This window comes from Leiobunum rupestre, chromosome 11 (assembly GCF_980474605.1).
Source record: "Leiobunum rupestre chromosome 11, qqLeiRupe1.1.hap1, whole genome shotgun sequence".
NCBI lineage: Eukaryota > Metazoa > Arthropoda > Arachnida > Opiliones > Sclerosomatidae > Leiobunum > Leiobunum rupestre.
The window spans coordinates 51,203,155-51,275,243 of record NC_143394.1 but is presented as its reverse complement, the minus strand read 5'-3'; the positions used below and the strand labels follow the sequence as shown (position 1 = coordinate 51,275,243).

General features: G+C 35.1%; 2 protein-coding genes, 2 long non-coding RNA genes and 1 other non-coding gene across 6 annotated transcripts; 1 reads left to right on the top strand and 4 right to left on the bottom strand.

Moving 5' to 3' along the window:
• Positions 1 to 1,476: 1,476 nt before the first annotated feature.
• Positions 1,477 to 6,420, bottom strand: LOC149923242 (uncharacterized). Its single transcript, XM_090162374.1, has one exon. It carries the CDS (start codon positions 6,418 to 6,420, stop codon positions 1,477 to 1,479), a length of 4,944 nt encoding a protein of 1,647 aa, XP_090018500.1.
• Positions 6,421 to 31,607: 25,187 nt separating this feature from the next.
• On the top strand, positions 31,608 to 31,680 carry TRNAT-GGU (transfer RNA threonine (anticodon GGU)). Its single transcript has one exon. It is a non-coding gene; the product is annotated as a tRNA-Thr (tRNA).
• Positions 31,681 to 32,763: 1,083 nt separating this feature from the next.
• LOC149923240 (targeting protein for Xklp2-A-like) lies at positions 32,764 to 44,218 on the bottom strand. 2 transcript variants are annotated; one of them, XM_090163095.1, is made up of 7 exons: positions 44,087 to 44,218; positions 42,393 to 42,549; positions 40,526 to 40,727; positions 37,717 to 38,013; positions 36,573 to 36,719; positions 35,234 to 35,345; positions 32,764 to 33,078 (listed from the first exon to the last, which is right to left on the bottom strand). In XM_090163095.1, the coding sequence occupies exons 3-7, from the start codon at positions 40,673 to 40,675 to the stop codon at positions 32,783 to 32,785; spliced, it is 1,002 nt and encodes a 333-aa protein (XP_090019221.1). In that variant the 5' UTR covers positions 40,676 to 40,727; positions 42,393 to 42,549; positions 44,087 to 44,218; the 3' UTR covers positions 32,764 to 32,782. The 2 variants fall into 2 exon arrangements, with proteins under 2 accessions (XP_090019221.1, XP_090019220.1); XM_090163094.1 differs by lacking the exons at positions 42,393 to 42,549; positions 44,087 to 44,218 and adding an exon at positions 41,179 to 41,269.
• An 869-nt stretch (positions 44,219 to 45,087) lies between these two features.
• Positions 45,088 to 46,639, bottom strand: LOC149923239 (uncharacterized). Its single transcript, XR_016477218.1, has 3 exons — positions 46,534 to 46,639; positions 45,413 to 45,584; positions 45,088 to 45,276 (listed from the first exon to the last, which is right to left on the bottom strand). It is a non-coding gene; the product is annotated as an uncharacterized LOC149923239 (long non-coding RNA).
• Positions 46,640 to 47,054: 415 nt separating this feature from the next.
• On the bottom strand, positions 47,055 to 55,231 carry LOC149923238 (uncharacterized). The gene is made up of 3 exons (XR_016477469.1): positions 55,181 to 55,231; positions 52,562 to 52,653; positions 47,055 to 47,142 (listed from the first exon to the last, which is right to left on the bottom strand). It is a non-coding gene; the product is annotated as an uncharacterized LOC149923238 (long non-coding RNA).
• Positions 55,232 to 72,089: the final 16,858 nt, after the last annotated feature.

Sequence of the window (72,089 nt, the reverse complement as noted above, 5' to 3'; positions counted from 1 at the left end):
TTTTTATTACAGCGGGATACACGACGAGAAAATAGTAAGCGGGTTTGATGGGATTTTTAAATTGCTGTAGCATCGTTCAATCTCTTTTTTCTTCTTCGTGTATCTCGCTTTATATATAAAGAGAGTACGCAAATGCTTCACTCACTAGTCACTATAACTAGACGGTGAGCCGTTTTCGCCATTGAATTGATAATAGTACCGCTAGAATGACATAGGCGCGTTCGGGAAAGAACACTGAACAGAGGGAAAAACAGCGCAACGTTAAAAACCCGACTTAATTTTCCTTCTCCCGCTTCGCCAAATATCAGGCTCTATACCGTAAAGCGCAGGCGCGAGTGATGTACTGCGCCACGTGTTAAGTGTTCCCTGCTCTCCCGACCTCTCCATGTAGAAGGATGAAGTCAGGCATTGTTAGCGCTGTCAAAATTGTCAGCAATTACAATGCCCTTGAGAACCGCGAAGTCCGAATTACGCTATCAATATAAGTACGCAACTTATTCGAAGCGCGCGCATGCGCAAAGGTAAAATAAGCCTGCGCGTTTAGAAACGAGCGAGAAGGTATTTTCGGACGCTCTCCGCTGAGTCATTGACTCATTGCCTTTCCATCTGTTAAGTGCTCCCTGGTTTCGCGAAACAAATTCTGAAATTTCGAGTCGGCACACTTAGCCGTCAACTCTATCAGTATGCGGGTGGCGATATCTATAACTTTCAAGGTACATAATTGTATAATTTTAATGAAACATTTAAATGGAAATCTACCGTAACAATCCAAACTTAGACGACTTGTCAAACTTTGTTTTTTACTTACCCCCCCCCCCAAACGTACTCTCTTCGGTACGCCCCTGGTTCCACGTTCAATATATCAGCATGAGGAGGTAGATTATATTGTTCATAGAAGATTTCATTAGAATTGTAATATACTCCAAAAGCGAATGATACATAGGTGTTGGATTTAAACCCATCTGATGTAATGACGAAAGAAATGTAGTTATAGAAGTAATATGGTTCATGCAATAAGTACTATAATTGTTCGTGACAGCAACGAAGATTAAAATAAAGTGATACCAATGGGTTTAAGTTAAACTAATCTTTTTATTAAGAGAGTAGGATGCTTACATAATTGATGGACGAATGACTGTAACTCCCGATACATAAGTAATGTTAAGTTTATATACAAAAATTAAAAAATAATTAACTTTATGTAGTCATTTAAAAAATAGCTAATATCGTGAAAAATATTGATAAGCGTTAAAATGATAAAAAGGTTATACAACAGAACTATGACGTAACATTCCGGCCACCTTAAAATGTTAAATTTTAATATTACTGAAGGTTACTTCTTTACGGTTGCTAGTCCAATGGTAATTGGCAAAGTTTAGTGACTGGACGTTTCAGCTCGTTGCCTGCGGTCTTTACTGTGACAACACGGACCAGTTGATCAGATCCTGGATGCACTTGAATGACTCGTCCCATTTTCTATTTTGTTGGTGGAAGTTGTTCCTTTAATAATACGAGATCTCCAATCTGTAGGTTTCGGGAGGGTTTCGCCCATTTGGGTCGTTGTTGAAGTCTCGATAGGTATTCGGCTTGCCAACGCCTCCAAAAATGCTGTAGTAGTTGTTGTGAAAGCTGCCATCGGGATAAGCGGTTGATTTTGGTCGATGTGAAGTCCGGTTCTGGTATGGCCGTCAGAGCACTGCCAATCAGGAAATGACCAGGAGTTAATACAGCGAGATCGGTTGGATCTGCGGACATTGAGGTAAGCGGGCGAGAATTGAGACACGCTTCCACTTGACAAAGCAGGGTCTGCATCTCCTCATACGTCAGACGGGATTCGCTGATGACTCTTTTTAAGTGGAACTTAACCGACTTTACGCCGGCTTCCCAGAGTCCGCCGAAGTGTGGAGCTGCTGGAGGATTAAAGGGCCAGACAACGCCCTCGTCGCTCATCCATCTAGCAAGGGACTGATCTGTCGTAGTAGTGTTGATAGTTTTTTCGAAATCCTTCAACTCCTTGCTAGCGCCTATGAAATTTGAACCATTGTCGCTATAGATATCTGTACATCTTCCTCGGCGAGAGGTGAATCTTTTGAATGCAGCTAGGAAGGCCTCGGTTGACATGTCACTCACGAGTTCTAAGTGTAGAGCTCTTGTAGTAAAGCATGCAAAAAGTGCGATGTAGCCTTTGAAACCCTTGCATCCTCTGCCTTTCAAAACTTTAAGATGGAAGGGTCCGGCGTAGTCCACTCCGCATTTCAGGAACGCTCTACCGGGATTGACTCGATTTGATGGTAGATCTCCCATTAGTTGACTGATTGTACGTGCTTGTTGACGGACGAATCGCATACATTTGCGAACGTGCAACCGGACAGCGTCACGGGAGTTCAGAATCCAGTATCTTGATTGTAGTGACGCCATGATAAGTTGAGGCCCACCATGAAGGGTTTTGAGATGTTCTTGCTGAATGACGAGATCGGTAAATCTGTGTTTCCGTGGAAGAATGACTGGATGGATCTGATCCAGAGAGATTTTAGCGTTCCGGATGCGTCCTCCAACTCTTAATAGGCCGGCTTGGTCGAGGAAGGGTGTCAACGTCAGGATTTTACTCTTTGAGGACAATGGTTTCTTGGCTGTTAATTGCTTAATTTCGTCGCGAAACTCGTTCATCTGAGCAAGTTTGATCCAATGGTTAAGGGACAACTCAATTTCATCTTTCGTCAATGGTCCCATCTCTCTCTGGTCTCTAGTTGTTCTGGAGTTGCGACTGAACCTCTGGATATACGCCGTTACGTGGAGTACCGTGGTTAACGACGAGTATTTCTGGAGAAGGCTCTGATCTAGGCTACACTGCATGACGGTGACCGTGTGGATTCTTTCTTCGATACTGCATTCAGGATCATCTCTAGTAGATTGTTCGTTATCGTATGGAACATTGTTTTTAAGCCAGTTTGGACCATTCCACCATAATGAATGATTAAGGAGATCCTTTGCTTCGATTCCACGGGAAGCACAGTCAGATGGGTTGGATATACCAGGAACATGATGCCATTGAATTGAGGGCTTTACGTTCTGAACTTCAGAAACTCTGTTTGCGACAAAGGTCTTCCATCGCTGAGGAGTCGATGCTAGCCATGACAGTACAATCTTGCTATCACTCCAGCCATAAACTTCCGCTATGGGTTGACGAAGAGACTGTTGTACGATCAAAAGGAGTCGAGCGAGAAGTACCGTAGCGCAAAGTTCCAGTCTGGGCAGTGTAATTTGCTTTAGAGGAGCGACCCTGGTTTTAGCGATGATCAGTCGAACCTTAGTCGTTCCAAAGTAAGTTGTAGTCTTCAGATACACCGTTGCTGCATAAGCTGTCTCTGAGGCGTCACAGAAACCATGAAGACTCGACTTCTTGATGTGTACTTGACCGATATGTCGATGAATACGTAGTTTTTCGATCATGGTTAAGTCTTCTCTGAACGTGTCCCATCTTTGAACGATATTTTCGGGTAGTTCTTGATCCCAACCAATCTTAATTTGCCACATTTTTTGTAAAAGAATCTTTGCTCGAACGAGGACTGGTGTTAGGAGACCCAACGGGTCGAACACTTTGGCCGTGTCAGACAGCATAGTGCGTTTAGTGACTTTTAGTCGTGACTTTGGTGACTTGACAGAAAAGGATAAGACATCTGACGCTGGAGTCCATTGCAATCCCAAGGTAAGAATTGATTCTGCATTATCCATGTTTAGAGGAACTAGAGTTTCTCGTAGGTCGGACGGAATGGTTTCCAGGAGACGGGAATCGTTTGAGGCCCATTTTCGCAATGGGAGTCCAGCTTGATTCGTTGCTATATTTAATTCCTCTCGTAGTTTAATCGCTGTATTGGTATCGTCAGTACCAGATAAGAGATCGTCCATATAAAAATCTTCTCGCAACGCTTGAGCCGCTAATGGATAATTGGACTTGACATCTTCGGATAATTGTTGCAAAACTTTTGTAGCGAGATAGGGTGCCGCTGATGTCCCGTATGTTACAGTCTTCAGTTGATAATCTCGAATGGGATCTTCCTTCTGTCGTCGCCAGAGAATACGTTGGTAGCGAAGATCTGCCGGGGCAACCAATATCTGCCGATACATTTTCTCGATATCTGCGGTTAATGCTACGGCATGACTCCTGAATCTTATTAATAAGTTCACCAAATCGTCTTGCAATTTCGGTCCCACGAGAAGAACGTCATTTAGGGAAATTCCATTCGCCATCTTTGCCGAGCCATCAAATACGACCCGGGTCTTCGTGGTAGAACTTGACTCTTTGAATATTGCATGATGTGGTAAGTAATAAGCGTTGTCATCCTGGAGATGATTAGTGGGTACCAATTCCATATGATTTAAAGTCTGATACTCATCCATGAATTCTTTGTATTTGTTGTAGATTTCAGGATTAGCTCGTAGTCGTCTTTCGATGTATTGAAATCGTCGTAAGGCTATGGATCGTGATTCACCGAATTTCTCTTTGTTAGTTTTCATCGGTAATCTGACGATAAATCTTCCTTTGGGATCTCGAATGACTGTATCTTGAAAGTGAGCTTCGCATTGTCGTTCGATGGAGGTAAAAAGTGGTCTCGGGGCTAGCTCTTCTATTTCCCAAAATTTGGCGAGTTGCTGTTCGAGGCTGCAATGGTTGATTTTGATTGAAGATGTTGTCTTGATCTCGTAACCTCCAAGAGTTCCAGCTACCACCCAGCCAAATACGGTGTTGAAAGCGCCAGGAAGTCCAGGTTTTCCCGAGAGTTTTCCATCTTCAATTAAGTCCAAGTAGACATCAGCTCCTAGCAAGAGATCGATTGAACCTGATACGTGGAACGTGGGATCTGCCAGCTTTAGACCTTTGAAATGAGACCAGTCTTGGATATTGAAGGTGAAGTTGGGAAGTCTTTCCGTCACGTTCTTGAGAATAAGTACTGGGACAGTGATATGGAAATTGGCGTTTGTGTGAGAGCCCAAGTTCAGCGTTGTACCACCTCTTGAATGAGTGATACCAGTGGCACTGATTCCTCCTATCTGTATATTTTGATAATTCCGTCTAAGTTTTAGTTTATGCATGAGTTGTTCAGACACGAAACTTGCTTGTGAACCAGAGTCTATCAGAGCTCGACTGGACCAAGTACTGCCTTGACTTCCTTGGATTTGAACCATAGCTATTGGCAATATGACTTGAGCAGGTCCTGATTTTGGTCGTGACACATGAACGACGATGTCTCCATTCGATCTTTCTTGAATCGAGGAATTCTCTTGCAATTCGGCATGTAAAAGCGTATTGTGCTTCGCCTTACATTTTCGACAGCTTCCGGCTTTGCAGTTGCTGCTAACATGGTCTCCCTTTAAGCAGTTAAAACAAAGTGAATGTGTTTTTACCCGTCTCCAACGGGTTTCGTGATTGGCTTTGAGTAATGATGGACATCTGAAGGAGGGATGCTGTTCACTGCAGATAGGACAGACGTTGTCTTGAATTGAACCATGGTGTGATAATGGATTTTTCTTGGGAAACGCCAACGTCTTTATCTTTATATTGCTTGACGGTTGGGAGGCAGCTAGGGCCCTGGCTCTTTGTTCGAGGAATGTTGTTAAATCCTCGTATTTTGGCTTTGCGGTTCCTTTTAGCGATAACTCCCACTGCCGTCTGGATTCCTGGTCAAGTTTCTCTCCAATTATGTGTAACAGCATCGCATCCCAATATTGAACTGGCTCGTTTAAGACCTTTAATGCTCGTATGCATTCAGCGCTAGTGTCAATCAATCGTCTCAAGGCTGTTGCCGATTCGTCTTTAACTGAAGGTTGATTGAATAACCGTTTGACATGAGCATTTATGATCTCTCTAGTATTGTTAAAACGGTTAAGTAATATATCCCAAGCCTCGGTATAGTTACCATCCGTGACTGGTATCGAATGAATCAGTAACGCTGCTTCGCCACGGAGAGTAGACTTCAGATATTGAAACTTTTGAGCGTTGGATAGTGCTGCATTATTGTGGACCGTGGCAGTAAACAGGTCATGGAAAGGAAACCAATCGATATAATTTCCTCCGAAGACAGGTAATTCCAGTTTTGGCAGCTTGATATCTGCTGTGGGTTGACTAGTCGCTCTCACTATTGGTACTTGATTGCTGAGAAAAGTGAAGAATACAACCAGATCTTCCATGCGAGTGACGAGATCGTTGTACTCTGTCTCATGTGTTTCAAAGTCCGTTGACGGGCACCTGTTAACGATGTTTGCATGTACGTCGTCCAATTCGTGAGCAAGTGTATTAGCCTTGTCTTTATACAGCGTAACTGCTGCTGGTATTATCGGTGTGATGGCATGATTTGTCTTCACCGTCTCAAGTCTGGTTATTTGACCCTTGACTGTTCGTCTCCTGATGAGGTACGGATCCATTTGAAGATTGAAGTTAACCACCGTTGATAGATGACTGAATTCAAACTTGCGTAGCTGCGTCTCACGATAAAGGATACTGGTCTTAACGATTCATTTGACGGATTAACCGCTTGGTGATTTATATCCGGCTCGACGGACCAAAAAGATGTTCGTGACAGCAACGAAGATTAAAATAAAGTGATACCAATGGGTTTAAGTTAAACTAATCTTTTTATTAAGAGAGTAGGATGCTTACATAATTGATGGACGAATGACTGTAACTCCCGATACATAAGTAATGTTAAGTTTATATACAAAAATTAAAAAATAATTAACTTTATGTAGTCATTTAAAAAATAGCTAATATCGTGAAAAATATTGATAAGCGTTAAAATGATAAAAAGGTTATACAACAGAGCTATGACGTAACAATAATTAAGATTTTGACATTTTTGGAACCCGTTAAATCGTGCGTTAGCAAATGACAATTAATATTTGGTAGATTACATCTGGTAACCTTCCAGTGTACAGAAATGATTTTACTTAATTCACACAAGAAACATTTGCACTGGAATTTATTTACACATTCAGCTTCAGCACCGTTTTCATTGCCATTATTCATTATGACTAGTTTAGAAATAAGCGTTTCTGCAACTACTTCTTGCGCTTCTTCTTGTAAATCCAAACTTATTTTTCTGTCAAAAACGGCTTTATCACATTCACATCGTATCATCGACTCCAGACGCCTTTTAAGGTTGGAAACATCGTAATGTAGTAATCTTTGGGATTTTCACTGGTTATTATACTCCGCTTTTTAAGGCAGCCCTAAACGGGGTAATCCGCGTCACGTCAACTTAACGTGGACACGATCGGGACGGATCTGCGAATCGAAACTTTAAAGTCACCCATTATTTTTGCTGGTGATTATAAAATCAACCACTCGCCCGATTTTAATTTGGAGACCAGATTTGGATTTCGTAGCAGTGCCCTCGATATGCACATTTTCCTATTTAAATAGTTAACACCGTCAAACAATTTAAAACATCGAAACACTGTTAAAAATTTAAAGTCGCCCGTTATTTTTTGCTGGTGATTATAAAATCAACCACTCTCCCGATTTTAATTCTGAGACCAGATGTGGATTCCTTGCATTTCGGAGCTCGAGATTCGATATACACATTTTACTATTTAGTTAGTTAACACCGTCAAAAAATGAAGTATTTAAAACATAGAAAATTACGAAGAAAGCGGGAGCCGCGTTCTCTGTATTTTACTTTTTAAATAATTGACTCATCGGAGAGGCCGGTGTAAAGGTTAAGGACGCGCACTTTGGAGCGAACGGGTGAAATATCGAATCTCGCTTCCGTTAAAAAAATTTCATTTTCATTTTACATTCAGTTTGAACATTTTCTCTTATTTTTATATCAAATAAATTATATTACTTAAATTCCTCGAATAATATTACTTAAATTCCTCGAATAATATTACTTAAATTCCTCGAATAATATTACTTAAATTCCTCGAATTCATTCTCTTGTCATTTTCATACATTTTAGGCTCCCAACGCCATCTCGTATAAAAAATAACTAAGAATTTTGGAATTGTTGTATTTTTCACTTAATCTAACTAAGAATTTCGGAATTATTGTATTTTTAACTTAATATAAATTGATTATTCATAATGGTGTTTAAATTTATTAGTATTTAAAATTTTAGTTTGAACATTTAATTCAATTTTTATACCGCCATCTAGTAACAAAAAATTAACTAAGAATTTTGTAATTGCTATATTTTCCACTTATAATTATTTATAATAGTATTTAATTTCAGTAGTATTTCCAAAAATATTGTTAAAAATATTAAATTACACTCTTTAAATCTGAGCAAACAGCACCTACACACGGGTACACGATTCATATTACAAAAATTTATTTTTGTTTCCTTGTTTTTTGAAAAACTGGCTCAATTATCGACAAATTTTTATTGATACAAACATTTCATTTTTAATATTTTTATAAAAAAATTACAAGAGTGACTCTACCCAATTTTCTAAACCACCACTTCTCATAAATGGGCATATATTATAACAAAAACAGTTCTTCGAACTGAAAAAAAAAACAGTTAAGAGCTCGTTAGAGGTGTGGCCTTAAAGAGACATATTTTTTTTGTTGATTAATTTATCAAATTAATTGAAATAGTATTAAAAATTACTCCTGTGAACAACAGAATGACGTCATTCTGCTTTCAAATCACAGTCCACTGCTCCTCCAATTTTGAACACAAAATCTTTGGTCAAATTTTGCCCACAAAGGTATCCATATTTATATTTATTTTCTTCACTACTCATTTAAAATTAAAATTTAAAATTTATTTTTATTATAAGTTTATTTTTTGTTGCAGATTACTGCAATAAATAACTAATAAACTAATAATAATAAATTTTAAAATTTTAATGTTAAATGAGTAGTGAAGAAAATAAATATAAATATGGATACTGTGATTTGAAAGCAGAATGACGTCATTCTGTTGTTCACAGCAGTAATTTTTAATGCTATTTCAATTAATATGGCAAATTAATCAACAATAAAAAATAATATATGTCCCTTTAAGGCCGCACCTCTAACGAGCTCTAAACTGTTTTTTTCAGTTCGAAGAACTGTTTTTGTTATAATTGTATTACCCCTAGTTTCATTTCGGAATGGGTCTTTATCAAAATTTCCACCACAATATTCTTGCAATATGTTCTTTTCTTCAGTGTTTAACCGTTTTTCTAGGTTTGATTTTGCATCTTGTTCGTTAATATTTAAGTCTTCTTTGTTTTTTAATTGCCAATACGTCATTATATCAATTTTTTGTCAAAACTAAGCGAATGACTTTAAGAACAAATGTGTCAATTTTATCTTCAATATGTGATCAAAAGAAACTAATTATATCACTCGGGCTTTGATTCATAATTCAAATTATGATTTTTATAAACACTCGTGATAAAAAACACTATCTGATCTCGAATTAATTAAATACGGGGATATACCGCTCCATTTAAAAGCAGAACAGTTTGTTATAAACCCTTTATCAGAGGAAATCGGCGAATAAACGTAATTCCCCATTGCGAAAGCACTGAATGTGTGTCAAACGTTATCATCTTCACATTTTGAGCCAAGGCTTAGTGACGCCCCTTTCGTTTCACTTAAATAATTTGGTAAAATCTAATATACACTCGGACTAGAAATTTCAGTAACTAAGCTCTTACCATTGACTAGTTACTTAAATTGCTTAGTTCTGATGGTGTCATACCTAGCAACTCAAATGTATGATCACTAAACGTTTTAGTTTCAATTGCTTCAATTGCTTATCCCCTTATCGCGCATGCGCTTTAGTCATTTCAGTTTGAGCACGAATTTAACCAATAAAGGTTTCATAGCAACAGTGATGCACATAAACCGTTTATTTTCTTCTTTTTCTATTTTAATTTTTTTGAATATTATTTCAAACGACGGAAGGCAAATTATGAATTTTCATAATGAAATCCCATCATTTTTAAAACTATTTAAATGAATAAAAACCAAGAAACGCTATGAACAAAATAAAACTTTTAATGAAATTAAAATCACTTAATGAATTCAAGTGCTTTGAAATTCAATGCTTAGGGACTTTGGTATCACTAGTCACATAAAGCACATCATATTTTTGGCATTGTTGAGTAACGTTTCATCACCATAGAATTAAACGGTGTTTCCTAAATAGTTTTGAGAATGGAATTCTACAGTTCATTTGTAATCAATAAATGTTCTATGACATTATTACCTACGTTACAGATTTTTTATTCCAATTAAACTAGAACTCACCTTCTACCACCATACATGAATTATACGGTGAGGAAAGAAGGAAACAATACAATCTTAATGTTTTAGAATTTCTGAGGCATCGTTTTTCCCAATTCTCCTAATCGGTGTTCTCGAAATAAGATTGTTCCAACTTCTTGGAGATAATCTCGATCTCCTTGCTTTTTGCAAATATCCAACGATACTAAATAAGTGCTCTATATCACCGGAACTTGTAGAGGTTAACGTTAATAGTTAGTGTAGGGAGCTGTTGGCTCGCGTGGCATGAAGGGCTTACCACCACCTAGCTCCTATGCATTGTAACCCGGCCAGGGTTGAAAAAAAAACGGCTTTTTAAAAATTAACCGGTAGATTAAACCGGTTAAAACCATTAATAAAAAGTGCTGAAATTGCTTATATCTAGCCCTCATTACTTCGAAAATGCTCAAATTGCCCGATTTCAAAATTACGCTTTTACGCGTGACCTTTTCATTGTGAGGTATAGCTTACTTATTTACCCGCTTTTATACCCTAACATGGCAACGTATTCTAAATTTTAAAATCCCCTAATTGCTTATATCTAGCTCTCATTACTTACGACAAAAGTGTAGGTTAAATTTTAGTTTTTTCAATATTTCTAATTCATTTCTCAATATTTTTTTCATAAAAGAGTGGTTTATCCATGGAATTAGTTCACACCACTGTAAAGGGAAATTTTCTTTTTTGTCAGTAAAGCTAATCATTTCAAATGAAATAAATTTTATTTAATTGCTCAGGAAAAATTAAAACATAATAATTATTTTTTAATGTAGGAAATCTGTGCGCATATGTTACATACCGTAGAGTAAAAATCACATTCCTCAGGCAGGAATTGTCCCTCCAACCTTTGGGGCTCCCTCCCAACACCTCTTCCAATAAAAAGGCCACTGAAGCTCAATTTTTACACGACTCGATAAGATCACTATAGCTTTATATTTGTTGATTTTGTCGTAGCGTTTCGAAATCAACATACGTGTCCTCAGTAGTCCAATGGAAGCGACATAGTGAATCCTGCTAGCTGTTACCGAAGACTACACCAATTTTTGTAATCCATGATCTGTTGCAACGTTGTAAATCTTTAATATAATAACCGAAATAAAGTCATTCCCAATTCTGGAGAGTCCTAGTGTTGATGACCCAGCTCAATTCTTCAAATAAAACATTACAAATAGCAGGTTCCCTTACTTCGTACCGAGCCATCATTTCCTAGTTTTTCATTAGTGACTTGAGCAAAAATAGCTCAGTAAATTTAAAAAAATAAATTAAATGTCTAATGATTTAAATAACGTGGGAAAATTTACTTTATTTCTGGATTACCATAAATTCCAAGCTACGAATTCCCAATGAAAATAGCCACATGCAGCCGAATTTAAGTTTATTATTGTTGATTGAAATTCATGCACTCATTAATGGAAAATTTGTAGCCTTAGTTAAAGAAACATTTTAAAATATTTTTCTGTTTGAAAAATTGTTGGTGTTAACTGGTGTCTAATTTTAATTAATTATTTAATGTTTACTCTTTGAAGCACGCTCTATTATTTTCCCAACATCTACACTTAGCACGTGCCGTTAGGCTTAGCTAAACGGAAGTTCGTGAGGGTAAATGTATAAAACATGTTATATAAATCCGTACCGTAAGTATGTGACTGACAACCTTTTTTTAAGGAGGTCCCAGGGTGAAGATGCGTCAATCATTATAACCTTATTTATTAATCAATCCATTATATACAGTGAAATAACGATTTCGCGCTGACTGTATAAATATACTTTATAATAATGTTACATTTCGTCACCAAAATACCGGATAAGCGTAACATACTGCCACTACTCTCTTGGCTCCTTACCTACGTAGGTAGGGTGCTGGCATCCGATGCTAGAGCATCAGCTCTTATTCCCACTGGGTTGAGCAGCTTGCGTCGATAGTGCGACCGTTAGCGGTCGGTTTCTCTTGCTGCCTTGGCTGTGGACGCTGGATGAGGACCTCCGGTGGTGTGCACTCTGTTTGCGGTACACCTGGCTACAAATCTGATACACTACTTACACAATCGATAGGTCTATATTTCGATATCCACCCCTTCTCGACATGCGCATGGCCATTTTTGACGGAACGATATTTTTTGGTCATTTTTAATTTTGCAGAATAGCCTGCATTATTGGTCGTAATATCGCTACTCTCATCGTATATACACATCCCGTATCGATTAAACACGTGTATCAACAAATCTCTTCTTTCTGGCGCGGATGAAAAGCATGACCTCGTTTTATCACCGACCGCTATTCCGCTTCCTTATTGCACCACGTCAATAAATCTCCGGGGGGCTCCGCTGGCCCCTACGCGTTTTCGACGGTCGCTCTCGTATTCTCGATGCTGACCCGTACTTTGTTAACGGACCCCTTGCCATAACCCATTGGGTATTTCCGTAAACTCCCACTCCGTACCGAGGAAACGCGCGTTTAAACAAGCCGCTTCTTTCTATCGCGGTTGAAATCCGGGGCATCGTTCTGTCCCGGACCTCTATCACGTTACTAACCCCTATAAGAAAAAAAGGCACCCCGTACAAACCCATTGGGAAATTTCCACCCAGAAGTCCGTAACTCTCACTTTTACACTACTTGTACACTTTTTTATTTACGTTGATATTGTGTCTTCACCCCCCGAAAGAGCCGCGCCACAATAGGGTTTAATAGGGATAGACTAGGCTTTTTCCATATATCTTTTTAATTATCTCTGATTATAAACCGACAACATTTCCCAAGCAATTTTGTAGAATGCCTACTTTGTGTACAGATAGGGCTAATAGAACGTTGCCTTTACACATAAAAATTTATAATACGCTCTTAGCCACATTTTCAAATTATTTAAAACGTGCCATATCTACATTTTTAATAGCTATTGATACATTTTCTTCCAAAATTTAATTATTAGTTTTTTAAAATATGATTTTTGTGAAATATGTGTTTGGGCATATATAAGGAAATATCCTTTTAGAAGTAGTACAAAATTAACTTTTCATAATTATTAATTTTATAAGTGTTTAGATTTTTTGTGTCCCCAACTGTTCTCCTTGAACTTGTGACGTCGTGTGGCCTCTGCAAAAAAGCGAATATGGTATTCAAAAAATTAAGTGCTGCGTATGCCCTCGTTTTTCGCACTCTGACTATTATAAACCTATCTGAAAATAAGAAAGGCATTAAAAACGTATCGTTTGGTGACTGTATTGTGATGAATATCCAGTCCAAATAAACAAAAATGTCGCTTGAAAGTAGTGTCAAGAAAAAAAAAGTGGCTAAAGCTGGATAAATATTTTTAAACTGATCAGGTTTATTTAAGGGATGGTCTCAGCTTCTGGATTTGAAGGTCAAGTTTCAAAACCAAGATATTTTACAAGCGTTTATTTGCATAAAACTACATTTAGCAGCGGTTATCTCTTTTTTCACGTTTTGAATTTCAGTAATCATCCAGAATTAATGAGCCGCGAAACGAATCACTCGCATATAAATCTTTATACCCAGCAAGAAAAACCACTCTTTAGCCCCAGTTATATGTTTTGTTTACTTTTTTCGTTTCATTGTAATGAAATTTTTTTTCTTAAAATAAACATGTCTCTGTTAAAACTAAAAATCGTCTAAATAAATGATAAGACGTTAATACGCCACTAAAATTGGAAAGTAACTTGCAACGAAAATGTAATCTATATTTGGGTAAAAAGTTGGTTTTTAAGGTTTGACTAATTATTTACATTTTAACTCGAAATGGTAAAAAAGCGGTTCCTTCAACGCGTAGCTTATTTATTATTAAATTCTATAAAATGCTTTAAGGAATTAGTTATGTTGAATAGTATAGCTGATTAAATAAGCTCTCTAATGAAGATAAGTTTAGAACAACTGTTACAGTCATTTTGTTACGTATTGGATCAGTCGTTTGGTGTTACTTTGCTCTGGCACATGCTCATCCTCTTCCCCATAAAATGACAAACAGTTTCGAGACCAAAAGCGACGAAAGAGAATGCGATCCCGCGCCACCATATTCGGAGTATCGGCACCAAGAAAGCTTTTTTTATCGGTTTCGGTAAAATGACAGCATCGTTTTGGTACACAAATTTACGGTTCTGGAATCTGTTAAATGGTTCTATCTGTTGAGTGTCGAAATGCTGTACAACGCTGAAAAACAGTGACAAAATATAACGTTTAAAGAAAAAAATTCTTTATATTAAACTTATTATTTACCATGGTGAATATTAGTAGAAATTATGTTTAATTCAGAGAAAACGGCATGGTATTAGAAGATAAAACTTATTATGATTTTTAATTCATAATTAAATACTTTTAAAATTTACTACGTAATAGTGGTTTTTAATTTTCTTTAGTGACAAAATAGTCTTATAATACATATCATTTAGCTGTTTATTTGATTGCCTTTCAATTCTTCCCATTTTAGCTCCGGATGATTTCTAATCGTTTTTCGTAAAACTGAATTAAGCAATAGGCGTTTAAATAAATCATCCTCCAAGGAAATCGCCAAGAAGTAATATTTCCGAGAACCAGGACCCGCAACCTGTGAACAGAAAGTCGTGTTTTTCGCAAGCCGCATTATATCAAAAAAGCTACTGTTCCTGTTTTAAAGGGAACGCTTGTTGCTGCCGTAAATGTGAAAAATTGCCATTATTTTAAAAAGCAGTATATAAACAGTCACTTGCAGGTCCTGCATGGATCTCGGAAATATTACTTCTTGGCGATTTCCTGGGAGAACGATAAGTATTTCTAGCAAGCGGCCAAAACAACATCGGTTTTCGGGGAGACTTCGATTATTTTCATACTTGATTTGGAATGTATTATTTCAAAGCGTGTACATTTCATTTATAACTTTGACCATTTGTTAAACTGCCAATTGATGAAATTGCGTCGCAAATGATCAAATGAAAAAAGTGAGTAGGGTTCGATTTATGGTTTATTTTTCTGTTTATTTGTTTTATTCCCATAATCGTAAAAATGTATCAATTTTTTTCTCCAAAAAACATTTTGTACAATTGAGTTATTTACAATAAATAGTCTAGGCCAATTAAGGGTGTATTAGGTTTATCAATTTTTTACCATATGTTTAAATTAATAGTAGTAGTCTTAAGCATTTAAATAGAACAGGAAGATGGTTAAAGCGCTTATTCATTCTTGCTATAGTGGAGTGGTAGGTCGCTTCGCAGGAGCTGGGTTAGAGCCGAGCTTGTGGCCCTGGGTAAAATCACGAAATAACTGAATTTGCAAGTTCTCCTCCTGCCAGTTAAAGGGGTTTTTCTCTGAGCTCTTCGGTTTCCCGGGTCCATAAAAATTTGTTTAGCTTAACGGTATATTAAGCTGTTGACTCACGTGTCATGAACGGCTCGCCACCACCCTTCTATGCGTTGCGCCTTAGGTATAAGCCTAGACGATTTAAAAATAAATATTTATTGTAAGATAAAATAATTTATCGAATGAAACAACAAAACAAAAATTGTCTTTTAAAGTCTTTTTAAACAGCTTTGGATTGTTAAACTTAGTTCGGGGGAAATCGATAATTATTGAAACCCCTACCACTATCACCGCCCATTGGTCAACTTTGAATTCATTTTTTTGTTTTAAAAAACTGGTAATTCCTTTTTAAGTGCCTTCAAATTGTAAGTTTGAAACTCCCTTTCACCGTTTAAACTAGTGTTGTTAACTTTCCAGAAAAATAGAATGTGGAAAATTTTCCGCAAATCGGAATTTACTTTTTAAAGGTTTTTAATGTTAACTTTTTATCAATATAAAATGTCTAATAACAGTAAACATAATACAAAACATTAATCGTGTTACATTGTTAATCAGTGAATAATAGTCTAGAGTTTAAGTTTTACTTTTAGATTCGAAAAAATGAGGCGAAAATGCCGCTTTATTTAAATTTGCAAACAATATATTAAACGAATCATGGAATGATAAATCTTTATCGGAAAAATACGTAAAATATTCCGACTTACACTATCTTAAACTAAATCTAAGCAAAAATGTAAGAAACAAATATAGCCTTTTTCTGATACGTTTCCGATATTTTTACTTGATTGGCCCAAAATGTTTTAGCGGACACTGAAGCTCGAACTATCTTGGGAGAAAGATGAATTGTCATATCTAACTTATACAGTTATATAATTTAGTTTTACTCCGAACGTTGGTGAATATCGTTGAAAATACTAACACTCCGAGAATATCATTCTATTAATTGGTTTATTTTAGCAGAAGGCATCAAAAATCATAAATGGTTATATTGGGGTTCGGAAAATTTCGCTAAGCTACTCTGAAACTTTCTCGTTATGTCAATTTTTTAATCTCGGAAAGTGGATTGATTGATTTTGAAGCTCTGCTTAGAGTTACAAAAGAAAATTTAGCTTTCAAGACTCCAAATAGCATTTAAACTTACATTTTCAGCAGTTTGTTATCGCTTTAAATAAACTAACGGTTCGCTTCTATATATTTTTGCTTTGACTAGCTCACTTTGAAAGCTCACGAACTAAAATTGGAGATAATTTACATCCCAATTAAATGTTATTACAATGTTTACGCGCGTGTCTTGTTTAAGTCTAATTTATTTTTAATGCAATAGGTTTTATTGACTAAACTAACTAACAAGTAGACCCGGCCACCTGAATTATTGGCTTTAAAAGTCGCTTGATGACTAATACCTAAGGTGGTGCTTTGGGTATTAGCCTAGTTGATTATTATTTTTATTACCATTGCAACATTTGAAAAACAACATCATTCGTGAGTTGGGCGTTGTACTCGGTTGGCTTGATAAGTGTACTCTCTACTGAACGTTATTAAGGAAAATTATATTTGAACTCGTTATATGAAAAAGAGATTCTAAATATAACTAGCATTTAGTTTGTAACCGGCTTCAATCCCTATTACAAATATTTAACTGGATTTACGAAGCCTTCGGTTTACATTTAATTACTTAAGTCGGGCTCGAAGATATTACACTAGGCTTAAACGTAAGTAACGAGGACTCAGGGTTACAATATCAAAAATAATATTTAATGGAAAAGTCAACTTACAATAAAATCAAGTCCGTCAATTTTTAGATTGGAGAACATAGCTCCTTGAAACGTAAATTAATTTGACTAACTCGTAACTTATTTCAATTGTCTCGTCCCGTCTCTGAACTGAAAATTCCTATAAGAGCACCACTCTAACAATACCGCGTGTATTGTCCTCTTTTATATTAATTTGACGAGCCGTCTTGTGACGTCATTGCGTTTAAAAAAAGATGAGCGAGCATGTAGCGGGAGGGGCGACATCTGGCAGAGGTCGGCCGAACCGTTACAAGTTTTTCGGTCAAACCGTTAGGAAAAGTTATGAATTTATTTCTTTTCGGATGCCAAATTGATCTTTCAGGAGTATGATGCTTTTGGGGGTGTTATTCCTGTTGAAATAAAACGCTCAATATTAAAAATATATTTATATTGATGTTTTCTAAATATTCCTTCATGTCGACCGACCCACGTTTAACTTGGCTTTTGCTTTATTTCGCTTTCTTGTTTCATGCATTTTTTCGCTTGCGCTGTCTTTCTTTTAACCGTTTTGTTTTTTTACGTTTGGGTTCGTTGGTGCCTTAAGTTTTCTACCAACGCCATATTGTTTATCTCTCGAAAACCATGGTAAGCCCGTATACGAATTCTCTGAGAAAAAAACCTAAAAGTGTTGTAAAATAAAAAGTCTTTCCAACAATTTTCCGCTCACCAAGAAACTATTTCAGTTAACTGTAACCTTCTAAGTTATAATACAAACTCATTAAACTTAACTCACGTATTGCAGCAAAACAATATTATATATTTCGTTTGACAGAAAAAGTATATTATATACATTCATCGGAACAAACGTGGATGTGAGGCCGGAATATCTCTGTCACGGACAGAAGATTTTCGTTTGAGGTCACGTTGCAACAATAAATTCAAAGGAGAGCGAGAGACAACTACTTTGGCTCACGATGCATATTGATTGGAGTACCCGGTATAATGCGTTTTGGCTTACTGGCTGGTTGGTTTTGCCCGTTCAAATAGGGTAAGTTTCAATAGCGAAATTAGAATTTGAAAGGAGTTTAATTAAATGTGGGAAATATTTTCAGGCGCTCCTACTGATACGTTTCCGTTATTTTTACGCCACTGGCCCGAAATTGTTTAGGGGACTTTTTTTTTAAATAGAGCTAATACCCAAGGCACCACCGTCGACCGCATAAGCAATGTTGCTCGTGCGTGATCAAGTAACAGGTGGCCGGGTTAGAATGCGTAGCAAGCCCTTCATGCCACGCGAGCCAACAGCTCGCTACACTAACTATTACCGTTAACCTCAGCAAGTTTTGATGGGAAGGGGAAACCGAAGATCTCGGTGGAAAACCCCTTTAACCAGTGGGGAGAGAACTTACAAACTCTACGCAGAAGGAGTGGTTCCGGATTTTCACCCAGTGCCACTAGCTGGGATCGAACCCGGCTCCTCTTGCTGCGAGGCTAAAGTGCTAACCACTCAGCCACCCCACATGGAAGATCAAACTATCCTGAAACAGTTATATAATTTAGTTTTACTCCGAACGTTGGTGAATATCGTTTCCTAAGGCAATTCCTGAATATCACTTCCTTAAATCCAGCCGTGTAAGAATCAAACTTTCTTCGTGGCTTTTTTATAAAATTTATCAGTTGGTGTCAATTCTATTATTATTAAAGCAATCCGAAGCTACACTGCAAATATTCACGTAATGGTAGCGCAGTACCGGAAACAGACCATTTGACCCATATTACAAATTCAACATACTTACCGATATTGCACGGTTTTCTCAATGAAGGGTGGTAAACTGGCTGATAAGAACATGTACGCTAAGCGCGACTTATATTTCTTTTTGCCCCTGTAGACAGTATTGCAAAATCCACTTCTGAAGACCACGTCAGGATATGCAGTTTGAGCGACGACTTGATCTTCTGACTTAGATAGTCATTTTTCATTGGGTACGGAAAGTCTTCCAAAAATGCAAAATTTGTGTTATTTATTAGCCTTTCACTTATCCCACGTTTTCCTAAGTTTGATAGCTGTGGAAATGGTTTAGTTTAAAAGGGGGAGTCAAAACCAGTCAAATAATATGGGCTTACTCAAGGTGCTTAGCTTACCTTAAGGATTATTAAACTTAATGCTTGGACGATTTTAAAACCACGGAAAGATCTTTACGGCAAAGGCTTTTTTTAAAAAAACACGAAAATTCCTTTCGTTTTTACCTCTTCTTCCCACACTCGAGCAAACGAGAATCAGTTAAAGAAATAAAGACCTAAATTCACCGACTTCTTTCAAGAGTTTCTTGTAATTAGCAATATTTTATTGTAAAATATTGTTTAAATCTGGTACAAAAACTAAATATGTACTATATGATCGATAATCATTCAAATTCGCACCCTTTGAACAATTTTTTATGACTCCAGTTTCACAGTTCACTAGGTTCAAAATCAAACTCAGATCTGCTAAAATGCAGCGACATTTCTTATTTGCTTTCGGATAAAAAATTCTATAAATTCGCAAACGTCTTTATTGAAAAACCTTTATAATAAGACTTATCTACCTGACAAGTACAATGCTCCATTATCCACTTGAAAATCATATCTTCATGTCTCCAGTTTTCTATTCCTTTATATAACCTAAAGTCTTCGATCTCGTCTAAACTAGTTATTTACTTTCACCATTTACAGGTTGAAGAGCTGAAACTATTTAAGGACGTAGCAACACGTTTAATCATTGCGCGGTAGGGTTATAAAAACAGATATTGGCTTTCATCGTAACCTCTGTGTTCTACGAATCAACTTAACTCCCTAAATAAACAGCAAATTGTTTTTAATTAATACTTTCTACTTTGTTAGATTTATAAACCATGGCATTAAACTCATTGGCCAAAGCCTTTATCCTAATCGTCGTTTCGAAATACCTTCCTGTTTCTCTGTACAAATGTGTAAAGAAAGTCTATTTCGTTCGTAAACTAATTGTAAAATCCGTAATGCTAGTCAGGCTGGTTTTGAAACGGTTGCACCCATGCTTTCGCGTAAGACCATGTCTATTATTTTCAATTATACTTCTTCGCACTTTATTCTAATTTGAAGTTTACATGACATTATCTTTTATTTTGTAGATTTAAAATACCTCCAAATTTGGATTTTTTTAAACTGATCGAGGGGGTGAATTTGAACAGGGTTGAAGAGGTAAAAAAGACCAACAACGTTTCGGGAAACTTAAATATATTTATTTATTATAGTGAATTTCAACTTTTCGATGAAGCGATTTTCTAATTGGTTCGAAGCCTTAAAGAATCTTCTTTGAAACCCATATGTATAATAGATGTTATGTTACTTAAAGTTAATTTTTATTCTTTTTAATAAAGATTGCCATAGAGGTGAACTACGATACGTCATGGATTAACAATAACTCACAATTATGTTTTGTTAATCCATGGATACGTATTACGAAACCTGCCAGAAGTAAAACGAAATAATAACTCGCTTGAATTTCCTGGTAGATTAAGTTTCATTCCGTCCGAGCACCAAAGTGCAAATAAGGAACTGACATGTGTACTATAATAGGTTTAGTTTAAACGATCTGATATTCCTTTAAATAGTATTTTATACTTTATTTCTTTAAAAGTTAAATGTAATTTTATACTTTATTCCTTTAAAGGTTATCTTCCACTCTATTAAAAGCGTCCCAAATTTAGCAACGTTAAGTGACATCGTTGTTAGACTTCTAAATTAAACTAATTTTTAATAAGAGCAAACGAATTTGGCCATTTATTTTGAAATATCTATAGTTATTTTGCTTTAATATAAGCATAAATATCCATAACGCTTAATTCGGAATAGCATTTAAATAGGACGGGTTTTTTTGAACAAGAAGCCATAGGGTGTTTCTAAATCACAAAGTGTTAACGGTTTTTAAAAAGCTTCAGATTAATTTAAAAAATTTTAATGGTTATTTAAAAGTAAAGTTTTTTTTAAGTAATTACTGATTCTTGAGGGTGTTAAAAGAACTATAAGGTTTTTGGTAAAAAACATTTTAAATATTATTCAATCGTCATTTTTAAGCTCTTACTCCTTATTCTAAAGACCACTTTTCTTTGTTGAATTATATTTGCGTAAAAATAGCAAATATTTCAAAGTAAAACAATATGAATTACTGAAATATTTATTTCTTTTATTTAGTTTTGCATAACATTTTATCATAAAATTATTACTACTAAACGCCGTTAGTAAAATGTAATAAGATAAAATATCCTAGGCTTCACAAAATTGCAACTTCGCGCAGTTATTGAAAATACATGCAAGTTCACTTCTCAGTAAGTAATTAAACTAGAGATCGTCGGGCGTTGTTCCTTATTAGAGGTAAATTTCATCAAAACGTTTATGGTAATTAATTTCTTATTTAATATAGCAAAAAGTTTTTTTTTATTCACAATTTTGTTTTGATTTAGTAGCGCAGCTTGGGATAGCACTCACAATGCAATTCACCAATTGGCTCAAAAATAAATTATTTGAAACTTTAAACCAATTATTTCCATCAAGTAAAATATTTATTTATTATCCCTTTTGGTCCTAGATTTAAATTTAGGACCCCATTAGAGGTGTCACTTTCAATTTAATTCGCTTAAAAAAATAAAAAAGAATGTACACTAAGAACCATCCTATATCAAATGCATTTGATGTTTTTGATTGCTTTAAAAAAATGACATTTTGAAATAATTTTTTTTCCAAATCGAAGCCAAATAAGTGCTACCCCACAATGAGCTTTTATGTCAAATCCTTAAGCAAATAGAGTAGAGAAGACTATAAATATTGAAGAAGTTAGATTTTCTGAATTTAACTGATTTATGTTTAACAATCATAACAATTTTTTTAATAAAAGCCCGCTGCACTTTGTAAATATCGGCGCTAGAAAATTCGTGTATAACAATTTTGTTACGGATTACTTACCATATGCATACTTTGAATATCAAAATAAATTCCTTCAATATCTGGGCTGTCACCAATATCCGCTAGGGTGTCAATATAATTCAGTTTTAGAACAGCTATTTCGCCCTTCATGTTGCAGAGATAACATTTATGAAGAATCAGAGTCACACCCAAAAGCCAGCCGGACAAAAGAAGTCTCCAAGAGATGCTACGACGACGTAGGGCTCCGACGACATCTAAATTATATATAAATGTATTCGCAGATATTTCCAAACAAGGTTTTCTTAAGTTTCCGCTACTAATTTGGTGCCATTTATTTTTCTAACCTTAAGCGAAAGCTTAAAGAGGTCTGTCTTTCATTTATTGAGACGTTATAATCGGTTTTCATTTTTACAAAAGGTTTTCGAAGATAAATTTAAAAAATATCTAATAAAACGATTACGCAATACTTTAAATATTCAGTATGGTCTCCAGACTTAGTTTTCATTAAATTTTAAGTGAAAGGACCACGCACACTTAACATTGATTTTGGTTCCTGTTGAAATTTCTTCAAATTTGGTTATAATATAGATTAGGTGATCCCGAACAATGCTTCAATGGAGTGAAATTTTCTTAGAGGTACAGTTTGCCCGCCAGAGGGGCGTGAAAGTCGTCGAAACTGAAAAATAGAAAAACCATTTCTTCCAAACGAAATTGCCGTGCGTGTTTTTTAAAAAAAAATATTTACCAATACAATATTGAAATTATCATTTCAACAATATTCAAACCTTATCATAAACTCATGAATTACCAACAAAATATCTAAAATTATTGAAATACACTAAATGTTATTAGTTTATATACTGAGAGGTTGCAATTAAGACACACTCGAGTAAGGTCTGTAACTTCTATTAGGATGAGCCAAGTTAGCTCGTCTTGTAATTTCGATTTCGCGTTTCGGGCCATGGTTATACACCATCAATTCTCACCATCTTCTGCGTTTTCATAAAAAATAGTGTCATAACTGCTGTCCATAATGGGATCTAGCGCGCTAAACGACGTAAATCCGCTACTATTTTGGTTCAAATTGTTGGTTTCCTGTATCACCTTCTTCATTCAAAAGTTCATTGCGACATTCTTTGACGAGGGTATCCATCCATTTCTCAAAACTCTCTGTTCCAGTACTAGAATCGTCATCAGAACCTTCCCGTCAGTCTCTATTCTCTCAAATATCGCCGTCAATGTTTTCCGTTATGGAACTCTGGATATCCTCACTTAACCTCGTCGTTACTCGTCTTACTAGCCATTCCTTTCTGGTTTGGCCAATAGTTGGTTCTGAATTCTCGGAATTTTTCCCTTGGTTTTCGGAAAGTGCATCCGTGAGTAATGCTTTGATTACGTTTATCAAATCTTTTAAGTCACAACACTGCATTATTTGACTCTTAGCCCTCATATAGAACTCCTTCGTTCGCCTAATTTTATTTATTAAACTTGGCCAGTCGGAAATAAGTTTTATAGTGTGCTCCACATCGCATCTGACGAAACAAGTCGCTAATTTGGTATCATCTTTCTTCAAAACGACGAGGTCGAAGCATGTCATTAAATTATCAGCTAAAGAGGTGGCATAACTAAACGACCTGCAAACCGCCGATTGTAATTCCAAGGACATTTCAGTTATGACACTCTTCGGTGCACTCCTCCAGTTCGCAGCCACGTATTTAACCAATATGATATAACATCTGAAATCTGAGATTCACACAACATCTGTACGACTGAGTACTGCTTATTGGTACATGAGTTCATAACCACTCCTTGGTATAGAAAAATGCGTGAGGATATCTCTCCGGAAGGCCACTGAATTTTCTTAACTACACTTCCGGTTTCAACGAGCGCTAATCGAGATTGGTTAATCGAACAGTATTTCTGGTACACGTGTATCTGTGACGATGACCAAAAAATCACTTTAAAAGGACGAAAACAAATTTATCTGATTACACCTTTGAATGGTCTTTGGTCCGTCATTATTCTTAAGACCACGACTGAGTTCGCGTTTAGTTGCGTTTTTCTTAAAGCTTTACGTTTCGCAACGTTTAAAACATTGTTAGAAGGAAGATCTGCTGGTTCTGGATTCCCAAAGGCCATGACGGTGTTAGCTCTTGTTCTTCTGAAAGAACTTGGAGCTACTGTTTTTTTCAACCATTTCTCTCGTCAAAACAGATAACTGTCTTTTCTTTGACGTGTCATGCTCAATTTGGAAATCTCCTACTAGCCTACATCTTATTTCGACTTCTGAGCCAATTACTGGCTCATTTTCAATTGCGCAAAAAATTGTGCGTCTCAAATAGTACAATATCCTACTATTTGAGCCTAAGCTTTGTGGTAGGTCTTACTCAACTTTGCTCGTTTAAAAGTAATTACGCAATGCAACTTCGTCTCTTCTAAGAAATGCCGATAGAATATGTTGGAAGACTTAGTACGACCTTGACCGTGGTAATTTTCGGTTCATTTTTTTTTGTAAATTACTTTTATAGATGCCATTTTTCTATATTCATCTGCAGTGATAAATTAAAATACTTTGTTTCTTCGCTGGAGCTGAGTTTGGAGCTTTTCCAGCTGCTGAAGGACGAATCCGAAGAATTTGAGCATTCTTCCTCACTACCTGCTGAAAATTCGATGTTGTCCTAGTGACCCAAAATATCTTCCGTTTCGTTATTCCTACGAACAATTCCTTGAACAGAATATGTCAGTCATTTACGCGTAACATAAGCACATTTGTAATTTTTTCTATATCCTCTTTACTCCTTTTTATAAAAACCATTTTAAGTAACTGAACAATTAAAGAAGTTTTGGTCTAAAACAAGATGTGAAATAACTTGAAATTTTTATGGCCAAAATTTCCTGTTCCACAAATTTTTATAATGCTTAAATTAATGTTAAAGATATCTAATTATTATCTCCGTTTTATCCCTTCTTTTTCCATTTTGATCTTTAAAATTGCTCCCACCTCCCCGCCAGATGGGCTAACATTATAATTACAGCGATACTAGGAAGCTGTGAATCTGCAATGTCTGTTACATTTACTAAAATATCTGATAAAAAACTACTGTCGTTGGACTTAATTTAAATTAAAGTATATCAAGGATTTCAATCCTAAAATACATTTATTTTTAAAGGTACGCTAAGGCTAACTCTTTTTTTTTAAATAACCTTACACTTACAGGAGTGGGAAATTGTGGGCTCTGTACAAACGATTTGGTGAAAGTTACAATGGTTGTCATACAATGAAACCTATTAGAATATAGTACAGTTAAACATACGAAATGGACGCACTAATTAAACCATTATTTACAGTTTAATAAGGGTTATTAAAAAAATCAAATTATAATTGACATTCATAAATTCTATTTACTAAAATTGCCATGTTCAATTTGAAATTTTGTTATCAATTTTTAAATAATCAGAATCAGATTAAAGCAAAATCAATGTAAGCTTACTTCAAAATTGCAATTTCTATCTAATCATAATTATTCATTTGGTATCAGCATTTTTGTAGGGTAAAAATGGTGCCAAAGCTTACTTTTGATCTTTAGTGTAAGACTTTTAATAATAACCAATTGGTTTTAACGTTAGGAGTTGACAGGCTCTTCACACCCGTGACTCATTTACTTGGCGCGTTGGGTTTACTTTCATCACGTTTACTTATTTCGAAATAAACGATTCTGATTGAACAGGATATTAAATAATCCAAATATTAAATTTTCAATGTAAGGTTTGCATTATAAATGAGTAATTTATTATTTAATTATTATTGACAGTTAAATACAAATTATTAAATTTTAATATTCGTTTCCGATTTGTGATACCAGTATTGTACAAATAATAATGGGGCCACGAATGAACTATAGCAGCTGAGGTTGAATATCAGTGACCTGACAAAGTTGTATTTGATAGAAGTATTGAAGGTAAACATATTTTTCTCTTTAAAACAGGAACTGTTTTACAAAAGTTCTTAAAACATTTTCCTCTTATCACCAGTAATGGCCACTCTCAAGCTTCGAAAGCTAAAAGACACAAGGTGAGTTTCACAAAGTATGCATTTTAGCCAAAGATATGTTATTACACTCAAATTGAAGTGTGTTTGTTTAATAAGCCATATCTGTGCAGAGATGGGCTAAAGAGTTAGTATATGATGGGGAAAGTAGATTAATTTCTTTGCATAATCATTATAATCGTTATTATCCATGATTATAAGATAGTTTAATCACTTTAAAAGAAGTTCATGTTAGGCACGAACTGCATGAGGGAAAAGGCAGACATGTATTTACTCTTCCAACGCTATATTTACTACATCGACCTACAATATTATTGCTGATAATTAAATGAAAAGAACCCTTAATACTATGTTGAGGTTAAATATTCTATGGCAATTTTGTTCATTATGTAACTAATTTACATGGATGTTGGTATCATTTTTTTCTGTTGGTCTAAAATCTATAAATCTGCTAACCTTTTCAAAAGCTTCCTACGTTTTATCCAATAGGCTTAATAAAATATACATCCATAAGTATACCATTATTGCATAAATATGTCTTTTTTGTAATGAGATCAGTTTTAGCGTTTCTCTTGTAAAACCTTCGGATATACTTATAGTAAAATCTTATACACGAATGGTAGTTTGTTACTTTCAAAACAATCAATTCTGCACATAACCCCCTTTATATCACCGAAGAGAAAAGCATATTAATGAAAAAGAGATGAAGTTAATAGGCTATAGCTGTGAAAGATTCTTAGGAGACGTGGGATGCCCAAACTTCCTTCATTCAAAATATAATGTTCAATATATCCTAGTTTATTTGATCACATTTCAAATAAATTCAATTTCTTTCAGTTTACTACTAATACTGATATTTTCCGATTAATAACGTTATGAAAGTATAATACGCTGAACATTTGCTTTCAAGGGAGCTTCTATCGCCATCTATCCCGTATTTCAAAAAATAAATAATGGTAAGCAATATTATATCGGTTTGAGCCCACCACAAGTTAAAAAATATACATTTTTTATATACAGGGTGTTTTGAAATGCTCTGACTGGGCATTTTTTTCAGAAACTGCAAGAAATAGAGTTGCGAAATTTTCAGGGTATTATTTCTAGTGTGGGATCACTTTAAATCCTAAATTTCAGAAAAATCGGAAATAATTTCGGGTTTTTGTAAAAAATAATTTTTCACCGGTAGGTGCTAGAAAAAACGTTTCAATGAGAAAGTTGTAGAGTGCTGTCGAAAATGTTCAAAGAAATTGGTTTCATTGGAAAAACACTTTTTCACGAAGATATGAGCTGATGAAAAAAAAACAAGCCGTCCGTAGGGGCCATTTTTTTTTATAAATTAAAGAAATCACGATAAAAGATTAAATTATTAAATTCCTTAAAAAAAGTAAATGTCATTTACCAAAACGCCAATTTAGGCCTACAGTAGGCCTAAAAACGTATCGGTAGGTCAAGTTTTCAATTGGTATTTAATGTGAAATATTTTTGTTTTCAACCATTCTTGTGTCACTTTTTAAAATACATTAAGGAAATAGATATATTTGATTTGATGAAATTGGAATTAAGAGAGTCCGGGAAATTGGTTAAAGTTGTCTAGGGGATGAATTTTGGAATAGTGAGATTAAAAGAGTTGAAGTGTCATCATTAAAGATACAAATACACGGAACTGGCAATGGTCAATCGACTGTTTATTAAACGCTTACTTATATACAGAATAAAGAGATACCTAACACTAATGAAAAGACTGACTTAATGCTAGTTCCTAACAAAACATTCAAAAGTTAACTTACAACTAAACATATTTGGCTGGTTCCCTATTATACGGTATCGTACTAACAAAGAGACATCCCGAAGTGTAACCCACCGATTTTGTTTAAACTCGGGGGATTGGTAGACCTTCATGTATCATGAATAATCCTAAAGGGAATTTATTCACTGGGCAACCGTTTTGCCATGGCAACGAGAAATGTTTTTGACAACACAAAATATTAAATTTTCCCATTGAAAATAACATGGGATTTTGACCTCAAATTGATCAAAAGTTGATCAATTTTTATGTTTTTATTATTAATTTTTATCTATTTTTTAAATTTTTGGCATTTTCAAAATTTTTAAATTTGTTAAAATTTTTCCTAGGAATCGGTCAGAATCCCATGTTATTTTCAATGGGAAAATTACCATTTGTTGTTATCAAAAACATTTTTCGTTGCCATAAATTCCCTTTAGGATTTTTCAAGTTACACGAAGGTCTACCAATCCCCCGAGTTTGAACAAAATCGGTGGGTTACACTTCGGGATGTCTCCTTGTAAGTCCGGAAGATATTGCTCGATAATAGGGTTTCATCCGGTTTTGAAGCTGTGCGGCTAACGTGGCCTGACTGCGGGAGAACTGGTTGGACGGAAATCGCCGGGAACTGGTCGGCTTCAAGAAATGCTGATTTAAATGTTGGGTGGTCACTCGCATCGCGACTGTCTTTTTAGATTCGCGCTAAAGAGTCGCCACGTGGGCTATCCAAACACGCGCGTCGTTTGGTTTTCGACACGTTCTTATTCGGATGGTCGAAAAACTGAAGAATCCCTCTTCCAACACGGAACTAACCCTTTTTGTACCGTAGGCGAAGGGGGGATGCAGTGGCTTCCTTTACTCAGTAGAAACAAGTTAGAGCGCCACCTGTTTCGGAAACTTGGGCAAAACCCTCCGGGAAGAGTTGGTCACTATATGGAAAGTTTTTGAAGGATAGGGTTAGTGAATTGTTCACTGTTCGATACCCACATAGAAAACCAAGCCACAACACCGTTCTTGGAGCTGTACGTGACGTTGACCAGGTCGTCAAAACATCAACATGGAAGACACCGTTCTAGCCTATTTTGTTGCGTATCCTCAAGCAAGCGTCAGAGGTGCAAGCGATTATCTCGGATTATCGATGAACTACGTGTGGAAAACTCTTCACAATCACAACTTCCATCCGTATCGAGCGACCCTCCACCAAGCTCTGCACGAAGGAGATATGGAATGTAGATTTCATTTCTGCAACTGGCTAATAACCATGTCTGATTAAAACCCAAATTTCATCAATCAAATGCTGGTGACTGATGAGTGTTCCTTTGGGTGAGATGGGCCTTTCAACCGTCAAAACACCCATATGTGGTGTGACGAAAATCCTCGCTGGTGTTTTCCTCACCATAATCAACAACATCTCCGACTGAATGTTTGGGCGGATTTGCTCGATAATCGAATTATTGGTCCATTTTTCCTCCCAGCTCGTCTTAATGGACAACGCTACTTTGTGCTTTTGCAGATAGAAGATTTTCCGCTGGAAGCTTACAGACAGATGTGGTACCAACATGATGGCGCACCACCCCACGTACCTAAATGTGTAGTGTAGCATCTTAACAACGAGTTCCCTCAGCATTGCGTTGGCAGGAACGGTCACGTTCGATGGCCTGCGAGGTCTCCGGACCTAACTCCGATGGACTTTTTCTTGTGGGGGTTCACAAGTTTACGTGACGCCCGTTGAGAACATCGAAGATTTGCAGCCTTCGAATTTGTCACAACTGATATTATCAGACGTTCGATTCAAAACATGCTTCACCGTGCCCAAACATGTATCGCGGAAAACGAAGGTATCATAGAACTTCACTTGTAAAATTCTTATGTTTATTCGAATAAAATGTTCAATTAAATCTTTCAGACATTTCTTTCATTTACGTACAAAATTCGAAGGCTATTGGCCCCTATGGACAGCTTGTTTATTTTTTCATCAGCTCATATCATCGTGAAAAAGTGTTCTTTTCAATGAAACCAATTTCTTTGAACATTTTCGACAGACACTTCATCATTGAAACGTTGTTTCTAGCACCTGATTTTTTTTTACAAGAACCCGAAATTATTTCCGTTTTTTCTGAAATTTAGGATTTAAAGCGATCCAACATTAGAAATAATACTCTGAAAATTTCGCAACTCTATCACTTGCAGTTTCTGAAAAAAATGCCCAGTCAGATCAATTCAAAACACCGTGTATTTATAAATAAACTTATTGACTGTTTAGCTAATTATGCTTTTTTTAGAGAATAAAAGATAATCTAATAAAAATAATTCTAAGCCATAAGTATCTCCAGTTTATTGAGCCACACCACCCTTGAAATATGGCAACTATCTTATTAGACTGAGCTATTGACTCTCCTTACCCTAAAGAGCTTTTCGGTCAATTAAGTTGAAATGCCATGAAGATTGAAACATAAATATAATTTTTTTCCAAAATCACCCCTTGGAATTCTGAGGTTGCAAAAGTCACATCAGTTGAACGAATCGTAGATACTTTTAGACCTCTGAACTGGAAAGTTTGCACCTCTACGTGTATTATTTCTGAAAACAAGAAAAACAGTTTTTGAACAGCAGCTCTTAAACAATTAGTCTTTAACCGTCATTGCTGAAATTGTTTCTCTTCCCAAGAAAATGAGAAGTGGCCACTCTTGGAAAATGGTGAGACTAATAGTGAGTTGGATTACCATATAAGAAGAAAATTATACAATGGTGTTACCTGAAAGATGGACATCATACTTAAGCTCGATGTATAGGGTGACATTTTCGATCATGAAGCGTGATAAGTTTGGTTAGAATCAACAACTTTATAAAATTGTTGTAGTTAATGTTTTCATTCAATGAAGATGTTGTAAATGAATGCATCATAGGTAACCACAAAGCCGTCTTCTAATTTTGGTAACAATATTACAATTGTTGAAATAAAAATACTAAACATGAAAATGTTCATAACAGTTCTTCGTTTGAGTAATTTTCAATCTTATACCTACCGTCATTTTGTTTACGCTTAGGACTTATTTACAGGAAATAGTGCCAATGTCTGGAGTCTAATCGTTGTACATTAGCTTGAACGAGATCTAAAAGTATTTTATTAGTCTAAGAATTATACGTTATAACAACTGTACTACTCTTACTTTTGCAGATGAAATATCTTCGGCTTGCAAACAAAGATCCTTATTTGTTACAGGCCTTTACAACTGGACGACTTCCATTAACTTGGAACCTTCAAATATACCTTCTACATAAAAAATATGCACTCCACACCTAACTTTTCAACCTCCAGAAAGTGTAAATTACGGTTTACATATTATATCATTGAGAATTTATTATTTATAATTACGCAGGAATTAATATATATAGAAGTTTCATTTCAAATCAAGGAATACCTCTGCGTATTGTTCCATACCAGAGTGACTGAGAAAAATCATTTCACCTCGGGCAGGAATCGAACCTACGACCTTTGGGTTACCGTCCCAACGCCAGATCGAGTCATTCTTAAATTGGATGTCCGAGGCCTGATTATTCGTGGCCTCGGTAGTCCAATGGTAGTGGCGTTGGGACGGTAACCCAAAGGTCGTAGGTTCGATTCCTGCCCGAGGTGAAATGATTTTTCTCAGTCACTCTGGTATGGAACAATACGCAGAGGTATTCCTTGATTTGAAATGAAACTTCTATTTACATATTATATGTTTCGACATGTTTGCAAATTTATTCTGGACACTAGCACGCACGTTCGAGGGACCCATTTTCCACCGCTTTGAAGTGACCTTTAGCACTCTTTGCGGTTGACCGTTACCTTTTGACAAGCTCACTTTCTTTCGAATTTTCATGTTAGTTTTCTCGCTCGAAGACAGAAGGCGCCTAAAAGCTAAACGTTCTTTCCCCGTTTAATTTTCGGGAGCCAATTAAAATAGGCATACGTCACGGCCACTTTAGTTAAAAAGAACTCGTAACCACCCGTTAAGCTTAACCACGACTAATATACAAGTAAAGGAATCAAAGCCAAAAGCATGTTTATCTTTGGCCTAATCTGCTACTGCTAGTCCTTTCTCACACTTCCTCCCAACTATCATAAAAATTAAGTATTGTTGGATATGTATCACACATTTTTATTTTACAAGATTTTACTCCACAACCTTTTGACCATTCCTCAGTAAAAGTAATTGTTTGGTAATTGATGACTGTCACTCAGTGAATAGATGAATAAAACCTTTCGCAGAGAGAGATGGACATTTTAGGTTAATGATGCCACTTTTTTTTTCAACATAAGAAATCGGTGTATTGCCAAAGATCTGTAACTGATTTGTTTAAGAACTTAATAAAAGCGTGCAACATTATATTCATCTTTTAAAATCATAAAAGGCGCACCCATAACATGTCAAACTAAAACAATTATTTTACTATAAATTTTATCATTCACTTGCAGTAGCAATTTGAATAAGAATAGATAAACACTACTTGTCACAACTACAGATGTCACCTTTTAAAGATTTAATTTATCAAGAAAAACAAACATTTGAAATTTCAAGCAATTTTTATTTAAGGAAAAAACACTTCAGATATATTAAAAAATCGTTTGTACAAAGTGAATTAAAAATTTGGAACTTAAATGTATGAAAGTTAAAATTCGATATATTGAAAGTACAAATAATTATTATTTAAAAGGTTGATCAATGTAAAAAAATGTATATATTTAAAATTGCTCAATTTAATTTGAAGCGCTTAAGTCTTTTATCAGTCTGAAAATCTGGAGTTTGAGGGATGGTAGAAGCAATTAAACCTTTTTTAACGTGCACAGGTTTGAATTGTCGTATGGGATTAGCTTTGTGAACTAACTGAGCTCTTATTTCTGCCATTTGGACTTTTTCTTCTTCCGCTTTTTCCATTTCCTTTAATGTTCTTAGACGTTCCATTTCTTGATGCTGTTGTTTCATTTTCTCGTCATATTTTTCTCGTGCCTGAGCTCTTATTTCAGTGTTTAAACAATTGTGCAATACCTCTGTAAAAAGAAGATATTAAGGTCTTAGTCTACACATCCATTAAGTTTAATCTTTTCATTAATAGATGTTTTTGGATTTGGATACACACTCTGAATCATTTTTTATGTTACGATACGCTGACCATTGAAAATTATAAATAACTATTGGTATTATTTTTATTAAGTTAATTATCATTGTAATATTTTAATTTGGATTTAAGAAATTTAAGTAGCTCTAACTTATGAGACTTTATATGCTGTAGAGAAACGGCCGGTAGTGTTCTCCATTGGCTTAGGGATTATAAATTTCCAAATTGACCGCATACAACATGCAAAACAAAAGCTAACAATTGCTTAGGACAAAACGTAGAAACATCTATAATAATTAAGACATCTGTTGGGAATCAATAAGTAGGTAAATTGTTTGGTAGCTAATATACTACACTCCTTCAGTATCTAAAAATTTCTAGCGAAAGCTAGCAATTTTCACTTTTAAACCATAATGCCCTCAAGAGGAATCTGCGTGAAAAATTTATATACTACGAAAGAAGGGTTGAATCCAGTGTTTCAAACAAAACAATGAAGATTATGTTCAACAATATGAAATCCTCGAGTTGCTTTACAGCAAAGAAGAATTACCAGTAAGAATGGGTTTTTGAGTGGAAGAAGGCGGACGAAAACAGGCAAGGCTAGATTTGGTCCCTCCCGGTTCGCATTAATGAAAAACACCATTGTGCAAGCACTGTAACTGACCGGCCATCTACTATTATAAAAATTGATATCGTTTTTTTCCTTTTTATATTTAGTTTAAAAACATTTAGCTTTGAAAACTTTGGTTCCTTAACTTCTGTTATGACAAGAATAAAATACCTCGCAGAGAAGTTTCCATACCTCTACTATAATTCACATACGACATTATGATATATTAAAACTATTGTACAGGCAAAATATGGTTAAAAATTAATATATATTCCAATTGTAACTATTCCATTTTCCATCGAAAGGTGCCCTATACTTGAAAACTTTTTATGTAGTAGAATGCCCATCGCCAATAGCAAAAACGATTTCCCCATAACACAGAAAAATTATTTCAACTAAAGTTACTATTAAGGGAGGTCATTTGGGTGGGGTATTGGCCCCACCCTGAATGTTTATGAGCTAAAAAAGTTAATGAATATATTTATATTTAACTACATTAGAAACGACCTGTTTTCTGTAATAATAATAATAATAAATAATCATTATAGGCTAATACCCAAGGCACAACCTTAGGTCTAAGTCATCAAGCGACTTTTGAAGCCATTAATTCAAGTGATCGGGTTACAATGCGTAGGAGGGTGGTGGCAAGCCCTGCATGCCACGCGTTATTACTTTTATTTTGCTGAAAATAACTAGCAATTGGTGTTCGTACGGGGAGCCCGGCCCGACTTTCGTCCCCGACCCCAATTGTCGCAAACCAAGTCGGAGTTTTCCATTTTTCGGGGTTATGTTTTCGTAGTGTAATTTTAAATTTTCGCGCCAACGCACCCCACTAAAATCCTAAAAATATAAAATAGATAGGTTTCTTTTCTCCCCTTTTTTCGTGGGCGACAATAGAATGATCCCAATGACCTTCAGCTGACGCTTGACGCTTGACTCCGACATGAGTCGCTTTTTTAGGTTTTAATTTCATAATTGCCGTTGTTTAGGGCACTCTCAGTCTCAGCTGAGGAGTGTGGAGTTACAACGTTTGTAATTAACCGACCCCGACTTTATTTAAATATGAGACGTTCTTGCCCTTTAACAAGACCGGTTTTCCAAAACGCCCGGACACTCAAATTCTGCTCCCTCCTGAAATGACATCCCTGTATCTATTACAGTAAATAATGCGATGGAACGATGTCAGTGTAGAAAAGGATTAGAAAATTGGTTTTTAATCATAAAATTCATAGCATATTCTGAATTCTCATAACTTCGCTACATAGCTGAACCCTCGGCTGAACCACTCAATTGTTCAAATAATTTCCTTCGTACACAATTTTTTTTTAATTTCAAAAGGGGGGAGAAACTGTTGCCTTTTCGCGCCACCGCCACCGAAACAATTAAACGCCGGGTTATTTTCGCTTTGGTTATAAGTACAAATTCTTAATTCAGCATTACAAACAGCCATTTTTACCTCTTAAGTATTTAAACTTACCCGTCAAATGTTTTTCAGATTTTCTAGGTTTAAAACTTGGTTTGTAAACCACTTCATTTGGTTGAGCTTTAAATTGCATGGCCTCTTTCTGATTCTTCATTTCTGCCTCAACCTAAGTGAATTAAAAACTATTTTATAAAGTTTACCCCCATTGCTTTACATGTACCGGGACCCAAAACAAATGACCAAATTGGACAACACAGGTCAACCTTGCCCGTGTTACAATTTTAGCTTTAAGCCAAATTGATAGAACAAAATTAAAATATCTGATCAGGACAATACAATAAAACTATCCAGGACTTAGTACTCATTCCTACAGAAGGACTCAAAAGGGAATATTACCTAAACACTCATTTATGATAACATTCCTCTAAAATCTAGCATTTGACTCTTTTTCAAAGATGTTTATTTTCAATTCATGGTGGCCCATCGGATTGACTTTTTTTGGTGGTGTTACCAAGCTAGGCAAGCGTTGCCAGGCATTCATTTTTGTTAACCTAAAAACTGGTCAGATTCTACAACCCTCCTATTGATTCGTAAGGATCAAAATTTGTCCGTTAACATTATCCTTTTACTCGAAATTTCGTCTTCTTATCTTTGAGAAAAATTGTCCTTGGTAAGTACTGTAGCGAAAATAGTCCATAAGATAAAGGGAGGGCAAAACCTCTCCTTAGAGGCGTAAAGACCAAGAATTATCCTTATCCGGCTCATATTAAGGATTACCGCCTTACATTAAAATTTTAGAGCAAATAATAAAAAAGCGCCAAAAGAATGAATTTTAGAGAAAACGAATAATAACAACTTAATATCATAAATATAAAACTTCTTTTTGGTAATTAATTTGTTTTAATATCTCCTCAATATTTAATTTTATTTTATTTTATTTTAATCTTAATCTTAAATCACGAGGCCTACTTTCAAACTACATTTCTATCTAACTTCCGAGAGCTATCATTCCAATGTGCCATTGTTTTGTGGCTAAGCCTTGTCACGCGTGATCGAGCTCATCTAAAACACACGTCTCCTAGAACAAACATTTTGGGGATTGTTTGGGAAACGCCATTGGCTTTTGCTTTTCTCCTTACGGATCATAAGGAAAACGATTCTCACAAGGACAATGACTTATTGGATAGCTTAAGAGCGAAATAAGGATTTGTCCTATTGTAAGAATTTTTTTATAGGAGAGTTTTAGAATCGGACCCCAGATTACTGAAGTTTGAAAATATAAAAATTTACTTTATAGTCAAATTTTAATAGTTTATTTTTCAATGTGAATCAAAAACTCCTGTAATATAATTATTAGATGAAAGAAACCAATTTCCAAATAATTTATCATTACCTGTCGTTGCCACTTTTCAGCCAACACCTTTCCTCGGCGATCAATCACTAGGTCAAATGGCACTGGTTCTGTGGCTGGGTAAAATATTTTTTCGGGAACACCAAATACAGATGGGGATGGCAAAGGATTGGCTTGGAATTTAGGAATCTACGCCAAACAATAGGTTACATGTTTATGGTGCTTTGGACAGTGATAAATGGATACAGGGGCATAACGATTAGAGTACTATTTGTAGGGCAAGATAAATATTGTGGGCAGTGTCTGATTAGTGTAGTCCCAGAAAAAACGTTGCGGACAGCCCAACTAGAGCTCTAACAGACTCATAAACTTAAAGATAAAACTGGTATAGTGCATCAGTAACTGAGTTAGTATTAATCTCATTAAATTGGTTTATCATTTTCAGCGGAGGTTAATTTTAAAAAAATATTTGGAATGGTGACTTTATTTTCTAAGTTCTGCATTTAATATTTTCCCCTAATTATATGTATTATATATTATTTTTATTCTGCGAATAAAAGACAAAACATGACTAAAAAATACACTTAACTCATCAGAATCCATTGCAAGTTTCCTATTTTTACAATGAAAATTTTAAGGACTTTTGAGAGGGCCCCTTATCTTTAGAAACTTTACAAATAATTAAATGGGTTTTTAAATTAGAGCATCCAAGTTTTAAAATGGAAATTAGCCTATAACAAGGTAAATAAACAAAGATAATCAAACTTAGTCCAGCTACCACAATGAGCTATTTGAGGGGCAAAATATTGATCTTCCATCTTAGCTTCCACGGGTACAACTAAACTTGCAAAGTGCTCACAAAATTCTACAATTTCTTACGAACCTATTTCATATAACTGATAAATTATACCATTTTTCATTGAAACTTATCAAGTTCAATTGATTATTTGGACAAATCAAAAAGGCTTAAAATTTTCAAACAAAATATCTAGCAGAGCATAATTTACTTAAAGAAAAGGGTGCGAGTTTGAAGAAATTGTGTGGTGTTATAGAACTAATTTTATTACCGCGTCAACTACAGTGGAAGCTAGAATATGCTGCCAGTTCAACACTTCCTCAACCTCTTTTCGTTCGGGCACATTTGGAAAAATTTGATGGTTCACTTTAAAAAGTAAAATTAACACACCGTAGCAGCTTCTTCCAATTCCAATTTTATCCTCTCATCTCTTTGGGCAAACCTTGCGATATCTTTCTGGTGGAAACTAAATGGGGCCGGAGCAGTTGTTTTTTTGTCAAATGTGTGTTGAACATTGGAGTTACGTTGATTTAAAGTATTTTTAATTTTTGGCTTGTTTATTTTATTGGATTCTTTTCCTCTGTTAGCCTTCATTTCCCGAACTGTCCATTTACTCTCCCTTTTTCTAAAGGCCAATGGTTGAGTTTTTGGCTTAGTTGGTTCAATTTTCAGTTTTTCAGATACACCCTAAAATATAATTAATTTGTAATGTATGTAATTATATGTTTGGGGCTCGATAAGGGTGTGTGCATGAACAGAAGAGTGGAAACATAACTATAATATTTTAATAGAAACGGGTTTATTAATACTTGGGACGAAAGATTATGCTGAGGCAATCCACGGGTATCAAAGTCACTAGCGTAAACTTCGAATTTCATTGGAAGAGTTTGGTTTCAGGGAAGCAATAAGATATCAGGGGAAATAGCTTCTTTAGGAAGCAAGAGGGAGATGGGGAGCAGCTCTAACAATCATCTCAACACACTGTTTGCATGGATGCAAAAAGTGTTGAAGCCTGTTATCGAATCAGTGTCAGAAAAAGCTCACAGAAAAAGTTTGAAGAGTTAAATATTTTATGGTGTTAATAAACATTTTTAGTTGCAGCGTTGCAAAACAATATTTGGACATCAAAGCAAACATCGGATACGTTTTCTGAACGTGATGAAATACCAAATTGAATATTTAAAACTTGTAATTATTTGTTCATCTTTTAAGAGAAAAACTGAAAAAATACTAAACAGTTTTTGAACATCAAAGAATTTACCAAATAGTCCACAAAAATTTGTTATTAAAATTAAAATTTTAAAACCAAAATGCTGGAAATTTGCCACTCTTATTTAGTGTAAAATTTAAATCCTTAGTTTATCTCTGAAAAATTTCAGGTAATTATACTATCTGGTTCAGTAATATCTTATTGTTATTTGCTTGATGCCCCTACTCAAGCTCTTGTTGATTTTTCAACAAACAATTGGGAAGAAAAATAGTACCAGGCGAAGACGATCATAAATTGAATTTCTTGTATTATTTCATTGGTAGAATATTTTTTATCGATAGATTAATTTCACTTTATACAGTAACTTGAATCTGTAGGTGTTGTAACCGAGCATGGACGAATTCACAAGTAACGCTCCGGTACGGGAAAAAAGTTAAAAGGACAAGCATCAACGCACTCTAGCGATACTCGCGGGCATGACAGGAATTGCTTGTATAGGTTTGTGATTCAAAATAAGTGGGGGGATGGGGAGTAAAATATGGAAAGAAGTTTAATTGGATGCTTGGATGCTTCCAAAGTGGAACCACGAGATACGTCAAGTTTGCCGATTATACTTATTGTCAAATTTTCTATTTACCGTCCGGTAGCAATTCGCAAGTTTCATACAGAAATGAATATAATCATATAATATTATTCATAAATGTAAATGATTTTACACGCATTTTAGTTCTCATTTTTCATCTACAGGCAGTGAACCTTGACTATACCACTTATACTAAAATAATAAACAGCTAGAATAAAAACACGAGAACCACCAATGGTCTAGAGAGTGAGGAGTCTTAAGCTTTTCGCCTTGAAGGCCTATCGGCCGAAGTACCGCATATTTTTCCCCAATAAAGCGTAGTTTTCTCCCTCACCTCGGTCTCTTTACTTGTTCGAGTTTTTACTCCTCATACTAAAATAATAGCAATAACTATACTCATTTAACGTGATAACACGGATGGTTATGAGACGCGTTTTGGGCTTCCTTTGTAAACAACCCTCTGAATATTCAAATCGCAACCGCTTAATCGTTAAAAAATGTTTCCCGGCAGATGGCGAAATTTCAAAAATTGGTTTCTGGTTTAGGATGTTTGAATTACCAGGGTAAAACATATTTGCATGGCATTGCTGCTGAACGCATTAACAGTTCTTTTGGAGTCTTTATAGGGAAAGGTATTGAGCCGGGACCGTCCCTGTTGTTAATTCATCCATGAAGTGACTCAGTAAATGTTCAGCCATGATGTACTGTCCACATCCCCAAATTGAGGGAAATCCCCACACCCCATTTTACTTCTCACTTAGGAAACATATTATTAACTACTCGTAATAACTTAAAAAACAAATATTGCTTCAGTCAACTATCACATTGCAACCTTTGGTTTGGTTTCAGTTTTAAATTGCTTTCTAAAAATGCTAAAATAAATAATATTGAAACCCAGAAATGAAAATATATTAATTGACATTAGCTAATTTTGGTCACAACTATAAATAATGCCTGTTAATTATGTGTAAGTGTAAAATAATTATTTGTAAATCATATGCTACTACAATTTCTGTTGATATTCAAAGATTTAGTATTCCAGGTGAAAAGATGCGTATCAAATTCTATTAAATAAAATTGGTGCTATTCCTTGGCAATAATAATAGCCAAACAAATGTGCCTACCAAAACCATTTTGGACCAATCATAAGATCGATGCCCTACCATTTTGGAGACAGACCAGAGACTACCTATTCAGTTCAATATCCATACTAGATCAGGCAACAGGCCTAGCAGTAGGTTTTAAGTTAAGTAAACCTAAATAAGCCCTTATAATATTTTGGGTTCATTCAGCAAAGTTCATTACCAAAACTCAATCAAACATTTTCAATTGTAAATATTTAAAGGTGTTGTTTGATCCCCACATTTTATATACGAATAATATAGGAACAAAAAGTCATATCTTACCACAACATGATCGAAAATATTCTTCGGAGCTGGTCTTGCGCGGAACTTGATTTTACGCTCCTTTATAACTGGTTTTTCTTGTTTCATAAGTAATTTCTCCGAAGGAAGTTGTAAATCAGCTAGATTCAGTTTTCTCTTAAGTGAAACCATTGCGTTAAATTTAAAAACCTTGGTGTTTACAAGTTGTGCTTTGAATTGGTATCTAAAATAATAATATATTACAATTAAATGAAAATGACATTGTAAGGGGACATCAGCCTCATATCCCTGCAACAAAAATACAGCACAATATTTTATGTGACTGACTGATGGTATCAAGATTATTTTCCTGGGAAATATCCTAGTTCACGATTATTTGAGCTCAAACTTTTAAGTGCACGAGTGCTAATACCACTGAATTATTGAAATTGAGAAAACCATTTACATGAAATAAGCCAATATTTCTTTAGAATTTAAAATAGCAAAACAATTTTTTCGTTATTGTATAATAAGGCATTATATAACTATCTATTGCTCATTCATAATTTCTTATTGCACTAAGGACTTTGCATCACCATTATTACCAAACATTGATTATATTATTAGTCAGATGATTAACTAGCCTAACTTACAAAAAATATGACTGAAATATGTAAGAAAATTGAAAAACACACATTTTAATTTCCCCAGATTCCGTAGTTTCCTTTTCTTTTTGACTAATCATGGTAACTTCTCTAGGCCGAGACAGTGCTCTCCATTTGCGAGAAATTGGCTTTGTTAGTCTGTAGCTTGAATAACTTGACACTAAGGATTTCACAAAGGGTCATTATTAGCGTGTCTTCTATGTAGTAAATACTAAACTTGCTTAAAAGGAGTAGAAACTAAGTAAAAAAATCATGAACTTTGTTTTTAACGTAACTTGCAAAAATTACTACTAGTTCCTCAAAGCTGGGGTCAGAAATGTAAAACTTTTTCTCCCTCGTAACACGCCTGGCTTCTAGTCATTCCATCTATTTAAGAATACTGAAGTACAATATCTAAAAGGACAAGTGTATAAATCTCTTTCAAAGCCAATATCCATGCAGTATTGAAACATATACCAATAGACCAGAATTCCCTCACAAAAAGGTGAAATCATACTCATTGTAATTATTCTGCTTAGCAATGTAGCCATACTTACAAATCATCTGGCCTCTGTAATGGCTTTGGGAAGTCACAATATGACATTTTTCCAGGCAAAATAAGTGAAGGTAACATGATAATTTAAAGTTGATCACATTACTTATATAGGGTGATGGTCACTTCGCTTTAAGAGATTTAGTGTACACTTTTGCTACTAGCTATTACATTATTGGTATGGCAAGTGTTACATCAGCTTATGTATATTTTTCATCATTTTCAAAGGGTAAGGAGAAACCCTAAAAATTTAATTATTTATGTCATTATGATAGAATAATATTTTCGGAGCTAAACTAACATATATTCTTGGAATTGTTATGAGCATTTTTTAACTAACCCTTTAATTATTTTTAAAACCATTTCACTTGACAAATCAACCCAAAACAAAACTTTATTATTAGATGAAACATAAGTGGCTGAGACTTCTTATTTGGTCAAATAGATAGTTAAAAATAATCATTCAGAGCACATTTTCCAAATATACCCTTAATTAAAAAAGTCTGAATATTAAGTCGGCAGTTAAGGTATGGTTTTGATAATACCAAGTCTAAATCTGAATGCAGGACAGCTTTTTTTAAAATTGTTTATTTTGCAGGCCAATAATATAAATTAATTAAAAGACTTTCGAACTGTGCAGGCTTATACTCTGGTTCAAAACAATTCATTTGGTTTTTAACAATTATCATATCCTTAAAATTGTTACTAATACCTTGGCTTTGTATATCAGGTGTTCCTCTTTCTTTTTGGAATTTTAAAATTCTTTCTGCGATAGGAATGTGCGGTTCAACGGGCTCTGCTAACTTTCGTTTCCTGGATTGAGCAAATGTGAAAGGTTTCGTGACAGTCACCTTTCCTTGCGCTTTTGGCTGTCAAAATATTAATTCAAATACAATAATAAATATTTTTGCTCAAAAACATCTTTAACTTTAAATATTTGCAGGCAAGCAAATAAATGGGGTTGTGGTTGCTCCCGCACACTTAAAATTATCTGATAAAACATCCTGATTAAGTTTAGTCAGTGTTTTCAATATTTTTGTTTAGAATTTTACCATAAAATCGGCAGTATAGATATTATAAATGTTAAGAAAAATGAAAACCAGCTTATTTAGAAAAATTCTTACCATATTTCCATCTTGCGTATTACTTCTAAGCATTGCTTTGAAATCGATTTTCGGGTGGGGATCGGTGCTTTCGGTCACAGTAAACCTTGATTTTGCGCGCAAAACACTTTTAGAATTGTTCATGTTGAAGCCTGTTTTCCTAGATTATTGAAAAGAAAATCAATGAATAAGACTTCTAATTTTATTACCGATGTAAAATGTTCAATAAATGCCGTGTAAAGTCTTGATCAAGGACATCTTTCATAAATTATATTTAATAATTTTCAGTTTGACAAGACATTAGTGAATTAAATGAAAATCTGTTTTCATATTTAAAAATCCAACAGTTCCTCTTTTAGGCATTTTGTAGTAAATTCTTAGTGTATTCAATTTTGAAATACAAGTTACTATAAATCTATGATTTAATGATTAAATCATTTTTGCGAAAAGAATCAGATTAGTTGTGATTTTCTTATTTAAAAAGTATTTTTTCATTTTTATTGATTTTATATTTAAACATTTTGTGCTTCTTTCATAATCAATTAATTATTATTTGCATATAGTGGTAATGTTAACCAAAATTTAAATGAAATATTATTAAAATTTTATAAGTACTAGTAATTTAGTTGTGATTAAATTTACATTGATAGATAACCAACTTTTGTAACTTTTCATAAATAGGCTATTTAAACTTATGATTTAAAAAATAACTATTTCAATCACGACTTAAATTTGTTTTAATTCCGACAACCCAGATTATTAAGTTGTAATCATAAGTTGAATAGTATTGAAACTCGCTAATAGCTGGAAAAGGAGTGATTTGCCAAAGGCACCTAACCCCAAATGTAGATGCGCGATGTTTTGCATCAGTTATGTGAAACATGTTGCCATCGATCTATCATGAGAAGTGAGAAAACCAAATTTTGCAGAAAGCTGCTTTTAACTTAACACCGTCCACCTTGCGCTGCCCCGTAATGTTCCGCATTAACATATGTCCCACTCTGCCTAAAGGTATATACCTAATTTTTACCTTCAGCAATGCCATTAGGGTGGTGTGAAACTCATCGGTTGACACACTCAACATGTTGACAATTTTGTTCTCTTTTTGAAGTGGTTAAGTTTGTTTGAATAGTCGTTATTATAAATTAGTACCAAATGACGATTATTCCTTTATGGCCTGGTAAGTTTCGTCCAGATGGTGACACCTATAGTTGCCGCTCCCAGAAACACTACCCTTATTGTTGCCACGGTTTACCTTCACAGTTAAAATTAATGGCACTTGAAAAAGTTTCCAAATATTTACATGGTGATTTTAGGCACCAAATTTAATTTTGCAGTTTTTGGGGCTATAACATCTGCTCGCCTTTTTATCAAATTTACAACGGGCAATACCAGAGAACCAGTAGAATTTCTGGCCTTTTTTGCAATCGGAGACATTTCATCTTGTTTTAATCTCTCAACTCGTGAAAGAGTTGGTCTTAATAATTAATGTTTTTGCTGGGAGCAGATATTCTTCTCGATCAAAAAAATAATAATAAATTAGAAGGCATTTAAGACATTCTGGAAAATAAATTTCCCTGCTTTTTATATGATTTTCAAGCGCCAGATCCTAAAGCATTTTCTGCAAAAGATGTATTGCCATTTTGATCGTTTAGTGTTTTTATGGTATTTTAAGTGAAATATCCAATTTTAAGATTTTGGGTTGATAATAAATTCAATTTTCACAATAAGAACTTAAGAGTTGCCAAATATGTGAAACCAACAATGACAACATACATGTACCAGAATAAATGGAAATTTTTGGGAAAATTTAAGTTAATTTAATTAATATTTGGGGAGCAAAGGTTTCAAAAAATTATATTTAAAATTCATTTAATAAGTTATCTTTTTAAGATGGTCGAATGGTTTGGAACTTGAATATAAGTGCGGCAAAGACCAAAGGGTGGAAGCCTCAGCCGTGGTCCAGCCTCAGTACTTCTCCTAGTACACCAGAGAGCTGCGGGTGGAACACTTCTACAGGCGCTGGTAGGCCAAAAATAGAACAATGGAAGAATTGAGAATTGGATGCCTCAGCCGTGGTCCAGCCTCGGTACTTTTCCTAGTCTAAAAATAGACCAATGGAAGAATTAGAAGCGCATCTTCCAAATGCTGTTTCGGGCGATTGGATAAAGATGCGCTTCTAATTATGCCATTGGTCTATTTCTGGCCTACCAGCGCCTGTAGAAGTGTTCGACCCGCAGCACTCTGGTGTACTAGGAGAAGTACCGAGGCTGGACCACGGCTGAAGCTGCCACCCTGTATATTTGTGTTTAGTAATCTATCCAACTTTAGTTATATTTAAAACACATAAGACCACATGACAGTTCTTTAGTTCATCACATTGAGACACTTCGGATTTAAAAAGATGCTTCAACGTAAGCCAACAGTTCTTTCGTAACTGAGAGCTATGTGGGATTGCTTTAAAGTGCTCTGGGAGAAAGTTCCAGTCGCGAACTGAAGAGGGAATTAAAAATGATGTACGACAAAATCACAAAAAATGTCATATTAAAACTATAGGAAAATTTAAAGAAAAAGAGCACAAGATAATTGAAGGGTAGAAGTTCAACTTTAGCTATATAAAAAGTTGTACTTAGTATTGCTTGTTGCTGGTTTAAGTTTATCCTTGGGTTGCGCGTTAAATATGAAAGGACCATTATGCACAGGAAAATGTGTTGTATCTAATGATGGACTAACTGTGGCACATGTTGACACTGATGAATTGGCACAATAAATTGAATTTTTGCTTTTTTCGTGATCAATATCTGAAAAACATTCAGTCATACAACACAAACCAGCATAAAATTATACCTCATTCATATCATATATCTCACAAGACACTTACCAAAATGAAAATAATTGAGTGGCATCTTACGCTTATTTATTTTTAATTTTAACTTTAAGTGTATGTTGGAAGGCGGGGAAGTAATGCCAAGAAATAACATACTTATAGTATAAATTAATTTAATTTTCAGTTACCTGCGTGTGCTTGAAAAATAGGGCTGAACAAATTTCAATTGGTCCTTGGCTATTAAAAATTATGGAGGAGGATATTTTAACTCAAGATTTTCCAATGATACCATCATCCATTAAATTCGACATCAAATTTTAAATAAGGGGACAAAGGTAAAGTTTAACCGCTTATCTGTCTTGCCCTACAAGTTCCACATGTTACAAATCTTGTTATGATCAACTAATCCTATAGATGGATGTTTCACTCATAATCTAGATTTTTCCAACCAAACCCCAACGAGACATCATAAGTTTGTTATTATGTTCCATATAAGTCAGTCCCCTACCTTACACATGTTACATTTTTACTGAGATCCATTTCTAAAAGCACAATTATTGTCTTGTGAACTTCATACACCTTAAACCTTTTACTCATAGTCGGCGTGCGCAGGAAGCCACGCAGAGGCGAAGGACCAGCAAGTTATATTTGGTTGTTAAAGCTAAATTATCTTCTTACTAGAGGCGCTTATAATTTTCGGCTTACATCATTCCACACCGCTATTGTGGTATATAATTAAAAGACTTGAGCAGTTATGTACTGCTACCGGGTCATAACTGGTCCAAGAGCTGGTTCCTTTTAATCCCAGATTAACTTGCAAGGCGACTTTGAGAACTAAGTGAATACCTTTAGCAATACATGACGGGGCTCTTAGCAGCAACAAACATTATGTGAACCTTTAAATTTAAAAGAAAAATAAATACCAAAATATTCTTCAATATTTTCATCCTGAGGCAAATCATTAAAGTCTAAAAACTGTGGACAATCAAAATCTAAATTCCAAGTTTTATCCATAACCAATTGATCATTTGTTTTATCTGAAATAAAAATTACAAAAATATACAAAATCACCAGAGCAAAATCACACACCTTGAAAATAGTAAATATCTTCAAATTTGGCTCAAAATATGGGGGATGCAAAATTTTAAAGGAAACAATATGCGGTTAAACATTGGTCAGGAATTTTGTGAAAAAGGGGCAAAGAAAGAAGGGGGCAGAGATTCGCTAAACACCTAAAAAAATATATTTTTGATGTTCTCGCTATTTCCTACAATAGAGCCATACGAATAATGTTTTTCCGATATTTTTTCATAGAAAATTTACGATGCAAGAAATTAATAAGCGTGAAAAATTTTGGTCGTAAACAAATAGTTATTTCGATATAATTTTTCAAATATTATCGGAGAAAGCTGGTTTTCAAGGGAACTTGGAACGTTTTTGATACTTACGCGTGTCCGTTTGTATCAGAAATACATCGACTTTCGCGTTTGATGCCATCTCGGACAGGGCTTTTCTTCAAAATTGCAGTTGTTCTGTACAAAAAAGTATATATTAAATAAATTTCTAATTTGGACTGATTTTTTAAGCCTTGAAAACATTGATTTACGATTCCAGTTCATTGGAATATAAATTAAGGTAAAAAATTAAATAAAATTAATTTAAATGAGATAGCCCTGAAAAGTCATTACTTAAGACTTTGAGCCACTAGCAAATTTTTTGTATGGGAAACCTTAAATTTTTTTAAATAAAAATAGGAAATTCAGTGTCTTTTTAAAGGAAATTATAGGAGTAATTTACGCTCCATCTAAGAAATTATAGGACCGTTCAGGTAAATTAACAGAACATTATAGGAATAATTTTAATAAAGATAAAACAAATGTTTTTGAAGCAAATTTGGTTTAATAGTAATATTATAGTTAATATGAAAACATCACAGACTTTGTGACTAGATATTGAAGTTTGAGACAAATTTTAGGAGTGTAAAAGGTCCTAAGAACGTTTCCCTAAATTGTACCGCCTCTGAGTAAAATTCGGCCTCCAAAACGTTGATAAACGCGCAAATGTGCAGTTTCTATGATTACTCGGACCCAATTGTTTCCTTTTACTAACCATTTGGTTTTTTGTCGAACAAGATACGAAAACGATCACAAGTATTAAAAGTTCATTTATAATTATTATTATATTATTCGTGAGAAATAAACCATAACAAGGTGTTTCATAGTGAACACGTCAATTAAAAGAAAGGTACTCTTTGAATTTCGTACAAATTCAAGTGAATTACCAAATGATCACCTGGTTCACAGGAAAATCATTCCAGAACCCGTTCGAAGATTCGAGGCGTATTACGAATTCGTGAGAAAAAACTATGGTTGCGCTCCCTGACGGCGGTGGGTGGAACTACTCGTCGGAGGTCCAATTTAATGCGCTGTTGAAGCTAGCAAGTTAGAAATTTAGGCAGACGCTTGACGTAATTAGACATCTTATACCGTTCGGCCCCGATGCGTCATTTAGACCCGTTTCGGTCGCGAATAGTTTCACAGTGACAGTAATGCGTTGTCGTAGGTAGTGTTTCGGATTGTGTCGCCGGCGTCAGTTATACGTTGACGTAGATCTTCAACGTCTCGAGCTTCAGTCTTGTATAATAAGTCTTTGATATGGCCCCATACATATCAAGAGATCCGGCTGGCCATGCAACAGTTCCACCTCGACCCCTGAGGAAACCCGGCATCAAGATGAGCTCTAACCGAAATGCTTAAATGAGAGGGTGCTATACGTCATGCATAAACCACATTCGTTACTGCTAGCGGTTGGTTTTCAAGTAGCTCTGGTAAAGGGTCTTTTACAAAGGTTAAGTACGATTCATCAGTTAGTCTTAGTGGGAGAAAAATAGGTTCAATTAAATGGTCCCCAACAATCCTGCACCAGACATTGAGATTAAATTGCACTTGATGTAGCCTAACGATAGTCGCGTGTGGATTTTCTTGCTTCCACTCGTGACGATTTTGTAAATTGAAGATTCCGTCACGGGAAAAATTAGCCCCATCAGAAACTAGGAGCATACTTTACCAACTGACGTCGTTAGTCTGCTCCTGAAAAAATTGACAAAATTCGACTCGTCTTGGATATTCGGCCTCATTGTATAATTGAGCCATTTGTAAATGGAATGGCTGGTACTGGTGTCCTCGAAAGATACGCCAGACAAGTATATGGTCGACTCGCAATTGATGTCCAACTTGCCTCGAACTTATCGTAGGGTCATCCTCGAAGATAGTAAGTACTTGTTCCTCCACGTCTTATAGAACGTTTCCTTCAGCAGTAGTAGATGTCTAGGTTGTATTTTTCCAATTTCTCTTAAGCGTTTGTCAACCGCCGTGAACGTTTGTGGATTTGGAAACCGTCTTTGAAGAAAGTGCTCATTATACACCGCATTTCCCTGAGCGAATCCATTCGTAAGATGCATATCGGCATATTCTGCATTCGTGAAGTTAGTCCTAGCATAGCAGGCTTAAGATCCGAAATTTTGATTAAATTATTGAGGCCCCTCTATGTATTGCAAATTCGAGCCTCTTACCCGTCCAAAAGACTATAATAGACGTAGAAACACCTTGTTATTGTTAACACGTATTTCTACACCGTAGCTTACTTCTTTCATAATGACAACGTACTTTTGATACTAGTGTTGTTTTTAATCAAAAAAGATAAGAAACCAATTCTTAGTAAAGGGAAACAATTTGGTCCAATTAATAATAGAAACTGCACATTAGAACGTTTTTTGACGTTTGCAAGGGCATTTTTGACGGTCAATTTCTCGGAAGCAGTTCATTTTAGGAAAACGTTTCTTGGGACCTTTTTCACTACATTTTCACTCCTTTTTACACCCCATTCCCCGCCCACACGCTTGTAAATTTACGCCAGACTTCTCTAAAACACTATGTATTTATGTAATTTTAAATTTTCTTTTTAAACAGCAGCCAGCAATGAATTTAGTGCTTTAGTAAAAGGCTGGATGTTTGAAGCGATTTCTATCAAACTTTAAACCATATTGATATATACAATAAATATAGGAAAATTATCAAATTATTGGAAGACAATCTAAATATAGGAAACATTAGTAAATATAGGAAGTGTGGTCACCCTGATGTTTATATTTATTCTTTGGGATAATGATTAGGTAGAGACAATCCAGGTACTTCAGAGTGACGAAGAATTAACGTAACCAGCATGCTCTCCCAGCGCATCCGAAGTCAAATTTAGGGAACCAATGAGATACTGGCCCGATTTGCTTTTTTTTAGGGGAAAGCAGTTAATTTTTGAGAATGAGGAGGATCCCAAATATCGACAAAATTGGTCTCAACATAGTCAAACTATTCACCAATCTCGAACACAATATTCTGGAAATGTTCGGGCGCAGACTATTGGCTACCGAGAACCATTCTCAGATGGTTCGGGACTGTCCGAGCAGTACTAACTCAAAAGCAGGTACCATCAAGAACCCAAGGCTGAACTCTTAATTCGTCTGCCATAGATTTATAAGACGAGCTAATACGTCCTTTCGTGATGGAATTTCAGACTATTCGTGCAAAAAGTTCTGAATTGTCTGGGACGTTTTGGTATCGTCTTACCTTGGTCCGAATCAGTTATTTGGGTGGTTCCGGACTTACGAATAGTTTTCACCTATAATTTTTAAACTTACACCAACCATTACTTTTCCTACAGAGGGTAAAACCAAAAAAAAAAACTTTTGAACTGATAACCGACTAACAGATTAAATATTTTTTGATTTGAAAACTTGTACTAATCGATAAATAAGTGCTGCAGTTCACCCTGTTGGTCCAGCCTGATAAGAGACCCATGAATGGGATAATTAAGTCAAGTTTGTTACCATGATTGAGTGAAAGAAAATTCGACTGATTTCTACTTCCCCAAAGTTAGATGCTATTATCAGAAGTAACAGAAAGTCGAGCTATAGTTATAAGGTAAGAAGCGCATTGTGACAACCCCAAGTTCTTTCTGCACACAGCTGCAAGTAATTTCTTCTCTCTAAAGGTCAATAATACTATTAATCAATAATTATCAGCTAAGCCACATAGGTGTACAATTATAGTATGATGAATCAGACATTCTGATCACTAAATGCCAACAATTTTTTATTGGATGTTAGAGTATCTTATTTGGTTCAATATAAACCGGCGCTTTTGAAGAAAAAATATGAGTGTGGTTAAATTGCTCAAGGGAACATTTGCTTGAACTTTAATAAAAGGATATTTTGTTACCTTTCATGCGCCTGGTACTAGAAGACATTATTGTACGAGAGAAAAGTTGGTTTTTATCCCAACATATTAACGTTTGGTTAGGTGAAATTAGCACTTTTACACTATGATGCGTTAGATTAAAAATTATGTTTTGGGAAAATAATTAAGATTTCAACAAGAGTGGCGTTTTATTTTGAACGAAATAAGATACTGTAACGTTCAGTTAAAAAATAATTGGCATTTAGTGATTATAATACCGGATACACTGTACTATAATTCTACTGGCCTAAGTGACTTGTGAAGCCAATTACCAGTCGCCGGGTCAAAAAGGAAGGTGGTGAAAAACCATTCAAGCCCAAAGATGGGCACTATCATATCTTTTTTGAATATGATACTTTTTTGGATCGATTTAAGAAATTTTCTTTAAAATTCTATCAATTTTGATATGATTTTTCATCTACCGAAAAAAATTGAAACGAGATTAAATTTGTAGGTTAGGTGAAAATTAATTTTTGATAGTATCGAAAAACTAAGTTAAAATATTGATTTTAATTTAATATAAATTCGGCTCTCGGTCAAAAGGTCTTTTTCCTTTTCCTGCTTGCGTAAAAGGGGGGATTGGTAAACCGTTGTTTTTTGTATACGGCAGTTCGTCCATGCTTCCTCTAAAACATGTCTTTTGACGAGAGTCACGTGATTTCGCGTGCAATGGATTATTTTCGGCCAACTTTAAGGTACCTTGTAAAGATTTTTGAAAGGAACAAAATTGATCTGGTAGAAAGTACTCATTTGATTTTGATTTGATATATAGACTTAACCATTAGATAAAAATTGATAGGAATTTGATAGTGGTGTTTACTCAATTTTTGAAAGGTAAAAATCTGTTGGATAGAAAGTACTCATTTTAGATTTTCATTTGATATTTACACTTTTTGGGATATTGATAGAAAAATTGATCGTAATAGTGATAGGGGCGCTATATGAAAATTTTTAGAGGAAAGAAAATTGATAAAGAAAAGTTACTCATCTTTGATTTTAAATTGATATTTAAATGTTGTGGGGTTTTAAAAAAAAAATGATCCGGAAAGTGATAGTGGCACCATCTTAATGATTTTAAGAGGTAAAAAGATAGATAGGAAAAACAAGTGCGCATCTTTGTTCAAGCCCCAAGACTTACTATGACAGTTTATCTCAGCAAGTTTTTATTTGCCTCCCCCTCCAACACAATTGGGCATCCCATGTTGAAAATAATCAACATTGCCACAGTTATTACAGGCTGGAAGATTTCTATAAACCTGTGGTAAGTAACCATTATTATTTCCAAACCTCGGCCTGTAACGACTAAAGCTACGGAAAAATCATTTTAATATACCAAATTATTTTTTAGCAACACTCGAGTAAGCATCAACCTTAATCCAATGTTTGTTAAATTATATTTTATGTTCAATAACATTTTTGGGTTCGCCATTGTTGGTTAGGAAAAACAATTACCTTAGATTGGATCATTTTTATAATTATATTACCTGATTTTGGGGGTATAACGAACATTGATTGTAAATCAATATTTTGTTCAAAACGTAAAACACAATTTCCTTTAAAAAAAATTTAGTTTGTCGGTAAATCGGTAAAATATCAATACACATAAAACTATAGTACAATACCTTAAAACTCAAAACCAAAAAACAATATCTTAACTTACCAAAATAGAGGATCAGCGTAAGACTACTAACTTAACTGTTTATAACTGACTGACAAGACAGACGCCTATGAAAATTGGTATTTATTTGAAAGCTGAAATAAATGATAAACGAACGTACATGTCAATAATATAAAGAGGAAATTGCAAATTATTCGTTACCGCCTGAATTTTGTTATTAAACGAAGCTCTTACGTTTAAAATGAAAAAACTATTGGAATTGTAGCGTGGTGATTGACGTCATTGACGTTATTTCTCATTGGCCACTATCCCCAACATAGGTATTAGGCATTTAGGCTTGGATACAAAATGTAGATGCTACTGATTCCGTGGTCAAATTCGGAAAATCTCCAATAGACCTACGGGATTCTACTATTGAATTTTGAACGCGGGTGCTTACATGTTTTCAAAAACAAGTGCTCACGCTTATCCTTAAGAGCACGCGCTAAATTGGAATCGCTATATATTATCTAGCAAGGATAATACAAGAATCATCTAGGTAGAATAGTGGGGACTATTAAATCTACCAGATGCAGTTGGAAAAATTCCGACTCGATTATATTATCGTTCAGAAGAAAAGCCGCAACGCGGCGCTACACGTAAATTTTATTTTAATATTAAATGAACGATAACAATATAAAGTACTTAGGTTTTTATTCCAAAAATCTATTTGCAACTTAAGCCGGCTGCACACATGAATCTCGCAAGCGAATTTTGAGCGCGCGCGCATGCGCCGGTCCAAATATTAAGTTGACGCAAGAGCAAGTGAAGCGTGTACGAAACTAGAATTTATTTTCGAATTTCGCGTCGCGACGCTCGCTTCGCGATCTGTGTTTAGCCCCCTAACTCTTTAAAGAGTAAGTTGCAAATAGTTAAAGAGTAATTGTAGTATCTGTTGAACTGAGGACAACCTTTCTACTGAGAGCGATAGTCGTATCTGCTTCGTTGCAGAACACCCTCTCAGCTTATTGGGCAAAGCATAAGCGCAGTATCTGCTTCGTTGCAGAACGATCTCATGACTGGTAATGTACACAGCATATATCACGGTAATAAGCCTAGATTAGCATTATTTCGGTTAGTCTCAATTTTGTTTCGGGTAGGTTTATTTTATTTTCGGGTATGCGTAGCCGAACATTTTGTTACAAAAGTGTCATTTTTAAATTCAACTGGTTCCGGGTTTAAATAATAGTTTTGAGTACGTAATTTATAACTTTAAGGTTAATTTTTGTTCCATATTTTAGTCTATTTCCAGAAAAATTTCGGCCTTTTGGATAAGAATAAAGTATAGTATGTGCCACGTTGCAGAGCACCTTCTTGACCTACGTTTAAGAGTGAATGCCTTTTCCCACGTAATTTAGGTATCATATGAAAAGTTTGAAACAACTAGTTGCCTAAAGATACAACACTTTGATCTTAGCCAAAAGGTCGAGAAGCTTTTGTATATAATTGAACGGCGCCACAAACCATTTACCTAACCTAACCTCAACTAGAACTTTAGCCTATACTTTGCGCAAAAGGTAAGATCTCCATAAATAACCTTATCAAAACGCTAAATATCGGGGCCTAACGGCGCCGCACGTTCGCTATGCTCTCGTTCTGGGGGCGCAAGATTCCACCCCAACCCCATTCTTGCTAATCAATCATGGCCGTCTACAATGCGACGTAGAGGACAGAACTTAGCCATATCGTATCGAGTATTGTCCAACCCAATATTAACCCAACCCAACCTAACCCATACCTTTATCACTTAAATTATGCCTTTACACTAAAAAAAACGTAATTTGTTCCCTAAAACCGGCTTAATTTTATCCCACCTAAATCCCCTATTTTTAACCCTTGTCCCACCACTTAGGTTGGATAAAAAGACATGTATCTAGTAAAATGTTTCTTCTTAGTAAATATCCTTAATTTATCACTAAAAACGAATAGATTTTTCCTAATTTCTCAAATTTTATTTAAATTTGTGTATAATATCATGTAACTGATGATTTGCGCCCATATATTCACTACTCTGATTTTATTTACTTTGCGTATAAAACTACAGTAGGGAATATATATGTATCTTCTCCACCCAAATCCCTCATTTTTAACCTTGTCCCGCTTAGATGGTAGGATAAATTAACTTTTCTCTAATAAAATATCCCTAATTTATCCCTTAAAACAAATAGATTTTTCTCATTACTCTAATTTTATTCAGTCTGTGTAAAACATCATGGTGCTATACACAGTAAATAAAATTTGAGTAATAAATATTTCCCACGCAAATCCCCTAATTTTAACCCTGGTCCCGCTTAGATGGTAGTTAAAAAACCGTTGAAAAACTAAAGTCCTAAAATAGTCCAAAAGTATTATTACTACCGTCGTGTACCCTACGATATCAAAATGTATTAATACAACCAAAATTGCGCTTAATAATCTACTGATATTGGAGAATATAACGGAATTTTTGAAGTTGGAAATATAACTTAAATTTTATTTCTAAATAACTACGAATCGGAAAGCAACGAAACTTTATATTGGGTTACTTTATACCTAAGCGCTTTGTTTAATAATTAAAGCAGTAACGAATAATTCGCAATAATCAATAATTAACAACTTAAATAATTTAAACTTTAATATCACCTCGTTGAACGCTGACAGTTTCAGACAGATACTAAAACGGCGCGGCGACCTCTCTCCTTTGCTTGGTATCCAAAACTAATAAGGTGGCTTATATTACATCCCATGTTGCGCACGACGTCCTTAAGCTATGCCAGACTTGTAAATAGCGGCAGTCCACGTGTCGAAAACCCCTTAAAATATTACGCGATTCCTAAAAAAATGTCTTGAGAAGTGGGTCAAGAGTCCACTCCCACAAATTATATTATTAGCTGTGTAAAAAGAGAGAACATTTAGAGAATTAAAAAAAAATGATATTTATCTTTGAGTCACTATTGAAACTCTCTGAATATTAGTCAGACTCCCCATGGAGCTAGAGCTCCCTTGTCTACTCTCTTCTTCTCATCCTTTGGCTCTTTTATCTCTCTTTCTCACTTTATTTATTCTTTAACTCTTTGTATTGAATTGGTTGTAGCACGGATAGTAGATTTTAGGGGATCGGTAAAAAGCCTGATTTTTAGCCCCCGTAAACCAATCACACTAAGGGAGTCGTCCAAGGTTATTTGAAAAAAAAAAAAACAAGTATCGCTAAGAGTGGACGATACTGTTCGAAAAAAGAAAAAAGATAAACACGAAGTACATTATTACGCCAAAAGGTATTTTTTCACGTTTTTATAGATTAAATATGATATACTAAATATCAGTTGATAGTTTTTATTGAATTAAAAAAACAAAATTAAAAATTACTAAAATATAAAGAGCCAAAAATTACGTAACAATATCAACCGCATTAGATTGCCATTTTGTAATTTTAAGATCACGTGGTACAAACGACCTTGCAAGACTCCCTCGGAGTCTCTCGAGCTGATTGATACGCGGGGAGAAATAAAATGCACTGTGGAAGGGTATCGAAAACCTGTCCTCTTAATTTACTGTCCATGGTTGTAGAGGCGGTGAAAAGTTTTCCTTTTGAGTGTTGGCACAATTTTTGTGAGCCAGTGTTTTATAAATTAATAAAGTTAGAAATAAAAGAAAGAGCAGTGCTTCCAGAAATTCGGAGTCGATGAAATAAAATTTCGTATACCAAAGATGAAGTTACTCATGCCCGACTACGAACAGAGTTTGATGCCAGAATGGCACGCGTTTAAAAATACTGCTGAACATTCATTTCCAGAGAACGCTAAAATATCAAGCGAAAAAATCTTGACACTTTAATAACGAGCAATATCTAGTTTTCGTTTGCAGCCAACAATCAAAAGAAAACTTAGTTAGCGTTAAGTCGCGAATTCTTACAATATGTCTGTCAACGTCACTTTACACAAAGTCTCTAACGTCTCATGGCAGAGCTTTATTTGTTTATTTTTCGCAAAATTGATTTACACGAGCTGTAGAAAATCCAAAATTATCTTGGTTACTCTAGCACGTGCTCGTAGACTTATAAGGAAAGAAACAGTGGCCACGGCCGTTACTATAATTTCTGAAGCCCCAAGAACAATATAACTATAAGGGCCCTCCCAACCCTATCCGGGGCCCTTTTTGGCCGGACCCCCAAGCATTGCTTGGGCTGGTGGTGTCTAGTTACAGCCCTGACCGTGACGTTAAAGATACATTAACATCTCACTCTCAGAAGGCCACATTTCTTTAAGAAAGCGGCACAGACCGGAAATTTATGTCTTCTTATTAAAGCGAATATAACCTCCCAACAAACAACTAAGCAACTGCCGAAAAGCTATTCGCGACCGAAAACTATCACTACGCCCCCGAATACTATCACTACGCCCCTTTGGTTCGCCATTAAAACTTAGATAGGTAGCGGCTAAAGCAGATAATATTAGTTTTTCCTCATCGTTATTCGTAAATTTTACTCAAACTAATGAAACTTGCATTTTAATATAATTTTGGCATCGTTTGCTTATTTTTTGATTATTTTATTTAAGAAAAAATTTCTTAACCCCTTTTTAATTTGTCTTTAGCAGACGCTAGATCATAGGCGCAACCAGGGAGAATCTAGCGCCGTTATTCCACCTATGCTCGTTTCGGTCCTGAATATACCCCTGTAGCGCAAAGAGTCGATTTATTTTTGGCCCTAATCCAAATGCCGACTCTAAAAATCTTAAAAGGTTTTGCGTATATATACAGGGTCTTTTTTTTTGCTCGGAAAAGTGTTTTTTTTTCAAAAACTATTTATAGTACCGATTTCAAATTTGGAAGGTCAATTCTCTATACCGGGGGACATCAGTTTGAGAAATTTGAGCGTTTTCGGTAATGTTTTTCACCAATTTTGAAAAATTATTTTTCGACCACTAGGTGCGAGATAAAAAATTTCTATTATAAAGTTGTAGGCCGTCATCGAAAACCCTTAAAAATTGTTCACTCGACGAAAAACAATTTATTTATCAGTGAAAATTCGAGCTTGAAAAATTTACAAGTTGGTGAAGCCAAATTACGATTGTTTGAAACGATAATTGAAACCGAATTACCTAATCCAGTTGAAACTTTGGTTAAAAAAACGACCGGATTTAAAAAACACGAGGCTATAGGTCAATCCTAAACATGCATTGGGTATTTAAAGGAAAACTTTGGGAGATTATTATCAGTGTTTGATAATATTTCGAACAATGCCTCGTTATTCAGTAGCTGAGCGTACCGAGATAGTTGCCATTTACTATGGAGAAGCAGCGCAAAACCTTAGAAGAGTGACTGAAATCTTCGCAGAAAGACATCCAAATGAAGCACCATCTGTAAATACAGTAAGACGAGCAATTCACGATTTCAATCAATTTGGTAACTTGCAACCTAGGTTTCGCGGATTGGGTCAACCGGATTTAGACTTCGAGAACAATGTACTCGCGTACTTTGTGGCATATGCTCGTCACAGTTGCGCTAACGCCGCTGCTGATTTGGGTTGTTCTGCAAATCGTGTGTGGAAAATTCTTCGTAAGAATCGCTATCACCCATACAGAGCTACGCTCCACCAAGGACTAATTGATGGAGACCATCAAAGACGTTATGAATTTAGCAACTGGTTACTAAATGCTGTCCAAGAAGATAGACAATTTTTGCGCCATGTTTTGTTCTCCGACGAAGCGTCATTTTCTAGAGATGGGCCCTTTAATCATCAAAACAGCCATCTTTGGTCTGACATCAACCCACATTGGGGTTTTGAATATCATCACCAGGTTCAATTTGAACGGGTCAATGTTTGGGTTGGACTTGTTGGAAACCGTTTGATTGGTCCCTTTTTCCTGCCGACGAACCTCAACGGCCAAAGGTATTTACATTTTCTACAGAACGAACTAAGTGACGCAATCGACGACCTTCCATTGGCTGAAAGACGTCAGTTGTGGTTTCAGCAAGATGGCGCCCCTCCGCATTTTTCCCGGCAAGTAACTGAGCACCTCAACAACGAGTTTCCTGAAAGGTGGATAGGGAGAAATGGTCCAGTGCATTGGCCAGCAAGGTCACCTGACCTAACACCGCTGGATTATTTTCTCTGGGGATTCGTTAAAGCAAAGGTATACGCCACGCCCATTGAAACTAGGGAGGAACTCATTAGACGAATAATCAGTGCTTGCCGAGACGTCACACCAGAAATGGTAGAGAAAGCGTTTGAGAACTTAATTGTCCGCGCACAAACCTGTGTTGCAGCCAATGGTGATATTATTGAAAATGATTTGTAAAAATTTATGTGAATAAAATATCTGCATTTAAAAACCAAACGTGTACATTTTTTCAAGTGTGAAAACTCTACTACGTTTGTATTAGACTTGTTCCCTTTTCAATTATCGTTTCAAACAATCGTAATTTGTAGAAATTATGTTTAATTCAGAGAAAACGGCATGGTATTAGAAGATAAAACTTATTTTATACAAGACGTTTCGAGCCGAGGCTCTTCTTCAGTCGTTCGTTAGTTTTAATTTGATTTAAAATTTTACCACGCGCCATATTCAAGTTCTAATATCACGCGAGCAGAAGGTCAGCGTGTTAAAAAATAAACAAAAGTTTTACTGATTTTAACAATTTACGTGTGTAATAGAATCAATGTAACCGATAAATCCAAAGTATATGTAAGTCAGTGTGAATTATTAAAATATAAATATAAAATAAAATAAAATTTTAAATCACAATATTACCCCAATTAGTTACTTCTTGACATCCTTTATCTAAATTTAAATTACCTAGTTTACGAATATACAATCCTTCATAGAATTTTCTTTTGTACCAATTGGTTTCCCGTTTTAAAATTTTGTAATCATCCCATTTAATAGAGTGGTTTAACGTAGACCAAATATGTTTTGAAATTCCGTTATTCATATCGCCCTTAGCCACGCAGGATTTATGTTCACGTATCCTGTCTAAAATGGAACGTTTTGTTTCACCAATATACGTTTTTCCACATGAGCAAGGGATTTCATAAATAACGCCTCGAATGGCGGAATCTTCTATTTTAGGTTTTAAATGAGAAATTTGATTTTTTAGTATATTAGTGGTTTTTGATACTAAGTTTATTTTATAATTTTTCAAAATACGTTTAAGTTTCTCTGTGGTTTTAGGTATATAGGGTAAAACTAAAACCTCCTCTTTAGGTTTACTTTTCATATCAGAAGGCATGCTGATTAAGTTTCTGTCAAATATGGTTTCTATAAGTGTTTTTGGATAATCTGATTCAATTAACTGATTTTTAATTTTTAATTTATCCGCAATTGGGTTATCAGATATGGATTCAATATGGTGTTTTAAACCTTTTACGACTGATGTTTTTACATGGTTGGGGTGGTTTGAATTAAAGTTTAAAAAGGTTTTTGAATGAGTAGGCTTTTGGAATAATGAAAAGGTTAGTTTACCATTAACATTTTTAATAAATAGGTCTAAAAAAGGAATTTCGTGGTTAACTTCTAGTTCAAGAGTGAAGTGAATAGAGTTATGTAAATTATTTAAATCATTGTGAAAAGTCGTTAATGAATCCAAGTCTCCCTTCCATACAAAAAATATATCATCCATAAAACGAAGCCAGCAAGCCAAATGATTTTTGTCCATGTCCGACCCAAAAATGGTATCCTCTAGATTTTCCACGAAGAGATTTGCTATAACCGGTGATAATGGATTCCCCATTGCTAGGCCGTCTTTTTGTTTATAAATTTGGGAATTAAAGTCAAAATTTATGAAATCCCTTGCTCATGTGGAAAAACGTATATTGGTGAAACAAAACGTTCCATTTTAGACAGGATACGTGAACATAAATCCTGCGTGGCTAAGGGCGATATGAATAACGGAATTTCAAAACATATTTGGTCTACGTTAAACCACTCTATTAAATGGGATGATTACAAAATTTTAAAACGGGAAACCAATTGGTACAAAAGAAAATTCTATGAAGGATTGTATATTCGTAAACTAGGTAATTTAAATTTAGATAAAGGATGTCAAGAAGTAACTAATTGGGGTAATATTGTGATTTAAAATTTTATTTTATTTTATATTTATATTTTAATAATTCACACTGACTTACATATACTTTGGATTTATCGGTTACATTGATTCTATTACACACGTAAATTGTTAAAATCAGTAAAACTTTTGTTTATTTTTTAACACGCTGACCTTCTGCTCGCGTGATATTAGAACTTGAATATGGCGCGTGGTAAAATTTTAAATCAAATTAAAACTAACGAACGACTGAAGAAGAGCCTCGGCTCGAAACGTCTTGTATAAAATAAGTTTTATCTTCTAATACCATGCCGTTTTCTCTGAATTAAACATAATTTCTACTAATATTCACCATGGTAAATAATAAGTTTAATATAATCGTAATTTGGCTTCACCAACTTGTAAATTTTTCAAGCTCGAATTTTCACTGATAAATAAGGGGTTTTTCGTCGAGTGAACAATTTTTAAGGGTTTTCGATGACGGCCTACAACTTTATAATAGAAATTTTTTATCTCGCACCTAGTGGTCGAAAAATAATTTTTCAAAATTTGTGAAAAACATTACCGAAAACGCTCAAATTTCTCAAACTGATGTCCCCCGGTATTGAGAATTGACCTTCCAAATTTGAAATCGGTACTATAAATAGTTTTTGAAAAAAAACACTTTTCCGAGCAAAAAAAAAGACCCTGTATTGGCGACTCAAAACAGACCTAACAATCTTAATTTGTAAGAGTAACGAAAGTCAAATAGAAAATAAGAATTTGCGACTCAATAATAATAATTCAATATCAAGTAATACATAAATAACAAATGAAACAGTGAATTTTAAACAGAGGGCTGGGTCATTCAACGTCAAATCGACAACTCATGCCACCATGGGTTGGCTGATTCGAATGAAATTAAAGGCTCATTCACACTATCCAACTTTAGTCAGCTGTCAAACTGCCCGATTTTTGTCTGACCGACAAGTCCGGTAATGTGAATGCTTCAGCTGATAAGATTTTTTGTCGGGGAAGCTTCCGACTTTGAATCGCGAAGAGAGGCGATTCAAATCAGGCAGACTAGCTAGTCAGGTGGCAGCAGCCAATAGAAACCGAGAAAAAGTGACGTCAATGCGATCACGTGTGAAATCGCAGTGAGCGGACGACGTTAAATTTAGGCTTTTTTTATATAAACTTTTCGACATATTGATCCTTGTGTGGAGAAATTTTGATAGTAAAAGAAACCGTAAGTTTTATAACTATTTGTTTCCCTTTTTAATTATAACAGAATTAATCTAATTGTGAAATGTTTCATTGCCAAGGAATACTGAAAAGCATATTGAAGCCTGCGTGTGTTTAGCTAGGCTTGAGACAATAATGCCTCCTATACAAAAAGAGCCTGTATCAAAACAATACCTAATGAAGCAATTTTATTTTCTTCATCAGACTCCATATTTTCTATCACTCAAAACAATAAATTTGACCAGCCACACTATTGAGCCAAAGCCAACATTTCCAAGTAAGAAAAACAACAGACAGCTTCTACCTAAATTTCCTTTCTCTGATTGGTTAATGATATATAAACGACCTCATGCGTCTAACGTTCGAACTAAGCTACCCGACAAAACGCATCCAACACCAAGCTGACGAGTTGGATAGTACGAACTAGTCAGACAGACATTGTCAGGTGACTAAAGTTGGATAGTGTGAATGCGGCTTTAAACTAGGGACAAAATCACGGAGAAATTAAAATTTTGGTGAAATCAATGCAGCGGTTGCGTAACTTAAGCCCTTCGAAAATAAGACACTCAAATATTTTGAAAAATATATTGAAAAATAGTTCAATGAATACAATACTGATTTGGAAAAAATTATATTAGTAAGTTATAACTTCGTGATTTTTAATCAACGGTGGTCATTTTTGATGGCCAATTTCGATATGAGGGCAAACTTCATTTTCGATTTTAGATATTCATAAAAATCAGCTTTAATTTGATTTCTAATACCATTTGTCTAAACTATTTCTAATAGGCGAAATTTTAGGTAAAAAGTTAGAACAATCAAGACGCGGTGCAGGGATTTCATTGGGAAAAATCCCAAAGTACCCTACACTCGTTTGTTGTTTACTGCAAAATTGGAGAAGCTACCCATTCTTTCAGTTATTGCGCTGTTAGTGACGAAATGGGGGGGGGTGTGTGTGTGTGTGTGTGTGTGTGTGTGTGTGTGTGTGTGTGTGTGTGTGTGTGTGTGTGCGTGTGTGCGTGTGTGTGTGTGTGTGTGTGTGTGTGTGTGTGTGTGTGTGTGTGTGTGTGTGTGTGTGTGTGTGTGTGTGTATGAAAGATATTAGAAAAATATTAAAAATTAAATTGTTTTCAACTTTCTATCATTCATAGTTTTTGAGATAATCGCAAATAAGTGCCAAAATCCCAACGGCACTGTGTACGGATAAAAAGTTATATTTACTAATGAAGGATTAAGACAATAACTATATGCTTTTGTTTTATTAAAACGGTGGAACGGGTTGCAATGTAAAATACCAAGTTAATCATGAAGTGTTTTAACTCTATATCTATAATATATACCATTTAAATTAGGAAATTCTGTTAAAAATTAGTACAATTGGGGAAAATTGGTTAAAAGTTGGTATAGTTTGGAGACTTGTTAATGTTAAACATATAGAATAAATTAGGATATACTTTTAAAATTGAAGAGATAGAAAGGCAATTACGAACGAGATGATGATTTAAAAAGATTAGATTTTTCAATGAACTGTAAAACGCTTCTATAGATGGCAGCCTTGTCTCAAAAATTTATTTTCCTTAAAAGGTGTTATACATTCGTTAAGCAGTGACGATAATTCCCGTCAATCAGAGTAATATTTTATCATTATATCTAAAATTTTTCTGAGTTTTCATCAACATACCAAGAAACAAGATCCCCAATGCAGAAAACTACATGAAAACGCGCTGGTGTCGAAAAACGTGCTCATTCGCGGAAAAACTACGCTGAAAACGCCCTTATACGGAAATATACGAGGTAAACGCACTCGTATGCGGGAAAGTTCCCGGAAAAACCCCCACTACCCAATGCCACACGCGTCTTATATAACAGTTTATCTCTTTAAAGTATTGAATCACTCGACATAATAAAATGAAGCTTAAAAATATTTAAATTCTACGTCACTTTAACAACGAATATTCCATGACGTCAAAACACTCTTAAATTCAAATTAACCGCGCCTCCCGGGTAATCCGCGCACGCGCCGCCCAGGTTATCACTTTTTACATCATTTCATCTTATTACGTACGATAAAACTTGATAAGATATACGTTCAAGTACCATATAAGTGTACTCTTGAAATTTGAGATAAGCGGACATAAATGAACAAGCTGGCCTGAACACAATATGTTGATATACGAAAAAAACAGATCGTCGCGAGAAATATCATAAATAAATTCACTTTTCGACGATTTTACCCCCATTTCACCCCTTAAATCCCCAAACCCGTACTCGAACCAGAACCCGAACCAGGGTTTGATGTCTCGCCCTTACTTTCCCTCTACTCTTGGTTATTAGCCTAGATGATGTTTAAAGCGTCATTTTATTTTACGGAGACTCTTTACCGTTCGTTTTCCCTACGCGTTTACTCGTGCGGGCTGAACCTGTCTAAGAAAATGATGTGCGCAAGTAAAATGCGTAAATGAAACTATTTTTATTTAACACTTTCTTTTAGCACGAAAAGAGGAGCGATATTTAAGATTTTCCTTTTTATTTAATTTATTGGTGCAGACGATATTAAGCCTAAAACCCAATTTACGCGAATGCTATCCCTTTGAAATTTCTAATCATCTTACTAATTTCGTACAGGTAAATTAAATAAACATATTTTCAACTTGGCGCATTTCTCAAAAAAGCATCTCAACTAACAGTTTAAGTATTATAATATATATGTGTAGATAAGTTATCAATAGTTGATTTTATAAAATGTCTTTACGCTTGCCCAACTTGTTGAAATGTTGCCCTGGAATAGTTCAGCCAATGCCTAAGAATGAGTTCATAAACTCTTTAATGGGAGAGAAAACGAATCCATAGCTGAAGCGGGGAGGCAACATTTCAACAAGATGGCCAAGGTTATATTATAAAAAGAAGTATTAAATTATGCATACCGTAATTTATTATAAACATTGTGTATTTTGTTTTACAATTTATTATTTTGAAACCATTTGACTTAAGTTAAGGGATTCTTTAAAACACAAAACAAAAATAATCAACGTTCGAAAAATGTGAAATGTTTTATTTGAGTGAGACAAAAGGAGAAGTACAAGCCAATACTTGTTTTAAATCAAAATAAATAAATATTCCTCTGTCCTTTTTGCTAACGAATTAAAGTGCGAATAGTGAGTTACTAATCATTTCCATTAGAAATATAAAAATGGCCGCTACAATACCGCTTGTCCACACGAAAAAAATAGTTTCCAAATTTAACAAAGTAGTTCTCTGAATTGAGGTTTTTTCAGATGGTCCTTGATACAATAAATTTTCGTCAATCTTATTTTCTTGTTTCTGTATTAATTCACCTTGCGCAGTTTCTAGGTATCTTGTGATTCTAGAATAAATCGTCATTACAAAAAAATTAGAATTGAGTCGAATTTAGGATTCGACAATTGGATTCAGACAAACGTAAGAATTTTCCATTTAATTTCCAATTAATAGAGTATAAAAAATAAATATAATTATTCTATGAAACGGTATTAAATTATTATTAAAATAAGTAATAAACTAATTTTTTTGTGAAAATGGCCTATCCATAAGGAATTCATAAACGGGAATGTTTCGTCAAGTGAAATTGACTGGTTCGACGGCGATGCAATCAATTTCTCGGAAATCGAAATTTTAAACACTGGATTTTTAAAAAGAAATTGTGTACAGGGATAGCTGGTCATAGAAGTCCATTTAAATAAAATATTTTAAAGGCCGACTACATAAATATTCGGTTTACTCTGTCTTTCACTGGAAGTCGGCTCACTGCAATACACGTGTGCCATGCAGTCAGCCGACTTCCAGTACTGAAAGACAGAGTAAACCGAAGATTTATGTAGTCGGCCTTTAAGGAAAACTTAATGGTAAAGCAATGAGAAAGATTTTTACTCCGACTACGCTAAATATGACGCTACACGGGACACTAGGGGGCGCTGCTATTTATGAACGGTGCCACACAGCATTCGTCGGCGCCGTTGTTGCGGTTTTGCCCCGTGGTCGTCTTCCGCCATCTTTAGCGTAGTGGGAGCAAGATCTTCCTCGTTGATCTAGGTTCAAAATTTGTAGTCTCTAAGCCAAAGTTCTCGTGGTCAGTATAAGTCTAGTTTCGCAAATATTTTAAATTTTAAACAAAACGTTTGCTTACAAAACATTTGTGTCTTCCAGTATTTCCCACGGAGTCGTTTTACTAAATCTGAGAGTACTAAACGATTTATAAACAATCTCTTTTCCCATGTGTATTTGCTTTCCACTCTCCAAAAGATCGGACTTAATAACGCTAACTATAGACGATACTCCTCGAAAATCATCAAAAAGTGCTACATTCCCTTTGACGAACTCTTTCTTCTTGACATTTCTCAAACTTTTAACTTCCACCACCTTGTCCTTCAACTTCTTGTAGTCATCGGTAATCGTATTTGTCTGTGAAACAGCATTTATGTTTATAAGCTCTGTATTATATCATTGGCGGGAGTCATCCGCAACTAATTAATTGCGAGGGGCTAACCACTCTTAGAAAATCTGTACACCGGATTACGCTTAGATTAGCACTGCCAAAGGCAGGGACTTAAAAGATTACGCGTAATCCCATTAGTACAGTCAAAGGTACGGCTCTGTACACCGATTACGCGGAGTGATCAGCCCCTCGATTAATTGGCTTATTTTAGATTGGTATAATACTCAAATAAAAGAATCGTTTTATTGTTGAAAGTTTTAGGTAACACACTTTTTAGATTACTATTTAAATAAAAACCTCGAACTTAAGGAAACGTACATAAAGTAAATATAAAAACTGTGAAACACACGTTGGTATTTTTAACATTTATAGGAAATATGGACCGTTCTCTTTATATTATGAACGCTTTCCGCAAGTAACCATTTAGGCACAACAGAGTGTTACCAATTGGCTGTTTGGTCACTCTGAAATTTTGTTGCAATTTGATTTTGATTAACGTTTTGTCACACATAAATCACTCACACATTTATTCACTGGTTTTGTCAACTCGGCCATTTCGTTACTCGTCTATATTTGGTCAACCGATTCTAAATAGTAGTTATTGGTCTTAGCAATTTTTAGTCTGCCAATCATCTGATGTTGAATACACGTTTTGCTTTCATTTTTCTTTCAGATCTTGATTAAAAATTAAGTGTTCCGAAATCCGTTAAATAGTTTATTTAAATTTAATTAGACATTTCAGAGCGGCCCCAAATTTGTTTTTACAAACGTGAATTTTAAAACTATATGTTTGTAATAAAAAGAAAAATTATTCTAACTTCTTATTGGATATTTCTTCCCTTAAGGTGTGGCCTCTTAAATGACTAGCTTACGTGGAAAAAAAAAGTTAAACTAGAATTGGTCTATCAATAAATCATAAAGGTACCCTGCCAAAGTTTGATTATACGTGTTCATGCAACTCTTCAATTAATTGAATAAAAAGTTAGTTATAATGAAAACTATGTACATGTACATATATTAAATTGAACTCAAAAAGCAAAAACATTTACCATAAACAAGTTTTTTGTGCTTGAATACTTAACCATTACTGGCACAATATTTATATTCGCCAACAAATCTTGAATCGAGTCAATTTGCGTTGATGTGATAGACATCATCTCATTTTTTAAATTAGCAGAATAAATCTTGACGAGGAATGAAGACCCCAAAATCCACACATATAAACAAACTTTTGAAAAAGAGTGTTTTATTTCCGTATCTGGAACTAATTGTGTTTAAAAATACTTATATTAGATACATTTATTTTACATAAAAAAGGTTTTGTAACACGCCTATGTTAGATCCGTTTGCAAACATCTTTTCTGGATATTGGCCCAAAATAACAATTAGTTTTTCAAATACAACGTGAATTACCATGTTCAATCGACATTCAAAATTAGGACTAATTAGGACCCATAGAACACACCACTGAATTTTTGACATAATTATATGTAACACACCGTACGTATTTTTACGAGTTGGTAGTGTAAACCTTTTTAATTTCATATTTTTGATGTAGATAAAGGGATTTGATTGTTTTTTTTTATTTTAAATGTTAGACTTAATTAAAAAAATAGCTGAGAAAATTAAAAAAATAAAGCACTTATAAATATATCACAGACGGTTAATTCAGACAAGCCCACAAATTAAAGATCACATAAGTGATTTTTCAGATGTCAAAAGTAAAACCTTTTAAACTTTCAAATAAATTGTATTGGATCCTTCGAAAGATAATCTAGGTTTTTAAAAGGGTTGAAATCCAAAATCTCGTAAATTCCATTAGCTTTATTTCTACCACTGGTGGATGGGGGTTGAAGAAACTAAAACGATATCGACATTTTGCCTATAATCTAGTTTCTGGGTGGGAGAAGATAGGTTTTTTTTCTCCTTTTGTTATGTAATTTTTTATTTTTTTTTTGCTGTATATATACTCGCCCTCACGCTTGTCTAAGCAGTTCTACAAGCATTTCAGTGTTGCTATTTTAAATCATGTAAACTAGTTTAAATGTTAATAAATAAATAATACTAGTTTTACGTTCTAGTAATTATCGTGGATCACCTCTTTCATGTTTTCGCTTTTCTGCTAGTAGATATGAGGAGGTATCCAAGTCAACAGTTCATTAGCTAAGTATCCTGTTTTCTGGTGCGATGGATGGTGATAGTTGAACAATTTTCAACAATGGGTCTTTCTTAAAATCATATGATGGTCGTTTTTACTTTAAAAACAAAACTATCATGTTTTGAGAAACATCACATGGAGGTTAGTAAAACAATACACTGATATTTGATAAAGTGATTTCTTTAGCGTAACTAACCCAATGTGATGAAATAAGGAAAATCCGCTTCGATATTTATCGTAGTTTTATTTGTTTAATATAATGTTTTAGTAATACAGTTACTTGAAACTCTAACTTGTTCTTGCAGCTAGCAATGATTGAAATTGTCACATAAACGGAATTTTACGTTATGTGCGGTACCAGTAACGACACTAAGGGTGGGCTGAAGTGGGCTTTAGCCCCCCTGAATTTCTGAGAGGGGCCACATATTTATATTAAAAGGGCCACATATTTATAATTAATAAAATGGCCGCTTCTAGTTTTTATTTTATTTCTGTTAAACTACTTAACCTAGAATCAAAAACTCAACGACAATTTAAAGGGTATGTTTAGCGTAATTATCTTACTTTTTTCTTTAATGCAGTGGCTTTGACTGGGGAAAAGCAGTGGTTTTATTTCACCCCCACCGCCTTTAATTCCGATATATTGTAGTTAATTTTATATATTATCTAACTTTTTTAATTTCTTTTATATTAATTAGTTTAAGGGGTATCCAATGTTGGTTTCTTTTTTGTTTTTTAATGAGGAATACATTTTTGGCGTAATTTACACAGTATTCCCATCTATCGTTGATACGTTAACTTGCATTATTTTACAAGCTATAATTTCATCGATTACGCGATATCTATTTTGTTTGTGGGATTTGTGCTTCCTCCGTTAGACGGCATAAGATATCAGAATGGCTGCCTATAAATTATCGACGCCTAACTCGAAAAGCACAAGTCCAGTTTGATGAGGGGCCGTTTTATGCTATGGGTTAAACCGAATTCATTTTTTATGAACGGAACGTTGTATCACCTCGTTCAAAAGCGCACATAAATGAGTGAAACAAATTACGAACTTTATTTAAATGTGTTTCATATAACAGTCATTTTTAATTCTCAAAATACCGTAATTATAATTAGTTTTAGACTTCGTTATCGTCTATTATTAAGTCATCTTGCTCAAGATATTCGATGTTTTCACAATCGTTTCCTCCGCAATGTCCACACCTAGCTGTACAAAAGAGACCAGATTTCTTACATTCACAATTACTAACGCATCTTTTTTTACACCCGGTTTCACTGGGGTACACTATCAAGTCGTAAATGGTTGAACGAATATCTTCTCTAATGATAGAAGCCGCAGCTTCTACTATTATCTTCCGTTCATCGACTAAACTGTCCTTTCTTTGATTGTACCAAGAATCTAAAAAATATATTGTCTGCAGTTTCAAGGAACGTTACAACACTTGGCTTCGGAGGACGATCTGTGATGGATATTTTAGCACCAAACACTTCCGTTAATTTGCGCCTCATATGAGTTTCCGTGTAGCATATTTCGGACTCGCAAAGTTCCTGGAGCGTTTCATACAGACCTTTTACAGAATACTGACATTCATCACTGTTATTTATTAAATCGCAGAGTTTTTCATATGCCAAGGCAGCGGCGGAGTACTCGGGTCTTGTTCCGGAAGTAAAGGCTTCTCTGGTAGATACCGTTTTGGATGGTTTGAAATTAAGAAATTTGCTGTAACATTTCGAATGGTATCGGGCTTCAGCGGCTATCAGGTCTATGGAATCACCAATTCTTGCTAATACAGTTGATCCTCTTTTATCTTTAAGCTCTAGCGCGCGTTTCTTTATCGTGTCAATAACTTTTAAGGTTCTTACTTCAATTATGGTTCTTCTGTACTTTTTGGCTTTCTTTACTTCTAGACGATGGTCCGCTTTTTCTCCACAAAACAAACAGCACTGTTTGAAATAAAAAATATCATCGGAGGATCGAAATTGTCTGGGATTATTCTTTGGCTCCTCCGACTGTGAGGCAGAACGTAAGGCTTTGGTGATTGAAGTAGAACGAGTGTAGTCCTTGCGGCAATTGACTTGCAGGGATATGGATTTTTTACCCATCATCATTTTATCTAGATAATCTTTTCGTTTAACACTTGCTTCGATAAGTTCTTTTATACCTTTTGAAACGAAAACTGTTTCACCTGTAGTAAGTTCTAAACCACAAATAATACACGTCGTTGATATATTTTCAGCCATTTGACACTATTGACATTCAGCGTTTGATTTCTCGAACCTTTTTATACTATTTCGCAGATTAAGTAACCTTTAATCTGTTAAATAGGGTTTAACGAAAATATTTGCCATTGATGGCGTTTAGAAGCATGGACAAAAATAGCACAGGGATGTTCTCGCGTGGAATTTGTTTCATGGAACTCTAAAGAAGCGTAACAAGTGATTCAAAAACAAAATGTGTTGGTTGCAACTAGGTGCCATGCAAGGATCGAACAACGGTCGAAAAACTCCCTCGGGCCTCCCCTCCCCTTTAAAATAAAGTAAAACGTCCCGTTGTTTTATTGGTTCGGTAAAACGTAAGATTTTCGAGTCTCAACGCGATCCGAACTGACGCCGGACCACCGTTTACGTTTTGTCTTGCCCCCGCGCGAGACGAGGGCAAAAGGCGTCCAGAGCCGGCTTGGAAATAAGGTTAATTTCTTAACTGGTCTATTTGGCCAGTGACTCTTGAATTATTTAAGTGGCCACGTAGACAAGTTGGTTAATAGATAATTTTGAATTAATAAACTGGACCAGTGAACCCCTAGCTTTTGAATAACAAACTGGTCCAAGCAATTAATAAACTGGTCTTTGACCCAGTGACCCCCGCTTATTTCCAAGCCTGTTCCAGGGTTGCTGCGCAAGGATGATCCGCGGAAAAATATAGTTTTGCTGTTCAAGGCAAGCTGAGACGTAATTCGAGTTTTTAATAATCGCGTAGGATCCTCGGTTCCTCGGCTAAAATAAGAAGACGCTCGGGCCGAGGGTCTTCTAAATGGCCGAGGCTCGTTTCGATCCTCGGTGCCATGACTGAGTTACAAAATCTCCTAAACACTCACCGTTCTTATTTTCAGTTTTCAACTTATAGTAATTTTTGTTTTATGAGATCTACCATTATGCCATTTTGATATCTTATGCCCTCTAACGGAGTAAGCTCAAGTCCCACATTATTCTTTTACTCGATATTAAATCTGGCAATTTTTACCATTCAGAAATATTTTGAGGTCTATGTCTAATTCCATTAAAGAAACGTTACAAAAATTGAGACCTTAGTTTCCAACATTTGCTTTACCTATATGAATGAGTATAGTTAGATATAACCAAAGGGAATCTTTTAGACTACTGTAGTGACTGGTTTTTGCTCTGATCAAATTAATTTTGCTTTCAAAAATCCACGTCAATAACGATGAAAGAGAAATGCAAACGGTGGCCGTAATCCAGACACTGGCATCGACAAACTTAATCAAAACCAATTCGAATCCACTTCTACTTTCTCGGTCGATTGTGGTTATAATGTGTTTGGTCCTGATAGCGACGAAAGTAGTTGCGTGACTACTTTCAAAACTGAACGGATTCAGAGAGAACAAAAACACAACGGTATTCGAGATCTG

What these genes read in the sequence shown, in the direction of transcription:
- LOC149923240 (XM_090163094.1), bottom strand. Translation starts at nt 41,228, where the DNA reads ATGATTAGTCAAAAAGAAAAGGAAACTACGGAATCTGGGGAAATTAAA. An exon ending in ATATTTTCGATCATGTTGTG is followed by an intron (nt 38,014 to 40,525) that starts GTAAGATATGAC and finishes ATTATATTTTAG; the next exon opens with GGTGTATCTGAAAAACTGAA. An exon ending in CTGAAAAGTGGCAACGACAG is followed by an intron (nt 35,346 to 36,572) that starts GTAATGATAAAT and finishes TAATTCACTTAG; the next exon opens with GTTGAGGCAGAAATGAAGAA.
- LOC149923242 (XM_090162374.1), bottom strand. Translation starts at nt 6,420, where the DNA reads ATGGATCCGTACCTCATCAGGAGACGAACAGTCAAGGGTCAAATAACC.